General features: G+C 29.4%; 3 protein-coding genes across 3 annotated transcripts; 2 read left to right on the top strand and 1 right to left on the bottom strand.

The window, feature by feature from the left end:
- Positions 1-12507: 12507 nt before the first annotated feature.
- On the bottom strand, positions 12508-21427 carry LOC130670135 (putative uncharacterized protein DDB_G0291608). Its single transcript, XM_057473351.1, has 6 exons — positions 21151-21427; positions 20407-20546; positions 20232-20324; positions 19820-20128; positions 14549-14614; positions 12508-14463 (listed from the first exon to the last, which is right to left on the bottom strand). Exons 1-6 carry the CDS (start codon positions 21311-21313, stop codon positions 13855-13857), a joined length of 1380 nt encoding a protein of 459 aa, XP_057329334.1. The 5' UTR covers positions 21314-21427; the 3' UTR covers positions 12508-13854.
- A 3447-nt stretch (positions 21428-24874) lies between these two features.
- On the top strand, positions 24875-35124 carry LOC130670086 (uncharacterized; the record flags this gene model as incomplete). The annotated part of the gene is made up of 4 exons (XM_057473259.1): positions 24875-25594; positions 26446-26688; positions 31438-31494; positions 33190-35124. Coding segments are annotated over exons 1-4 (2334 nt in total), but the record flags the coding sequence as incomplete, so codon positions are not given.
- Positions 35125-61205: 26081 nt separating this feature from the next.
- LOC130670084 (cyclin-T-like) lies at positions 61206-62309 on the top strand. The gene has a single exon (XM_057473257.1). It carries the CDS (start codon positions 61206-61208, stop codon positions 62307-62309), a length of 1104 nt encoding a protein of 367 aa, XP_057329240.1.
- Positions 62310-72089: the final 9780 nt, after the last annotated feature.

The raw sequence follows: 72089 nt of genomic DNA, 5'->3' as shown, positions 1-72089 counted from the left end.
TTCGCAATAAGTTAAATATATAAAACAAATTGAGAAAAATAATTATCGCTCAGTGAAGGAATCGAATCCAGACCGATTCAGCGTCGCGCGTAAGCTTTACTAACGAAGCCATCCCAGCTTTTGTTAGGCTACGTTTACTTTGCCCACATATATTGAGCCACACTAGCCTTATGGTCAGTCACATTTTTAAATCCTGTCACGATCGGAGTGAGTGAAGGCGACAGGCGAAAGGGTTATTTGATTTATTATTTAATATCGGAATACCGAATTACCTTTTTCTATAACTCAGCCAAGGCGTTCGATCGAACCGTCCCGTGGTTAGTGTGAGAACTTATGAGTGATTGGGTACCGATCATTAAATTATAAGTTATAATATGAAATTATTTTTATTTTGTCATCCAACCAAAGAATTGGCGTCACGTGGCTGATATAACAATGTTTTAATTTTTTATCGTTTTATAACTTATTTGTCTATTTGTACCAAGCGGATGTACTATAGACCGTCCCGTTCAAAGACCTGCGTGGCGTTAGGTCAGGTCCGTGATTTTTGAGCGAGAGGGATATGGGGTCGGTGAATATGGGCCCTCGAGAAGATTGTGTTTTTTCTCCGTCTTACTTTGGGTTTACTATGTCTTAATTTACTAGCACTTGAATGCTAGAGAAAAAGGACAGTAAATGAAAAGACGAATGTATAAAAAAAAAAAACTTGTGTAGTATATCGACAGGTTAAATGTTACATGTAAATATTATAATTTCAGACTTACCCAGAAGGGTTGATATATCTGCACACACACTCACTCCAAATTCACCAGTTTGAATTTGTGTACACAGGAGTTTTACAATGTTTAATGAGAGTATTTAATTGAGATTCACAGGTTGAATCTTTTTACACGAACGCACTGCACGCTGAACCGAAAGGCCGGCTTTGCTGTCGAATGAATTTATGATGATATATATAAATATATATATTTTCTTTTAGAGTTTTATTAAAAGGATTAACTATTCCCGAACAAGGACTCCGATTGCCTAGGTGGTGGACGTCACGTGAAGGAGTTTAGTTAATTTTAATGCAAACTCAAATGATTTTATCTTAGGTATCCAAACTAGAAGTCCAGATGCCTAGGCGAAGGACCTCACGAGGAAAGGTTTTAAAAATAAAATTTCAGGTCGCGAAATTATAATCTAAATAAAAAAGAATCGAAACTCGCTTATCGGTCTAGGACCTCTAATTGCCTAGGCGTAGAGCGTCACGAGAGCGAATTTTGAAATCGACTCATTGAGTCTTACTCGCGGATGGATCCGACAAAGGTTTTAATTACAGAAGTAAAGAAAAATTGAATTCCGGTTATCGATCTAGGACCCCCGGTTGCCTAGGCTGTGGAGCCTCACGAAAACGAACTTTGGAATCTTACTCGCCGATAGATCCGACAAGGGTTTTAGCTACGGCGGTAATGACTTTTAGATGTTGAATTTTAAAATAAAAGAATCGAATTCCGATTATCGATCTAGGACCCCTGGTTGCCTAGGCGTAGAGCGTCACGAGAACGAACGTTGGAATAGACTTAGTGAGTCTTACTCGCGGATTTATATAGATCCGACAAGGGTTTCGGTAGTAGAAGCAATGACTAAATTTAAGTATTTTTCCTGGGTTTATGTGTGAAAAGGTTTGAAAGAAAAGTGGGACCGAAGATGAAACAGAGAATGGGTTAAAGAAGGAGAAAAAATTATATATAAGGATTTGATTTTTGGGCAGCTGAGAATGACATATTTATTGCGGGAGTTCTTGGTATTTTGTAGTCAACAGGATGTGAAATAGAAAAATAAGTCCGCGGTAAGCTGCTCGAAAATAACATTTTATAAAATATATGATGACGTTTACTGAGAAATGTAATTAAAAATTTGAGAGAAAAGTTCTTCTATGATGGTAAAGAGGGAAGTGAGGATCCGCGGGAAACCGTGGGATTTTAAAAACGACGTCTCTTTGATTAATATATGATGATTTTTATGGTCAACATATTTTTGTACTCTAAAAAAATATAATTAAGAAAATCAAAATCGGGAGGAAAAATTTGGGTGATAGAAAAAGGGAGCAGAGAGGTTCTGCGGGGACCATGTAATTTATTGGTAACAGATGTGAAAATTCAATTCGAACTAGATCACGGAAATATCTTAATGAATTTATGTGACATTTATAATGATTTGAGGGACTTGCGAAAAACATTGAGACAGTGAGCGCTTCGTAAGGGACCAGCCGTAGTGGTGCAGCTGTGCTTAGCGGGAGAGAGATATACAGAGTTTTCTTACTTGGTTACTCTTATTTTCCTTTCTCTCTCATACTTCTGACTTGACCATTCGTATTCACACACTCTTTCGGTGAGAATTCAGAACAAACCGAAGAAGAGCTAGATGAATATATGGGTGTGAAAGAATATACACATGAATATACCCTCACATATACGTACACGCATTTTTATACATATTATTGGGTGTGCTTCGAACTACGCAGTCAAATTCTTATTTTAAAAAAATAAAAAAAAATTAGAAGAATTAATAAATTAAAGTACGGTTAAATCGCGATCCATTTGTAACGATCGTTACAATCCCAAACACAGAATTTAGATTTTAAATATTATCTCCAATAATTTGGACAAATTTTCATAATCATATGAATCGTTCATCAATGAATTTCGTTATAAAAATGAAAAAATTGTTTAATAAAAACAAATTTAGTTACAAAAAAAAAAAAGAGAAATTATTTAATATCGTATAATTGCATTAATTTATTTAAAATAAAAATATGCACTTAGTATCTTTTTACTGCTCCAGCGAAAAAAAAAGAGAGAGTCAGTAGTATTCGTTTCTTAGGGTGCGAAAGAAGAAGCAACTATATGAGTGAATTCAGGACAGAACTTTTCTGGCTAAGACTCTAATAACCTTAGTTTGAAATTTTTCGTGTGATTGGTCAGAGAAAAAACACTACTCAAGCCAAGAGTGAAATCTTTTCAAACCAACTCCCTTTATTTTTAGTTCAAGTTTATACCGTTGATTGTTTTAAAACATCATGGTTTCTTGGTTCAAGTGAGTAACGTACTTAGGTTAAGAAAAATGTTTATTATACTGAGAAATGCAAGCTTTAAAATAAGTAATTCTATTATTAGACCAAGTATGAAACATATTTTGGCTTAAGAATTTTTTTCTCAATTCAAGATTGACAATTCAAGAAATTATTTTACTTCGTTCAAAAAAATTCCGGTTTTCATTTCGCCTACTGAAAAATATCTTAGTTAATGGAAAATTTTCTCGAGTCTTGTAACAATGTAATAATCGTTACTATACAATACTATAGTTTTTATTATTCGAATAAAACAAACGATAACAGATATGTGCAAAAAACTTAATTCCACTTTGCTACCGGCCAGTGATCGCCCCCAGAGCTTGGAAAAAAATCAACTTACATGTCGTTAATTTATTGAAATCTTCTGTTGAGAGACAAAACTCTATCTTTTTCTCTCTCTCTCTTTTATTAGAAGAAATATATCTTAAATATTTTTATTAGGCTAACATTTAAAAAAATACAGATTGACAGAAAATTTTATACTCGAATTTCTTAAAATGATTAGTGTTAAGTGGCGCGGACCATGGAGAGAGCGCTATTCCTCTCCAGTACTTTAAGTCGTCTCACTGGACAAAACGGCTGTCGATATTTTTCAATTAGAATGATGAGAGTCGATCATGACGATCATAGTGGTTAAATCGATAATCATCAGTTGGCATTTTCGCTGGTTTTAATATAAATTCTGTTGAGATATTGAATTTTAATTTTATTACACGAGATGAACAAGTTTTTGATTATTGAACTAATGGTATCAATGATTTACTTGGAATGATATTATTTATGTCTTTCACTTAAAAAATCAAAGAAAATGTAGCTTTTATTTATAAAAAAACAAAATAATCGAAAAAATAAAATTTTCTCGATTGCTTTATTTACGTATTTCATTTTTTAATGCTTTAGATTGTTAATAAAAAGTAAAAAAATCCATATTCTCTTAATAATAATGTAGATAGAGGAGGTACGGGCACGGAGGCTCCCTTAAGCCGGTCTTTTCTTTTTGTGGCTTTTAACCATCAAATTCGTTTATTTTCCGTCTATTTCGGAAGAATTAGTCGAAATTGTGCAAAAAATGAAAAAAAAAAATTTTTTTTCTGGAGCACCAAAGGCCCCCTCCCTAAAAAAGTAAAAAAAAAAATTTTTTTTTATTTTCCGTCAAGTTATGACCTTTATAATGTTTTTATCATACTTTTGGCCAATATGTCATATGTGGAGTGAAATGGACCGTTAAAAAAAAAAAATTGTAACGAAATAATTAACTTGACAGAAAATAAAAAAAACAATAATTTGTTTTTTTCGAGTGGTCCATTTTGCCCCACATATCTCATATTGGCCTAAAGTATGATAAAAACATTATAGAGGTCATAACTCGACGGAAAGTAAAAAACAAATTTTTTACCTAATTTATGAGGGGGACCTTCGTGCCCCAGGCTCTCCTATTTTTAATTGAATCGACGACATAAGAAAACAAAAAATAATAAAATTATATATTTTTCATATATTTCAACATATATTTAATTTAATTTTTTTCATGGGGGTACACATACAGAAACTTCGACATCATTCTGACGTAATCACAATTGCTTTCTACGACTTCCGAACGTCAACATCTGATGAAATTTCAATTCTTGGAAATCGAAGTAAAATATACAATGACTTAAGTTACAATTACACGGAAAAAATTAAACTTTAATAATCAGTGTTTAAAATTATGACCCGGAATCCAGGTATCAATATGGGGAATTTGAACATTCTAAATAATAAATTTTATAATACGTGTCGTCAATATTCTAAGTATCAGTCACGATTTTTAAAGCTCAAAAAATCGATAGATTAATGATCACATTTTCTTTATGGAATATAGTAATTTTTATTATTATTTCTGTTACTTTTAACATATGTAGTAACTTTTTTAACTTCCTGAAAGTTATTGTTTTCACTCCGATTTGCGAAAGTCGAGTTTTCATCAGATGTCGGCGTTTTGAGGTCCTTGGAAGCTATTTTGACTATTTTCAGAATTATTTCCGAGCGTATGTATGTGTGTGTGTGTGTGTGTGTGTAAACTCTTTGTAACTTTTGAACTAATGAATCGATTTGGATGGTTGAGGTGGCAATCGAAAGAACTAATTGGCCCTCAATTTTCTTAAAAATTTCAGATCATTTGATCAAGCAGGCTCGAAAATATTGGCGAATTACGAAAAAAAAAAAATTTTTTTTTTTATTTTTTTAGTGATTTCTCAGAAACGACTTAACGATCGACTTCAAAATCTAATCAGCTCTAGAACTCAATAAAACGCGCAGAATGTCACCTCGAACGTCACGATCGGATCATTAGTTCAAACGATATCGGCGCTGAAAAGTTACAAAAATAACATAAAATGTTATTTTTTCCGGATAAATCAAAATAGTCCATCGGCTAAAGAGGAGGTCCTTCAAACATTTTGTTGGCACCGGGTAAATCCAACTGTTTCTTATGTATTTTGGGCCAAGGATCACGGAAATCGGGTTTATTTTGTTCAAAAGTGGTGCAAACAATTTGTTGCGTAAATTTCAAATGTTCGCGCCAGAACACTTGATAATTTGACGCGCTCTACTATATCAGAGGTGCTGCTATCGACGCGCCCTCTGATACTCGGAATTTCAACTCGATAGCCAGCTACGCGGCAACTCGCATTACTCTACAACACTTGTGATAGAACACCACGTGCTACCAGTTTTTATTGTAATTCAATTACATCGTGTTAATGACTCTACACTATCAAGTACATCATTCTAATTGTAACTCGCTGATACACCATGTATTTGTTATCATCTATATTCTTCAATTATATCCGGTTTTTCATATATAAACTCTGTGCTCATTGCTGTGGTGACCGCGTGTCAAATTAACATGCCGGCTATATATATATATATATATATATATATATATATACATATACTCGCAATCACGTGACTTTGCAGCCACAAATAATTATTCTTAATTTACATTCACTTTCATTACTCATCAATTAATTATTTACTCGTACATGATGTCAACTGGTGTGACTGATGTCATCATTCAGTCATCCAGTAATCTTAATCTCAAAAATCAATATCAAATTTTATTTGTGACTGCAAAGTAATTATTATACGTTCAGACTCGGCTCGTTACGCTTCTTATATTTTTGCACTTCTTACTCGTACTCTGTGTCGCGAATTAAATTTAATTGTGACTAAAATGTATACTCGAACTATTGATAATAGTTGTAAATCATAAATTGTTAATAATTTATTCTTTATTGCGCTCTTTTGTGTAAATTAATTCACGTGTATGGTGCCGTGTAAATTTATAAACTCGTATTCATTAAACTCAACAAACTCGATCTTCAACTACGCTCTATATGTATATAATATAATGTTCATGTGTACGGTGCCATGCAATTTATATAAAACTCAATTAAACTCAAATGCAATCGAATAATGTTCAATAAGTGCTCTAATATGAACTCGTGATCGACTCTTGTACTCTACGCTATTATCTGTGATTTATTTTTATTAAATATGGACAATACACCAAATAAGTGAATTTTTATTTCTTTCACCATCCCGATCCAGCAAACTAAATATTTAATGTAGTTTTTAAGTTAATATTTTACACAATTGTTTATAACAATTTAATTGTTTAAATCGAAAGAACTCCCGAACAGCTGGTTTGTTGGGGCAGCGTAGAGGAAAATAAATGTTCAGAATAAACAAATACACAAAAAAGGTATCACATGTTTTTTTTGCATCTCGAATATTTCGCGAGATATAATAAAAAAACGAGCCGGTGCTCGGACCTCGTCCTCTCGCACTAGCGACTGCCTATGCGCGAGCTCTCTCTCCGCCAAATCGCGTCAGATGCTTGATTGGCCGGAAGTTTTTTACATTAAAAATAAAAAAAAAAAAAAAAAAAATCGATGAATTGTCGATACTACCAATCGACAGCATTTTTTCTAAAACAAATTTCTGTCGTATCCGCAAAAGACGTTGTTTGGTAGTATCGACATTTAATCGATTTTTTGAACTTGTTTCGGACTTTGAGAAAAACCATTTGTTTATAATATTTGTGAACAAAAAAAAAAAAAGTCTTTTGTGGATACGACAAAAATTTGTGTATTTTTTGATTCTGAACAGTTTCTTTCCTCTACGCTGCCCCAACAAACCAGCTGTTCGGGAGTTATTTCGATTTAAACAATTGAATTGTTATTAACAATTGTTTGCACCACTTATGAACAAAATAGACCCGATTTCCGTGATCCTTGACCCAAAATACATAGGAAACAGTTGGATTTACCCGGTGCCAACAAAATGTTTACGGGACCTCCTCTTCAGCCGATGGACTATAAGTGCATGTGGAAAAAAATAATAGTTCAACACAAACAAAAAAAAATTTTCGCGCAAGAAAAATAATTCTACGTCGATTACAGACCTAGCTTATTAAAAAATTTGATTTCCCATTTAAATAACACGGGGAAATTTTTTTTCGCTTTGAGTATTTTTAACTCGTAAAGAAATCAATAGATCGAATAGATTAAGACATTATTCATAGGAAATTGAACGCTCTACGAAAAAGGTCTCTAATCGTTTTTGATAAATCTACTTGTTCAAAAGTTATTGAAGCTCGAAGTAAAGTTCGAGATCTTTCCAATTTTCCGGCGAAACTGTAAGATTTATCATAAATTTTTATAGGTTTTTTTTGTTGACAATTTTATTTTCTACTACTTATTATCAGTAGAATTTAGAAAAAAACCGATTAAAGCTTAGTCTCCCTTAACTTAAATCCTTGCTCCAATATTTTTTCAATATTGATGTCCACTTTTAAATGTCTAAAAAAATTAAAAATATCTAACATTTTTCAATTAATTATTTTTAACGTAAAATAACAACAGTAGTAATAACGTCGGTATCAGCGAGCCAATGAGGGAATAGTTGAGTGGCGGGAAAAATAGCCTGGGTTACGAAAAAATGTTTATCATTACAAATTTAAAATTTGTTTTTAATGTTACTTCCAGGATATCTCCCGAAATATTAATATATTATAATTAAAAATCCCTAGTACCATATTTTCTGATTTATTTTGTCTAAAAATATATAAAATTTGTACATATTTTTTTATTTTCATCAACGTCCCAACTTGAGTACAATTTAAAATAAAAATATGGATATGGATTTAAATTTCTTGTTGGCTGGATTTATATGCCAGTGTAAATTCAATTTATTATAAAAAGTTCACCTACATTGATCATATTTCATATACTGTAAAAAAAGCGGTGTTAAAAATGGACTTTTTTTAACTCCATCCGGTGTTGAAATAAAATTACACCGGTGTAGGAGGAGTAATTCACCGGTGTTGAAATTACCGGTGTTAAATCGGGATAACCGGTGTAAAAGCGGAGTAAAATTGGTGTAAGAGCGGGGTAACTGGGGTAAAAACGGAATAATATCGGTGTTAAAGCGGGGTAAATTGCGTCCGCTTGGAGTATTAACTTTAAACATTATAAAACACAAGAAATGGCAGTTCTTTATGAAAATTAATAAAGAATATCATTTATTAACAAGTAGAGTGATCGAGTAAGTGAAAATATTTACAAAGTAAATATTTTAACACCGGTCTAGAATATTTACACCGGCAGCGGCGTTATTTTAACACTGGATATTTTTTTTTAACACCGGTACAGAATATTTACACCGGCGGCGGCGTTATTCTCACACCGCTTTCGATGTTGAAATTTAACACCGCCGATTTTAACACCTACACCGCTTGGACTTACCCCGGTGATTTTTTACAGGGTAGTGATTCAATATCTCGATTTTAGTCAGTTAAAATTAGGAATGAAGAGAGAAAATCAATATTGTCATTATTGGTCCTTTTTAAGGAGTGGGGGTAAAATTTACCTTTCCGATAATTCGTCAAAATTTAGTGGAGGGGATGGTCAAAGTATACACACATGTCACACGGTCAGTAGCACTCATTACGCTTGAGACTTTGCGCTGTACGCCTCGCACTTTAAACTCTTCATTTAGTTACTATCGATTGTCTGAAACATCATGGACTGTAATTTTCAAAGTTTAACGTGCACAAGTGCAGGTACCATTGCGCTGGAGAACTTCGACGAACTTCTGTACACCAACGAGACTGGGACAATTACTCCGTTATACACGGAGTTTTCTACAGGTCTCAGTGTTAACGACGTTTGGGGCTTCAAAGTGGAGGTTAGCCACGACGAAGAAGATGAACACTGGATCTCCTTGGGGATCCTTCCATTGAAAACGGAGCATACCTTAATCAGCTTCGAGCTCGAATGCTGTGTGGTGGATGAGGAAGGTAACATACTGCGACTGCCTGCAGAAATTGAACCTTTCAAAGACTACGACAATTATATATACCTCGGGGATTTCTTCAAACGAAGTGAGCCTGACTTATTGCGTCTACTGTCGGATGGAACTCTAATTTTACAGTTAGAGCTGACTATTCGTATAGGCGATGATTTGAAATAATTAGATACTCAAATTTCGAACTTTGAGTTGAAAACGGCCCTTTTCAGGGCCACCAAATTTTTTACACGTAAAAATTAACTCAAGTTTTATATATTCTCCATCTCTTCCTTTGTCTTAAACTCTTCTTAAATTAATATTATTTATTTAATGCCTACTAAAGATAATTAATGATACTGAAGTTAGCAGACGTCTAATAATTTTTGGATTTTTTTTTAAGACGATAAACCATAAAAAAAATATTTGAAAAAATTGCACCTGTCGTTTTTTTAATTTTCTACATGTGCATATTTTTATCCTATTCTTTTGCAATTTATTTGTTGAAAAACAAAAATTCCAAAATTTTTAAATGTCTGCTAACTTCAGGATGATGGTAATTAATCTAAATCTTCCCTCCAATATTTTTCCAACATTAATGCCTACTTCTCAAATGTCAAAAAAAGTTGAAAATTTCCAACATATATTTATGATACTCGATTTAGCTGTCTTAAAATTTCCAATTTTTTTTCAAACCTAAAAATTATAAAAAAAATCTGGGCGTCGGTTGACCCTGCGGGCCAGCCCCAAATCTTCCCGCTGTTTTCGAGCTTAAGGAGCTTGAAAACATCACTGTGAATATAATTTCGAGCTCGAAAATGCTATTACATGGAATCATTTTTTTATGAACTTTTCAAGCTCTAACAATTTACGTTTTATGCTAGAGTTTGAAAAGTTAAGAATCGAAAATCATTAATGAAGAAGCGGCTTTTAAATTTTTATTATCGATTATGTTCTCTGAAATGAATGTGTTGAGGCAGAAATCAATGTCATTGATCGAAATCAAGATTTGAATGAGTTTTGACTTAGGTCAGAGCAATAATATATGGAATATCCGATAAAAACATTAAAGACTGGGTTTTTCAATTTTTTTCTGACTAACTAAGAAACAAGATTTATGACATTATCTGATGATCGGAAGAGACTATACAGAGAAAGAGTTGGTATGTTTTCAGACACATTTTAGCACATTATATTTTGATTTGTCTGGAAAAAATAACCTAAAATGTTATTTTATTAACTCTTCAGCGCCGATATCATTTGAACTAATCAACCGATTTTGACGTTTGAGGTGGCAATCGGCGCGTTTTCTTGAATTCTAGAGCGAATTAAATTTCGAAATTGATCGGATGAGTCACTCCAAAGATAATCGAAAAAAATCGTTTTTTATCATTTCTTTCGCCAACGATATCTCTTGAACAAATTAACCGATTGAAATGGTTGAGCTGGCATTCAACGCGGCTTATAAATTTCTAGAGCTGAATAGATTTTGAAGGCGATCGTTCGAGTCGTTTGTGAGAAATCACTAAAAAACTAAACAAAAAAAATTTTTTTTTTCGTAATTCGCTAATATTTTCAAGTCTGCTTGATCAAAGAATCCGAAATATTTAGAAAAGTTAAGGGCCAACAAGCTCTTCCGATTGCCACCTCAACCATCCAAATCGATTTATCAGTTAAAAAATTACAAAGAGTTTACACACACACACACACACACACACACACACACACACACACACACACACACACACATACATACGTACATACATAAATACACTAGGACATCATTCTGAAAATAGTCACAATAGCTTCCTCGGACCTTAAAACGTCGACATCTGATGAAAATTCGATTTCCGTAAATCGGACCGAAACCAATAACTTCCCGAATATTAGAAAATTCACAATTTTTTTAGCGGGAAGTTAAAAATTTTTTTATTTTAGTTTTTTAGTGATTCTTTAGTGAAAGAAATGGTAAAAAACAGTTTTTTGCAAATATCTTTGAAACAACTGAACTAAACATTTCGAAAATCTCATCTTCAGAATTTATTGAAACGCGTCGATTGCCACCTCTACCATTAAAATCGGATGATTTGCCTAAGGGATATTGCGGAAAAAAGAGACGATAAAAAGCAGTTTTTTTGTGAATGTCATCGACACAACTGTACTTGAACAATTGCAAAATCTTATCAGCTCTCGAACAATAAAATACGCCGATCCCTTGTGGAAATATTTCTCTGAAAAATCTCTGAAAAAGTCTTCAGAACTCTTAATAAGACTTTTTGAAAGCCTTACTTTTTCTGAAAAACACAGAAAAAGTCTTATCACAAGTGAATAACTCTGAAAAATGCTGAGAAACTCTGAAAAAGTCAAATATTGTCTGAAATTTCGGAATTTTCAGAAGAGTTGTGAAGTCTTACTAAGATTTATTCAGATTTACTATATGCTTCAATTTCAGCTCTACAGAAAGACTTTTTCAGAGTTTTTTTATAAATAAAAAGACTTCTCAAGTAAAATTTATTCAATTAATTAAAAAGATTCAAGTAAAAAATTACACCGCTACAATGTGGTAAATTGAAAAGAAGGTAAATTTTTTATATAGTATATTTTTATTAATCACCAAAATATTATTTTTTAAATATTTTTTTTTCAGTGACATCGAGTTACAATATTTTTATATTATTATTAATATCTATAAACTTTAGATTTATTATGTGAACTTTGCTGCTTTGAAAGATAGAGAAAATAAGTAAAAACAATAGAAATAGAAAGAAAAATCGAAAAAAAAATGGAAAACTAGCTCAAAATGTCAGAGTTTGATGTGACAAACAGAAATAAGTCGAAAATAGTAATCATTAAGAAATTTTAAACCTGTTTCAATAATCTAAAAATAACGATGAAAATTAGTTTTAATTTTTTTTTTTTAATTTGAAAATTATATTTTGAAATAAGAAACTTAAAAAGAAAACCATTCTAATAAGTTAAATCTTAAAAACTTATAGCTATTAGAAAAAAAAATATTTTATCTCTATAAATCAAAAATTTTTTTTGTGGTGCATAAAAATTAGTGGAAATTTAAGATAATACTTTTGATAGGGTACAAGACGGATGAACAAGTTTAATCCAAATCGAATAGAGTTGAGTTTAAGGGGTTATATCCACTTGTGATTTTCAAAAAATCGAATTTTTTTTTTTGTCATTTTTTGAATGTACATATATTCAAGAATATTCTCTGAAAATTTCAAATCGATCCGACAATTAGTTTCGGAGATATGAGCGTATTAGTAAGGACGTCTCCGAGCGTTCGAAAGTAGGCAGAGCGCGAGCCGGAGTAGCAGCTATTTCTCGTAGCCGCTATACTTTTGTTCTCGACTTATATTGTGTTTGGGACCCTAAAATAATAATACAAAAGGTCTAGTTTATACTTGAAACCTATGTTGAGGAATTTTAAGTTAAAAATATGTGAATTCATCAGTTAAAAGTTATTTCCACGTAGACAAGTTGTGTTTGTGCTCAGTTTGTGTATTTCTCAGTGTGTAAAGTTCAATTAATTCAAGTAAATGTTATTTGAGTGCTATGGGATTATCACTTGGACCCAATGCTCATTCCTACGCGAGTAAAGACGACGCAGAGCGCATCTCAATTTCGGACGCAATAGCGCAAGGGTCGACGCGCGAGGGGAGAATGGCTCGTAGACAACAACAATTAAACATTTTGGAGGCAAACGACAAAGCAGAGGGTTCCTCTTATGATGCTGGAATAGATGACACGATGTAAGTTGAAAAAAAAAAATTTTAATTTAGTGTAAATCGTTCCCGAAACTTTAAACGCGTTTATCTCAAAACCGTGTTTTCAGAGTCGGTGAGCAAAATTTCTCCGAAACCGCTAAACCGATCGGTTTGAAATTTTTACACGACTTACTCAGATATATTTTTCAGGTAATGATCGAAGGAATAAGGTTTTGGACAATAATTTCGATTTTTTAAGCCACTTCGAAGTGAAAAATTTTCATGAAAAATTGAATTTTTTTTTTGAACAGCCGCCATTTTGTCAAAAATCAAAATTTTGACTAGACCTTCGATCATTACCTGTATTTATTTATTACAAAACTAAATATTTTTGGTTTTTGGTTTTCAGATAATTTGGACCAGAGATATCTTGCTCACCGCCAAGTACCTTTTTTTGGAGGTCTCTCCGCAGATCATCTACAGGAGCTAGGGGATCCAATATTTTTTTAAATAAACCGCTGATTGTTAAAGTACATTAAATTCTGTTTAAGTACATTTTTTCCATTAATGTATAAAATAAAATGCCTCTTGGAAAAAAATTCACAAAAAAACGCGTTTTTTCTGCCTCGCAAGTGGATATAACCCCTTAAAAGCAATAGATTTGGTGTGAAATGCAGAATATGTAAGCTATGCTTCAGGTAATGATCGTCGAACTGTTTTTTTAGCACTCTGAATTGCTCGGTCTAAATATCTATTCATAGCTCGTAACTGCAAAACAAAAACTCCCTCAGAATAATTACGCTGTTTTAAAAAATGTTGATAGTGTATAGATAGCAATTCTAATCTCCTAGCATCTAATTCTTCGCGGTTTCGAGTGTTTTTTTGTTTACGAACTACGAGCTTTGAAATGTTATTTACACCCCAAATTGCGTGTGACATTATTTTTATGAATTTGGGCGGATCTGTTGCGTCAAATGCCTTACGGGATTCTGTACTGCGAATGTAAATATTGTCTCCAACATGAAATTCGTCATGTTCAAGATAGTAGTAAGGATTATAACGATCCTGATGTTGTGGTTGCTGCTGTTGTTGTCGTTGTGGTTGTTGTTGTGGTTGTTGTTGTAGTTCTTGTTGTGGTTCTTGTTGTTGTTGCTGCTGTAGTCTCTGCAGGTTTTGGTGATAAGAAGCTACTTTTACTCGATATTCTTGATTCTGGCGTTTTAAATTCTTTATTTCATCATCTTTTTTACGGCTGTCTTGCATTAATCGCATTGTCAACTGTTTAGGCTCAAAATTCTGAAAACGAAATGTATTAAACGATACTATTGAGTGAATTTAATTAAATAAAATTTAATGTAAAAATTAAAAACATTTAGCCTACCGTTATATTTTTTAGAGCTCGTCGATTGCCATTTTGATCTTGATCTGATAATATAATGTTCGGAACCTGTAAAAATGTGATATTATTTAACTAGGTGTAATTTTCTATTTTTGTTTCGAAGAGTAAATTACAATTGAAAAGAAAGGAATTAAAGTCTTTGTTTTTTTTGACTAATGTAAATTTTACAGAAGAATTAATAATTTCTTTTGTGTATTTTTAATAATAAAATTGACAATTAAATAAATTCATTGAATTTATGAACTATTAATGCTACAATTATTTTTTATAAGCCTGTAATGTAAGCAGGTTTATGATCTGAAATATTATTAATAAAACTATAAATTCATATTTACTTGAAATAACATCTTAAGTTTCACCATAAATAACTCTGTTCAAGTGAACTTTAATAACTAAATGCTATTTCGAATTTATTTGTACGATTTATTGTCCTGATTAAGAAATCTAATTTGGAATGATTTGAGATTACGTAACTCTTAATTATTTTAAATCATTTCAAATCGACTCAATTATTTTACTTTCGAGGATAAATTTTGGAACGAATCATTTGAAATCATATTGAATTAAAAAATAACAAAATATCCTTCTATGATTTAAAATTATTTGAAATAATTCTAACTCTCGATTTTTGAAAATCGGGGTGAAACCAATAACTTCCCGAATTTTTTTAAAATCGTCAATTTTCTCAGCGGGATATTACTATCATTCCAGATCGCACTCCCTTCTCATAGAGTTTTGAAATGATAAGTTTGATTTTCGTAAAGGTTTTTACATAACCGAGACACAATTAATTTTGGTTACCTAAGAATTGCTGGGAAATTTTAAATTTTAATGTTTTTAAAATTAAAATAAATAATTTTCAATTTCTGTCTCGCTTGTCTTCGAAAATTGATTAGATTTTTTCATTTTAATTTCGAGCGAGCATCCAATCTTAGATTTCTAAGAACTGCTGGGAAATATCAAAAATTAGATACTTAGAAAAAAAAAAATAATTTCAAATTCAATTCTTGATGTTTTTAAAAGTTAATTCCAAGTATTTAATATTAATTTTAAACCAGCATCCATTTTTGGTTTCCTGACAATTGCTGGAAAATTTTTAAATTGAATATTCTAAAACTAAAAACATATAATTTCTAATTTAGCCTCTGATGTTTTTGAAAATGAATTCCAAGTATTGAATTTTAATTAGGAATCTAAGAAAAGATGCTTGCTCTAAATTAAAATGAGATACTACAAATAATTTTCAGAGAGATGAGAGACTGAAATTGAAAAATATTTATTTTAATTTCTGATATTTTAATTTAAAATGTGCCAGCAAATTCAAGGAATAGATGTTGGTTTAAAATAAAAACTAACAACTTGTGATAAACTTTTGAAAAAATTAGACTAAATTTGGAAATTATTTTTTATTTTTATTTTTAAAATCTTAAAAATAAAAATTTTCCAGCTGTTCTTAGGAATCTAAGAATAGATGATGGTTTAAAATATACATTGAATACTTGCATTCCATTTTTAAAAACATCAGAGACTGAGTTTGGAAACTATTTATTTTTATTTTGAAACTATTAAAATTGTAATTTTTTTAAAATATAAATCAATAATTTCCGAATTCCGTCTGATGTAAAAAAAATGAATTACAAGTATTTAATTCTAATTATAAAACAAGCATTTATTCTTAGTTCTCTAAGAACTACTGGAGAATTTTATAATTAAAGATTTTAAAAATAAAAATAATTTCAAATTAAGTCATACTTTTTTAAAATCAATTACAAGTATTTAGTTCTGATTTTAAACCAACATCTATTTTCAGTTTCCTTAAATCTGCTGGCAAATTTAAAATTTAATTATCAATAGTAAAATTAAGTCATTTTCAATTTCAGTCTCCCATGTTTTAAAAATTTATTAGAGTATCTCATTTTAATTTCGAGCGATCATCTACTCTCAATTTCCTAAAAACTGCAGAAAAATTTTTTAATCTTGTATTCTAATAATACAAATGAATAATTTCTAATTCACTCTCTCATGTTTCTGAAAACAAATTTTAAGTATTTAATTTTAATTAGAAATCTAAAAAGGAATGCCGATGGTATAAAATAAAAATTAAACGCTTTGAATTAATTTTCTGGGACATGTGAAACTGAAATTGAAAATTATTCATTTTAATTTTTGACATTTAAATTTAAAATGTGCCAGCAGATTCAAGGAAACCGAGAATAGATGATGGTTCAAATCGAAATTAATTCTAAAAAATATCTGAGAATCAATTTGAAACTATTTATTTTGATTTTTAAAATGTTTCATTTGAAAAATTTCCAGCAGTTCTTAGGAATCTAAGAATAGATGCTGGTTTAAAATTAAAATTAAATACTTGGATTTCATTTTCAAAAACATCAGAGACTGAATTCAGAAATTATTCATCTTTATTTTCAAATTATTTAAATTCAAATTTTTAAAAAATATAAATATATAACTTTAGAATTCAGTCTGATTTTTTAAAAAATTCAGTACAAGTATTCAATTTTTATTATTAGCCAGCATCTATTCTTAGTTCCCTAAGAACTGCCGGTAAATTTTTAAATTAAATATTCTAATAATAAAAATAAATGATTTCTAATTCAGTCACTCATGTTTTTGAAAATGAATTTCAAGTATTAAATTTTATTTTGGAATCTAAGAGTTGGTGCTGGTATTAAATAAAAATTAAACTCTTCGAATTAATTATCGAAAACATCACGGACTAAAATTGAAAATTATTTATTTTTATTTTTAAATGATTTAAATTTAAAATTTCCCAGCAGTTTTTAGGAAACTTAATATAGATTCGCTCTCGGAATTAATATGAGATACTATAATAAATTTTCGAATACATGAGTCACTGAAATTGAAAATTATTCATTATAATTATTGACATTTAAATATATAGTTTGCCAGCAGTTTTTAGGAAACTAAAAATAGATGCCGGTACAAAATCAAAATTAATTACTTGTAATAAATTTTTAAAAATTTCAGACAGACTGAAAATTATTCATTTTAATTTTGAAAACATTTGAATTTTAATTTTTTAATCATAGATGTAAATAATTACCGAAACCAATCTGATATTTTTTTGCAATTAATTCCAAGTATTTTATTCCAATTTTCAACCAGCATCAATTCTTGATTTTGTAAGAACTGCTGGAGTATTTTAAAATTTAATGTTTAAGAAAGTAAATAAATCAATTCAAATTCAGTCTCTGATATTTTTTTAAATTAATTCCGTATTCAATTTTAATTCTGAGCCAGAATCTATTTTTAGTTGCCTTAAACCTGTTGGGGAATTTGAAATTTCATATTCTAAAAATCAAAAATAATATTTTCAAATTAAGTCTTACTTTTTTAAAATTAATTCCAAGTATTTAATTTTTATTTTAAATTAGCACCTATTCTTAGTTTCCTAAGAACTGCTAGGAAATTTTAAATTCTAATATTTTAAAAATAAAAATAAGTAATTTCCAAGTTCAGTCTGATATATTTTCAATTTTATTACGAATACTAAATTTTGATTTTATACCAGCATGTATTCTCCTTTCCCAAAGAACTGTTGGAACATTTTTAATTTTAATAATATAAAAATCGAAATACCTAACTTTTAAATTCAGTCCCTGATGTTTTTGAAAATTAATTTAAAGTATTCAATTTTAATTTTGAGCCAGCATCAATTCTTAGTTCCCTAAGAACTACTGGGGAATTTTAAATTTTACTATTTTAGAAATAATAATAAACAATTCCCAAATTAAGTCTGTTTTTTTTTTAAATAAATTTTAAGTATTCGAGTTTAATTCTGATCCAGCATCGATTTTTAGTTTCCTTAAAACTGCTGGCTAATTTAAAATTTAAATATTTTAAAAATTAAAATAAATAATTTTCAAATTCAGTGTGATATTATTTTTAATTTATTACAAGTAGTTAATTTTGATTTTATACCAGCATCTATTCTAAGTTTCCTAAGAATTGCTGGGAAAAAATAAAATTCAATATTTTAAAGATCAAAATAAATGATTTCAAATTCGGTCTCTGTTATTTTTTAAAATTAATTACAAGTATTCAATTCTGATTTTAATCCAACATCTATTTTCAGTTTCCTTAAATCTGCTGGCAAATTTTGAATTTAAATATCAAACGTTAAAATAAGTCATTTTTAATTTCAGTCTCCCATGTTCCGAAAATTTATTAGAGTATCTCATTTTAATTTTAAACCAGCATCTAATCTTTGTTTCCTAAGTACTGCTGGGAAATTTTTAATTTTAAATTTAATCAATAAAAATAAATAATTTCCAAATTAAGTTTGATTTTTTGAAAATTATTTACAAGTAGGTAAATTTAATTTTAATCCAGCATCCATTCGTATTTTCCTAAGAACTGAGAAATTTATTTATTTTAAAAATAAAAATAAATAATTTCGAAATTCAGTCTGACATTCATTAAAATTAATTATAAGCATTTAATTTTCATTTCATACCAGTATCTAAAAATAAAATAATATCGGATTTAAAAAATGTGTATCATAAAAAATTAAGAATCAAAACTTCATTTGGACAATTGTTTTATGTCTTGAATAAAAACTTATTCATTTTAGATAATTTCATAATATTTTATAAAGTTTCTGATATATTTTCACGAAACAAAACATATTTTTATGAAACTTTCTACAGCATCATGTAATTTTATAAATCTTTATAAGGGAATACTTTTCACTAAATCTTAATTAATTATTTTATGGTTCTATAAGACAATTTTTTACTTTTTTAGAGCTTTAAGAATTTCGTATAATTTTATAAAATTCCCTAGTAGCTAAAATTTTTTACAGAAAATTCAAAGGGAAGTTAATAACAATTTTGTGACTTTGTTAAAACTTTCATGGAATTCCACAAAGTTATATACAGTTTTATGAAATTATATCTAATCTTTTAATTTTAAATAATTTAATATAATTTTATGAAACTTTTCATTATTTCATTCTGAAAATTCCTTGAAATAATAATAGAAGTTTTATAAAATTTTATCGATTATCAGAACGTTTAGAATTATTTGATATAATTTAATGAAACTTTATGCAATTTTATGGAATTTTAATAATAGAACTTTTAAAAATGTAAAGTAATTTTACAAAAATTCAAATCTTTATTTGGAAATTTTGTAAGTTTCAGAAAAAGAAATTAATGATTTTTTTTTTATTTTAATCTAAAAACTCTAGAAACATGTAAAAAAATTTACCTCATTACTTGCGGGTGGTGCTATGGACTCTGAATAACTAACTTCATTATTGTTAATTATTTTCACGTTTGCCTCAATATGTTTGTGTTGGGGTTCACCAAACATATCATCTTCGCTGTCTGAATCGGGAATAATTGATCGGTTTCTGGTTTGGGAGATGCCATCAAGCTCAGCATGTCTATCTTCTATACTATCATTGACGAGTATGCCAGACGGATCTTCATTGTCTAATAGGCTTTGTTCTTCTATTTGGTCATCATTATTAAATATTTGTTTATTTTTATCATCTGAATTAAGTCCAATAGAAACCTTCAACAAGTTCATTGATAAAATATTTGTCAAAATAATGGGAAAAAACAGGTGCAGGGGTAAATTACTTAACAATCATTTTTAAAATCAATTGAATACTTACTTTTCCTTCGGAACTTTCCCTATTATTTTTATAAGTTGTTATTATGTCTTCGACCTTTTGTTTTTTAGATTTAATTACATTTTGCTTTTGTTCCTAGATACGAAAATAACAATCTTTTAAAAATAATACTTTTATGGGACCTATTATTTTTTAACTTAAGAAATCATATACTTACTTTCCTTGCTGCTTTAAGCCTATTGACTAACGACTGATCTTCTTCGTCATCATCCGAAGACGATGATTCTAATGATGACGGATTAGTAACAACAGGCTCTCGAACGCGAAAATTCGGATTGGCCAGTTTCTCTTTTGAATCTGAAATTTAATTGATCATATGTTAGTTTACAAATAATTAATTATAAGTATCTAATCATTTTTAAAATCTATAAAATGTAGTTAAATAAGTAATCATTAGCCCGTAAAATCCGAAAATTATGACACAATCTCCCAAACATTATCAATGTTGAAGTTCTTTTAAAAATTACTTGCTTTTATATTTTTATTATTACAACACTAATAGAATTTTAGTAATTAAATATAACCAACGTAAATAAATATGATATAATTAAAACAATAACAACTAAATAAATGCTCAACCCAGTTCAATTTTTACCACGGCACGTATCACTATTTTAAAATTTATATACGGCATCGGAAGTTTATGTTATTGAAATTAATAAACATTTATACGTTTTTGTTTTGTTTCTTATTTTTTAAAATAGAAAAAAAAATATTTTTAATAAATTGTATTTATAATTTTTCAAATTTTATATATATAAAATTTTCCTTTCGATTTTTTTTTAATACAAAAAAGTTTTAATTTGTAAATTTTGCGATAATGACAGGTTATTCTATTTTTATAAAAATTTAATTCTGTTACGCATTACTTAACTAAAAATTCTATTTTACTTTTACTTACTTGAAACATGTAATATTAAGCATCTACATTTTTTTCTACCATCATTGTAACGATATACACAGTTTTTTGTATAAGCGCCGTAATCACTGAATTTTTTTATGTAACAAGTTTCAACTACTGCCTTTTTATCTTCTTTGGGTATTTTTATTAAAGCGTACTTCATTTTATAAATTTTTTACGTTATAATTAATTAATAAAAAATACAACACAGTGCTAACTGGCTAGATGCGCTTTACACTACACTTAGACTACAACGTGAGAAACTAACAAGTGAATCTCTTTGTGTCGTTGAACTAAATACTTAAACAAACAACCAAGTTGCCCCACTACTATAGTGGCACGTGCCGTAGGCACGCGTCGAGACTCAACCTACCACAAATTTAAAATCGCTGCAATGAATCCAGTCGATGCGCACGAAAAAATGGTCAAAGATCGTTTTCTCGGTAGGTAAAGACCGATTGTCAAAAATTTTTTTTTCAAAATACATACTAGAAAAAAAAAATGAGGAAAAAAGTTGACATAAATTTGGAGGGTGATCATTTTTTTTTTTTTTATAAAAAGATTAGATGTAAAATTTTTTGGGGTTTAATAAAGAACAAAATTTATATTAAACGAAGTCTCTACGACGAATTGTTGCTGAGATAAAAATTATTGAAGCGCGAAAAATGAAACAGCGCGTCATTTATTTTCCGCGCGCATATAAACAAAAGGCTGTAACTCGGCAGCAAGTCGATATTTTTACAAATTTTTTTATATTCTCTTAGTAAATCATATATCAACTTTTAAAAAATTGGTAACTTCCAAAAAAATTTTTCGAATTTTAAATTTAAAAAAGGAAAAATCACTTTTTGTTAAATAAAAAATAGAAAAATAAATTAAATGACCTGATGGATAATTTTGTTTGAACGATTACCCAAACAATTACGGGTAATGACATTCAAAATATTTTTTTTTTTTCATAAAAAAATGCGTTATGGAAAATTTTGGAATTTATCAACAATTAAAAAAAAAATTATTTTTTTTTTGATACGACAAAAATTCGTCTCGCGAAATTTTGGATCGAATGCTATATACGAATTTTGGTCGATTTCTTGAAATTTTTCCTTTATAATTTTCAGTATGAGGACATGGAAAATTTCTTGCTGCGGGACTTAAAAAAAATTGGACCTCGGATATCTGTGGGGATTGCTAGAGAGAGAAAGTGGGCAAAAGACGTGTAGTGTCTTTCTCTAAAGAATTACATCTGTGCGTATCCCCATGGACAGATTGTTTTTTTTTTTTTTTTGTTTCTTTTTGTCTGTAACGACTGAAATTCTGTTTTTCATCATTTTTCATTTTGTTATAAATAATATTATCAAAACTTCATAAAAATCGTTCCTACAATATAGGTATCAAAAGATTGCAAATTTTCTGAATTGGAAAAATAACTTATCGTGAGAGAACTTTTTTTTTAAAGTTTATTTCCTTGTTTATAAAAAATTTATTAACAAATTTGAAAAAAAAGAAATCGTTCCTACAATGTAGGTATCAAAAGATTGCAAATTTTTTTAATCAAGTTTGATCCAATTTTGTTAATTATTTTTCATGAACAAGGAAATAAACTTGAAAAAAAAGTATACTCTACACGATAAGTTATTTTTCCAGTTCAGGATATTTGCAATTTTTTGATACCTACATCGTATAAACGATTTATTTTGAAATTTGTTAAGTAATTTTTTATAAACAATGACATAATGTTTAAAAAAAAGTTCTCTACACGATAAGTTTTTTTTTAGATTCAGAAAATTTGCAATCTTTTGATACCTATATTGTAGGAACGATGTATTTGAAGTTTTGACAATATTATTTATAACAAAATGAGCAATAAGAAATGATGGAAAAGAGAATTTCAGTCGTTGGAGATGAAAAAAAAAAAAAAAGATCATAATCTGCCTGTGGGGATATGCACAGACGTAATTCTTTAGAGAAAGACACTACACGTCTTTTGCCCACTTTCTCTCTCTAGCAATTCCCGAAGATATCCGAAGTCCAATTTTTTCTAAGTCCCGCAGCAAGAAATTTTTTAAATAATTGTTTGAGTCATTGTTCAAACAAAATTATCCATCAGGTCATTTAATTTATTTTTCTATTTTTTATTTAACAAAAAGTGATTTTTACTTTTTTTAAATTTTAAATTCGAAAAAATTTTTTGGAAGTTACCAATTTTTTTTATGGTTGAAATATGATTTACTAAGAGAATAAAAAAAAAACTTGTAAAGTATCGATTGGCTGCCGAGTTACAGCCTTTTGTTTATACACGCGCGGACAAAATGACGCGCTTTTTCGTTTTTCGCGCTTCAATAATTTTTGACTCAGCAATTATTCGTCGTAGAGACTTCGTTCAAAATTCATTTTGTTCATTATTTAATCCCAAAAGCAATGATACTAATTTTTCTCGATAACTTCTCAATAGTTTTAACTTCAAAATCAAATATAAAGTACTTAAAATTAAAATCAAGGGCTGAAACTTGCAGGGAATTTTTTTTTCAATGTCTACAACAATATTTTCAAGTGGGAGTGAAAAAAAAAAAATAGTCGTTCAAAACGAATTACCCTAATACATATATACTAATATAATTTAAATTACTCACACAGTGTGAGTCACATTGTAGTGTTACGTATGTAGCGTATCCACTCAGGGTTGCCAGATTGGGCTACTTATCGCGGATTGAGCTATTTTTAATGTTTCAGAATTGGGATCAATATTAATCATTATTTTTAAATACTATTTTAATTTCCATCTGCCAATGACTCGAATCAAACATTATTTCAATTCAGTATGTACATATAAAAATATTGTGTTTCTTTTAAGTATGTGCTATAGCACAGAGACAACTTTAAGATGTCTTTTAAAAGGATAAGACGAATTTTTTTTTGTTTCAGTCACCTTTTTTGGTATAAATAAGACATGCAAATGTTAGTTCCGGAGACAGAGAATTTGCGTTGTTTTTCTTGCCTTAAAAAAGACATTTCAATTAAAAATTCGTTTAGATGACTTATTTTACAACTATTTGTAATTTACTTTATGTCGTCGCTTCGCTGATTGAAATGATTCAAATTAATTTGAAATGATTCAAAACAATTTGAAATGATTCAAAATAATTTGAATCGACTAATTTATGGATATACACAGCATGGAGTAAATCATTTTTTTTAATAAGGGTTGTGTCAAGTCTTTTAAGTAGATATTTTTTCGGTGACACAAATTTCTGATCATTTTGTCAACATGTTGATGCCTTATCGATAAGTCAAAAAATAGCCTAAAAACTGATATCTTATAGATGTCATAAAGGCAAGTGTGCTACTTGGGTTATTATGGACACATATACATTCAAACATTTCATTTCTTTCGTCTCAGTTCAGTTCGTTGGAATCTTGGTTTTGAATAGTAATTTTATTTCTTATAAAAAATTATAAATTTAAACGCGCGTGATGATTTCATAATAACTGTTGAAAGTAAATTGTTATTTTATTTTTAACAATCAGATAAAGAAATGTGTATACATTTAATGTTAATCAGAACTTGCGTAACGATATTCTGCTCTTTGCACTAAAAAATAATTAATAATTTGCAAAATATTAATAGAAATTTTAATTCAAATTATTTTTTAATCAAATTTATTCTAAAAACATCCTATCATTTTTCACTACATAAAAAATAATTGCAATAATACTTTTTAAACAGTTGATTTCAATTTATGCAGTAAATTATAGTGTACTTGTATTGGCTAATAAAAGAATAAATTGTAAGCCAACAGAATTATTTTAAACTTTAAAATGATTGGACGACTTGTTTAAGTATTTCTCTACTTTTGATCATAGATGGAGCGAATTGGACAAAAATTTTTTGGCAACCCTGTATACGCTAACCTGACTACAACCTATTGCACCTACTGTTATTGAATTGCTCTCATATTATAAACACGTGCCTATAAAGTGTAATGCAAGTGAACGATGTAACTATTGTAATATAGAAATTTTTAATAATTAAATAATTTAATTACATTATTTGATTAGAAAAAGTTGAATGTCATTTGAGTGAGTCTCAAGTATTATAAAAATATTTTATTTGTAACCTATATAAATAATAGCCGGTACAACGGACTGAAAATTTTTTGTGTATATTATACATCGAGTCTCGTTGTGAGACCTATTAGTGTCTCTCACATTAATGAGAGTTGAATTGCAAAAAAGAAAATGAATAGATTTGTTATTCAACATTAATTTCGTGTGTGATAAATTTAACGTGTAATAAAAAAAATTATTTATTTGTTGTGAGTTATAAGTAACAAAATTTAAATTGAACATGAAGCGAGGCCCATACAAATCGTACCTGGAGCCCGGTGGTGATGGCATTATGCCTCGATCAACATTCTACGACACATTAAAAAAGTTTCGGTGTGATGTAAGTATACATTTATTTGACAGCAATAATCTTTATGATGTTGAACTTCATTACCGAATAAATTTTATAAAAAATTGCACTTACACAAATTTAAAATCTAAAAATTTAAACAAAGTAGAAGGCGATTTTTATAGATGCCGTGACAAAAAATATTGAGTAAAAAAAAATTACTGGCTTGAGATTAAAATTTTTTCCAATATAACAATTTGAAGTGATTTCAATTGTTCTGTAGTATATATAGATAGAAAATTTACATGGCTCTAATTTTTTCAATCAATATTTTTAATCAGTATAGTTTCTTTGTGGTTGGAAATAAGAATAAACGACAGAACGGTGACTTCGGCTACTTTAAATACCTCAATTATTTTGAAATTGTGAAGAGACTACTGTAAAAATAAAGAAAATTACTTACATAAAGTGTGTAAATTGATGTAGAAGTTTTTAATATTTTTTTTTTTTATTGTAACAACAAGACATAAATTGTGAAGAAAACACGTTTTTATTTCAAAATCTCAAATTTTCATCATATATGAAAATATAATAGATATTAAAAGATATACTTATGTTCAAAAATAGATTCCACATGATTTGCAATTTGGCTTTGGTTTTATATGAAAAATATCATTTCTCAATTAAAAAGTGCAATTAAAAAATCACAATTTAAGATAATTAAATTAGTTATACGATCGGTAAAAGTTTTACCGCAAAAAAAGGACTTTTTGTGTCCTTCACCGATAACGTTACATACTACATAATAGCATTACGACAGATACATTTATATTTTTCAAATAATGGTTATTACTTCACCAACTTCATTGATGTCAATAACTTATTGTTTATATTTACTGTAGGCTATAGATGGAGATAATCAAACTATAAGTCAACACGTTGGTGATGATGATACGCATGCGACCGCACCACAGCCTCACAACGCAAACGTCACAAATGACAATTTTTCTTCAATTAAATCTACGACTGAAACTGATACTCCTCTTATCAATCAGCAAACGTCAACTTCCATACATTCTGAATTTAATTTTTGGCTTGATGAAGATGACGATGAAGAATCTTTAAGTAGAGAAATCTGGTTTGACGTAAGTAATTTAGATATAATTTTTAAAAATGTATATATGGGGCATTCCACGCCAAATCGACCACTCTTGACCCCGACCCCTTTTGATTTGGCTGAAAATTTTTTTTCCTTCTACCTCATCAAAATCATTTTTCTGGAAATTTTCAAATTTTTTTACCCGAATCAAAAAAAGTTATGAGTTTTTCAAAAATAAGGCTTTTTTTTTTTCAAATAGCTATTACTTCTGTAATAATTGACTAATTTGAACTTTTTTTTTTTCAGAATTTTTATCTTTGAATGTACTTTTTAGAAAAAAATACAAAAGAAGGAAAAGTACGCCTACTCTGGGATTGGCGGGAAAAATCGCAGAATGAATTGAATTTTTTTTTGAGAAAATAAAAAAAAAATTAAAATTCTTTTGTACTTTTTCCTAAAAAGTACATTCAAAGATAAAAATTCTGAAAAAAAAGTCCCAATTAGTCAATTTTTACAGAAGAAATAGCTATTTGAAAAAAAAGCCTTATTTTTGAAAAACTCATAACTTTTTTTGGTTCGGATAAAAAAATTTAAAATTTCCAGAAAAATGATTTTGATGAGGTAGAAGGAAAACAAATTTTCAGCCAAATCGAAAGGGGTCGGGGTCAAAAGTGGTCGATTTGGCCTGGAATGCCACACACACACACACACACACACACACACACACACACACACACACACACACACACACACACACACATATATATATATATATTAGACTGGTTCAAAAAAATCGACAATTTTTTTTTTCAAAATTCGTATCGAAAATATTGTTCGAGATAACGAAAAAAAGTACTGTCAAAGTTTGAGTTCTTAATATTGATATTAACAACTGGCTCATCGCAATTTTCTATTTTCCATTTAAATAACAGGGGAAAAATTTTTTTTAAACTTTGGAACTTTAAAACTCATCAGCAGATCAATTTATCAAAAAGACCAATATATAATTTTGTAGGAAACTGAGTGCTCTACAAGAAAGGTCTCTTATCATTTTTTGATAAATCTATTTTTTTAAAAATAATTCGAGGTCAAAGTTCAATTTATAGTAAATTTCAATATTTTTTTACTTTTTCAGCGACCTTGAATTAGACTTATTATAAAGTGTTATAGTAACTTTTTTGTAGGTCTTTTTATTTCCTATAAATCATCTCCCTTCAAGTTTTCGGAATTCCTGAACACTTTTGAATTTTTTATGTTTTAATGTCGAATATTTCTAAAAAATCGTGTTTTGGTCATTTTTATTATTCATAAAATCGAATATATTGATTTTTTTAGACCGAAATTTATTAATTTATGATCATAATATTACAGATTAAAATATTGCTTATTTCAGTCAAAAATACCAATTACTATTATTAATTTGTTTGCCATTGAAAAGTTTTTATTATTCCAATAAGAAATTATAATTATCAAATTCATTCCACCATTCAATGACAAAAAAATTAATAATACTAATGGGTATTTTTGACTGCAATAAGCAATTTTTTTCTCTGTAATATTATGATCATAAATTAATAAATAACAGTCTAAAAAAATCAATATTTTTGTTTTTATGAATAATAAAAATGACCTAAACACAATTTTTTAGGAATATTTGACATTAGAACATAAAAAAATCAAAAGTGTTCAGGAATTCCGAAAACTTGAAGGGAGATAATTTATAGGAAATAAAAAGACCTACAAAAAAGTTACTATAACATTTTATAATAAGTCTAATTCTAGGTCGCTGAAAAAGTAAAAAAATATTGAAATTTACTATAAATTGAACTTTGACCTCGAATAATTTTTGAAAAAATAGATTTATCAAAAAATGATAAGAGACCTTTTTTGTAGAGCAGTTTCCTACAAAATTAAATATTGGTCTTTTTGATAAATTTATCTGCTGATGAGTTATAAAATTCCAAAGTTTAAAATAAATTTTTCCCATGTTATTTAAATGAAAAATGGAAAATTGCGATGAGGCCGTTTTTAATATCAATATTAAGAACTCAAACTTTAACAGTATTTTTTTTTCGTCATCTCGAACAATATTTTTGATACGAATTTTGAAAAAAAAAAGTCGATTTTTTTTAATCAGTCTAATATATATATATATCAGGGTGATTCATTTCCGCAAATGTTTTTTTTTTTAAGTGCTCAAGCAAAATCTCAATCTACATCGAAAAAAAAAAAATTCTCACCAAATATGACCTTTTAATTCCAATGCTAAGTGCTTGCCATTTGATTTCAAAGATTTCCCATTTAAAATACACGGAAATTAATTTACTTTTTTTTCAACTTTCTAATACTCAGCTGCGTTTCATGATATCAAGGCGGTTTTAATCGCAAATTGTAGGGCATTTGGTGTTTTTCAAAAGTGCCCATAGTTACTTAGCTGTAATTCCAGCTGTTTCACTTGTGTCCGTTGCGGAACTCATTTTTCCTATGAAATTGACCTTTCATTGCAGAACATAAACCAATGAAAGTACACTAAAAATATTAATAGAAATTTTGTAAGAAATTTTATTCCCTTCAAAGAAAGTCCTATGAATCAAGTCGCTAAAGTCCATAGTTTCCGAGTTATAGTAATTTTAATAATTTGAAAAATAAAATATCAATTATAATTATTTTTTTCTATTATATTTTTCAAATTCTTTAAATTACTATAACTCGGAAACTATGGACTTTAGCGACTTGATTCATAGGACTTTCTTTGAAGGGAATAAAATTTCTTATAAAATTTCAAGCACTTAGCATTGGAATTAAAAGGTCACATATATGGTGAAAATTTTTTTTTTTCGATGTAGATTGAGATTTTGCTTGAGCACTTAAAAAAAAAAACTTTTGCGGAAATGAATCACCCTGATATATATATATATATATATATATATTAGGGTGTGTCATTTCCGCAAAAGTTTTTTTTTTTCAATGCATGGGGAAAAAAAACATAGTTCAACCTAAAAAAAATTTTTTCGTGCGAGAAAAAAAATTCTATGTCGATTCCAGTCCTAGCTCATTGAGAAAATCGATTTCCCATTTAAATAACACGGGAAAATTTTATTTTCAACTTTGAGTGTTTTGAACTCGTTTTAACCAATCAATAGATCAAATAGACTAATACATATTTTTGTAAGAAATTGAACGCTCTACAAAAAAGGTTTCTTCTCATTTTTCGATAAATTTATCTGTTCAAAAGTTATTGAAGCTCGAAGTCAAGTTATAGTAAATTTCGAGATCTTTTGCATTTTCCGGCGAAACTATCAGACTTATCACAAAATGTCATTGAGTCTTTTTTGTTGACAATTTTATCCTCTACAAATTATTACAAGTAAAATTTTTTCAAATTCCGCATTGTGTTCTAGTTATTTTCATTTCAATGTCGAGCTCTTTAAATCGATCAGAACTCTACTTTTTTAAGAGCTTGAAATTAAAATGAAAATAACTAGGAAACAATGCGGAATTCGAAAAAATTTTACTTATAATAATTTGTAGAAAATAAAATTGTCATAAAAAAAACCCTATAACATTTTATGATAAGTCTGATAGTTTCGCAGGAAAAGTAAAAAGATCTCGAAATTTACTATAACTTGACTTCGAGCTTCAATAACCTTTGAACAGATGAATTTATCGAAAAATGATAAGAAACCTTTTTTGTAAAGCGTTCAATTTCCTACAAAAATATGTATTAGTCTATTTGATGTATTGATAGGTTAACGAGTTAAAAATACTCAAAATTAAAAATTAAATTTTCCCGTGTTATTTAAATGGGAAATCTATTTTTTCAAAGAGCTAGGTCTGTTATCGACATAGAATTTTTTTTCTTGTACGAAAAATTTTTAACTTCCCGCTAAGAAAATTGTAAATTTTCAAAAATTCGGGAAGTTATTGGTTTCGGTCCGATTTACGAAAATCGAATTTCCATCAGATGTCGACGTTTCGAGGTCCTAGGAAGCTATCCTGACTAATTTCACGATGATGTCCGAGTGTATGTATGTGTGTACGTACGTACGTACGTACGTACGTACGTATGTATGTATGTAAATATTCATAACTCTTGAACGGATGAACCGATTTTGATCGTTGAGGTGTCATTCGACGCGGCTTGTTAATGTCTTGAGGCCGTAAAAATTTGAACTTAATCGGTAGGGTGCGTTCAGAGATATTTCAAAAATAAAATTTTTTCGAAAATGTTTTATTTGGATAACTTTTAATTTGCTCGATGGATTGATTCCAAAATCTAATCAGCTCTAAAACTCTATAAGCCGCGTCGAATGCCACCTCAACCATCAAAATCGGTTCATTCGTTCAAGAGAAACCGTTGACGAAAGAATTCAAAAAAAATTTTTTCCTTGGTTTTTTTAAAATTTCTCAAAAACGGCTAAATAAATCAATTTCAAAATTTGATCAGCTTCAGAACTTGATAAAACGCGTCGATTGCCACCTCAACCATCAAAATCGGTTAATTCGTTCGCGAGATATCGTGGGAGAAGGAAATGCTAAAAAATGGTTTTTTACAAAACAATGGCATACAAAAGTATTTGCGAGCTCGAAGAGCTCGAAAATGTATTCACAATAATGTTTTCGAGCTCAACGAGCTCGAAAACAGCGGGAAGTTTTGGGGCTGGCCCGCAGGGTCAACTGACAGACCGATTTTTTTTTGTGTTGAACTATGATTTTTTTCCCCATGCACTTAAAAAAAAAATGTTACTCTGAAATGACACACCCTAATATATATTCATTTAATGTTCTATTATAGGCCGAAGATTCATCATTTGCAGAAGATTTCCACATGAATGATAGCGACACTAATCAGGTATGTGGGATTGCTAAATACATTAGATCAAATTCAACAATTGTTGTATATACCAATTTTCCCGTAATTTTGAACTCATTAAAACTTGTGATAATTGGGGATATGGTTAAAAAAAATTAATGTCTTAGTAACTATAAAAAAATTGCATTTTTGAAACGAAATAACTAAATTAATTCTAAGACATATTTTTTAAAGACGATAGCGGAAAAACATAAGGTACTAAATGACATTTTTTAATAGGGCTGACAATGAAATCAATCCAATAGATTTAAAAGCAGTAATAATAGCCGCTGAGGCAGCCGTTCGGCACGCGCGTGGCTCGAGCGATCACCAAAGAAGTAGCATCGAGCATGATCACTACTTGGCTGGGTGACCGTTTAGCTACGCGTCGTGTTCAAACGAAAGTCTCTGATCGCTAGGCGCGGAATGAAGATCCAGTGGTCGGTGAAATGGGATTTTTATCGATCACTGGAGCTTCACTCAAACCGAAACTGTACTGGCTAGGTTTTCTCTGTGGTTTTCCTACGCCACTACACCTCCATTGCACAAGGGAGGTTGTAGGGCATTACCGTAATCATGGAGACTACTCTAGTCTCCATGACCGTAATGATGCAGTACAGTATTCGCTATGAGTGTGACTGCAGCGCTAGACAAAATATGAAGTACGAGAGGCTGTCAGAGTATGTTTTTATACGTATGTCAATAGCAAGAAACATAAAAATAAATAATTATTATAAATAATAGTAAAAAAAAACAGTTATAAAAAGTATGTGGGAGTTTTATAATAATTGCAGTTTTGTTTTTTAGTTAAACGAATCAACAACAATTAAGTATAATGATAAAAAAAAAAAATGCAGCAAACATTTAGGTTAAGTTGTTTGAAATTCATATCAAAGTCCAAAAATGATACTAAGGAAAAAATGAAAATGAAAAATAAATAATTACATGGTTATTTCGCAATATATAAATATTTATTTAATTATAATTTAGTAAAAATAGCCTCCCGTAACGCCGAAAGTAACCACTGCGAACGCTTCAGTTGATTTAATTTCCCCTACCATAGCTTCACTCAGAGCGAATAAGCACAAGTCGGGCCACAGCCGCACAATGAAAAGCAGGAAAAAGTAAAGCAGTTGCGATATAAATAAAATAAGATATCAATAATTGATGCTTGTATTTTGTATGCTATGTCTGATTATGGATTTTCAAAAATATGTAACTTCATGTGCATATCGATTTGCACATATAATAATATTTGTTGATCAACAAATCTATGAAAAACATATTAGATTCTGAAGCTAGTAATGTCATATTTATGAGTAGGATATTAACTTTATGAGTTGAGCAAACTAATCTTGTCCTGCTGAATTAAAAACATATCTTTAATTTAAGAATAAATGGTTTCGAATAATATAGATATTTAATTTTAATTGTATACTTTTTCAATAACTGTAATTAAAACGAAAATCCTGAGGTAGTAAAAAAATTTTTTTAACCAAAAACAAATATTCTTGGCATAAATAAAGTATGGTCTCAGTCAATTAAAAGTTGGTTTAAGGTACTAACATAAAAACGCGAGCAATTCAAACTAAAGTACGAATAGTAATTACAATAGCAATACTTGTTTCTTATAATAAATGTTGTTCGTAATGACAATTTTTTTGAACTCCGTTAATAAGTTTTCTATTTTTTCAGACTTCTTTTGAACGTACTGCTGATGATGCGTACAGTAAACCGCTCTGTTCTTGTACATCGATTACCCGTGGAGAAGTATTGATGATGATACTACTGCTTGGTGCTCAGGAGTCGTTAACATGGAAGACAATAACAAGTATTTTGTCCATGATCAATTCAATATTTGGAGATAATGTCGTTCCATCGACAAAATTTAAACTATTTCAAGAGTTACAATTGGAAGAGTCTAATTCCTCTCGTCATTTGTACTGTAATAAATGTTTTTTCTACTTTGGTGTTCATTCTACTTCAAGGAGTGAAGAGTATATTTGTCCAATATGTAAAGAAAAGTTCAGCCCATCAAATGTACCATTTTTTTTAACTTTGAATTTTTCTAATCAATTGAAACAAATACTTGAGAGACCTGAAGTTCAAGAAGAGCTATTGAATCAAAATGAACGTGATGTTGATGACGAGGAAAATGTAATAAAAAACATAACTGATGGAAAAATTTATAAACAGTTATCGCAGTCGGGACCGATGAATGTTTTATCTGATAAATACAATTTATCCTATACTTTCAATACAGATGGCTGTCAAGCAGCAAAATCTAGTAAACTCTCAATTTGGCCAATTTACGCATCAATAAATGAATTGTCACCAAAATTAAAATCAAAATATTTGATAATGACTGGTCTTTGGGTAGATAAAGTTGAGCCTGATATGAACCTATTCTTGAAACCATTTGTGGATGAAGCTAATGATTTGTCTAGTAAAGGTTTGAGGTGGAAGTTAGGTGAAGAAACTATAACTAGTAAATTTATTCCACTTTGCGCCTGTTTTGATTCAGTAGCTCGATGTAAAGTACTGAATATGAAGCAGTACAATGGTAAATATGGGTGCACTTTTTGTGAACACCCTACGAAATGTATTGAAAAATTTTGTAAATATCCAATGCTTACGGATGTACCAACAGAAAGAACAGATGAATCTGTAAAAAACCAAATGGTATTGGCGAGTGCAAAAGAGTACGGTGAGGATGTAAAAGGTGTTTTGGGTCCTTCACAATTAATGAATCTCGACTACTTTGACTTAGTTGGCGGAATGTCTCCTGATTATTTGCACTCAGTGTTACTTGGAGTTGTAAAACAACACACAGAATTATTATTATGTTCATTTGGAAAACCATATTACATAGGAAATCCTAACCAATTGGCAGCGATAAATGAAATTTTATTGAAGTTTAAACACCCGTCATCAATATCACGATCACCTCGAGATATAACTGAAAGAAACATGTGGAAAGCTACGGAATGGCGTTCTTGGTTAATATTTTACTCATTACCGTGCTTAAAAAAACTACTTCCGCATAAATACTTGGATCACTTGGCGTTATTAGTCGAAGGTATTACCATTCTATTGGAAGAAAAAATTTCAAGTCATATGCTGGAAACTGCAGATAAGCTACTGATCCGATATATTTGTTACTATGAAGAATATTTTGGTGAAGAGAAAATGACTTATAATATACATTTGCTTTTACACATGGCAAAAAGTGTAGTTAACCTAGGTCCATTATGGGCCCACAATACTTTTCCTTTTGAAAATGAAAATCACTTCATTTTGAAATTGAAAAAAAGTCCAAATCACGTATGTTTGCAAATTGCAAGAAAATATTTATTTCACAAATCAATTCCAGTTTTAAGTGACCGGTTTGAACTGGGTAATGAATTTCAGAAATTTTGTGAACGAAACTTGACAGGTAGACTTAAACATATATTCAAAATTGATGACTGCGTTTTAGTAGGGAAAGGTAGAAAATATAACTTAAGTGACTTGGAATCAAAAGCAATCGGTTTTACGCCTACAAAATGCAAAGTATATAACAGATTCATTCATAAAGGAAACCGTTATACTTCTCAGAACTATCGATTATGTCAAAAAATAAATGACACTATAATAATATTGAAAAATGGTACAAACGGAATTATTAGTAATATTTGTTCCATTGAGAATATGGTCGGAGAAGAAGAAATTATTATATTTTATAAAGAAATCAAACACACAGGAAAATATTTTCACTCTACCAAATATGTAACAGTTCATCACATTTATGAATGTCAAATTACTAATAACTTATGTGTTTGTAAACCTAATTCAATAATACGACCAGGAATTATACAAAGAATCGATGAAACTTGTTATATAATAAATATTCCCAAAGGATGTTACGGCGACTGAAAAAAAAAAGCTGTATCCTATTCTTTAACAGGAGAAATCCAAAACTCTTGTGACAGAACGAAAGAAATGATTTTTTTCGATTATCATTATGGTATGTTATTTTTGCATAATTTTTTTTAAACTTTGAAAGAAGCTGTATACTTGCAGAGGAAAGTAAAAATAATTCTGTTAAAAAGTAAGTTTTGAATATTAATATAAAGAGGAGACTTCTCATTAATTGATATTGGTCATTAAAATTCCACATTTCAACAATTTGTTAGAGATAAAAATTTCATGTCTTGCAACAGCAAATTCTAAAAACAACCGTACAAAATATTTTTATAAGAAAATTGAAAACTGTACAAAAGACCTTTTACAAATTTGTGGAAAATTTAATGTTTGAAAAAATATTCAAAGTTTAAATTGAATTCGGTGTAAATTAAAAAATTTTCTTAATTATTCATCGATATTAAAAACATACTTTAAAAATTTGGCTGCATATTTTTCTTGTGAATTATGTAATTTTCTGTTTTTTTCCCATTTTATTATAGCTAATTGATGATTATGTTTAAACAAAGTCAGCTAATGTCAGCTTTTAAACAAAGTCAGCTTCTGAAGCAAAGTTCTTCATAATTTCAATTTTAATCATAAATAACTTTCTATGCAGAAGTAAATTTTTCGAATATTTAAAAATTGTTTCGTTAAAGTATATAATTTTTTGTAAACATATGTCAAAAGTTTGTCTGGATATTAAACTCTTATCGTAATTTAAAATTGAAACCATACAATGTTTTCTTACTATGTAATTTGAATGCAGAACAGAAATTAATGAATAATCCCTTATAAATATTTGCAGTACCATATTTTTTTTTGGACGACATTTTTTTTTTCTTCAAGTATACAGTCAGCTTTTAAATAAAAGACAAGTAGCTAAAAGGTCAACATTTATGTATCAACATATTTTTTTATTCCACCAGAGTGAAGAAGAATTGGATTCAGTCGAGGGTCAACCACTCTTAATTTCGGTGCAGCGAAAGTTTTTGTGACAATTTTTATTCATCATACTAATATTATTAATAAATCTGTTATTGTCATTTTTTGTAACATCGTACAGAATTTTTTTTTTTTGCTTAAAATTTTGGTGTAGATAATTAATAATAATTTGTTATTATTGAGTTGTTAAATTTGAAGATCTGTCACAAAGTTTAAAATTTAAACAAAACATTTTGATAGTAAAAATGTATTGTAATTCTATGTCATTGGAAAAAATCATTTCTGAAATAATTTTGAATAATAATGACAAAATAATATTCTGTAATTAATAAAAATATACTGTAGAAAAAATTTCCCTTCTTTTAAATAATTTACCACATTGTAGCGGTGTAATTTTTTACTTGAATCTTTTTAATTAATTGAATAAGTTTTGCTTGAGAAGTCTTTTTATTTATAAAAAAAGTCTGAAAAAGTCTTTCTGTAGAGCTGAAGTTGAAGCATATAGTAAATCTGAATAAATCTTAGTAAGACTTCACAACTCTTCTGAAAATTCCGAAATTTCAGACAATATTTGACTTTTTCAGAGTTTCTCAGCATTTTTCAGAGTTATTCACTTGTGATAAGACTTTTTCTGTGTTTTTCAGAAAAAGTAAGGCTTTCAAAAAGTCTTATTAAGAGTTCTGAAGACTTTTTCAGAGATTTTTCAGAGAAATATTTCCACAAGGGAAGAGAAAATTTACTTGGCTTAAGCTCGCAGTACTCTTGGTTCGAGATTTGTATTTTAGTTCAAGTTATCACTGTTTATTGACTCAAAACATCGCATTACTTTATTCACCAATGTAGATTTCTTGTACTGAACATTTATATTGTTTGGTTAAAGTAACAAATATATTACAGTAAGGAACAATATTTATAAAATCAAACAATTTTAATTATTTAATTAAGTAACTCAACTGTTGAATTAATCTTTGAAGATATATTGAGTCAAAACTTTTTTTTCTTCGTTCAAGATTTAAAATCCAAGGAATTTTTTTACTTCCGTCAAGAAAATCTCGGTTTTCATTCCATGCCCTCAAAAGTTTCTTGGCTCAAGAAAAATTTCTTTGAGCCAAATAATTTTTTTTTCTGTGTACTTTAACCAAAAAATATAAATGTTCAGTACAAGAAAGTTACAATGTTGAATAAAGTAATGCGATGTTTTCAGTCAATAAACAGTGATAACTGTTTGAACTAAAAACATTTGGAAAATCCAAAAGTGCACGACTCATAATGCTCATTTATTATGAAATAATAAAATAATAAAAACAATGGCGGGAAGCATGAATAAATATAAAATATATATACACGGAAAAAAAATATTTGTAAATATTACTGAGATTCTCGTCAACATCGCGCCTAGACCGAATCTCAGCAAATATTACTGAGTAGAACGTAAGAAATTAATAACAGATGAATTTTTTTGGCAAGAGTCTTGTAGTTTTTTAAGGTTTAAGTAGTAATTTTAAATTGTAAAGCAGTATATTTCAACGGTTAACTGTTAATTATAGCAGTTTAAACATTAAAATCATAATTTTACTGATTGAAACGACATTAGTTATTGAACATAGCATAAATAATTACAAGTTGAACTACAATTATTGTCAATCATTTTTATCCGTGTACTATTTTCTTTCATCAAAATTTGTTATGTTTTTTTTGGCACGCGATAGCGGGAGAGGTTGTGCTCTATAATCGACTTGTCGTGAAAACCGAATTTTTTCTACCTTTAATCATTTCTACTGATTTTAAAAATCACCTCTATGGAAAAAAACAATACACCAATGTCTGGAGGAAATTCTAAAGTATAATTTGGATTAAATTAAAAATTTGATTCAGCAACATTGTATTAATAAGAAAAAAATTATTTAAAATGAGACTACTCGGGAAAAAATGTTTTTATAAAATTTTACAAAGTTTTATAAAATTTTATAAAATTTTATACTGAAAATGGCCTGGTAAAATTTTATGAAATTTTACAAAGTTTTATAAAATTTTATAAATTTTTATAAAACTTCATAAAATTTTATAAAACTTTATAAAATTTGATAAAATATTACCAGGCCATTTTCAGTATAAAATTTTATAAAATGCTAGTACTAAAATTTTAAAAAATTTTATAAAAACATTTTTTCCCGGGGAATATCTCAAAATCTTGCGGCCTCCGATTTCTGATTGGTGAAAATAAAAGCGCACGCGCAGCACATAGTTCAAATTTCTAGTTTTTTAGAGGTTGGATACAGCTGTAAGAAAAAATAAAAAAAAAAAAGTATAGGAGTCTTTATGAAAAAATTAACAAATCGTAACGTAAACATTGAATTTAAATAATTCGTGTATGACACGCGCGTTTGAGGCATGCTCATTTAGATTTTTCAAACTTTATTATTTTTTATATAAATATTTGAGTCGAGTTTAATTTTCACATTCTAAAAATGAACAGGAAATTTTTGACTTGTTAATTTACAATAAAGAAATGTTAAGATACAAATTGGTTAAAATCATTTAATGACCCATGTATCCATTTTTGCTTTTAAAACGATACGATAATTATATTACATTTAATAATTTATGAAGATTTAAGAAATTTTACTTCTTCTTAATTTTGAATCAATTGCTAATTTAGTTTTTTCGATGCTCATACATATTTCGAGCATATACATTTTATTTAGTTCTAATATCGCCACTAGATGGCTCATGAGGTATAATATTTCTCCTACGTAGGAAATAATATAAAGAAAATAAATTGAATAGAAAAGTAATTTGTTATTTATTTATTTCCATTTTCTTTCATTTTTATTATTCATTTATCGTCATTTATAAATCATTTTAAAATATTCATCAATTTGTCAATTTATCCTCTCTTCTCTTTTAATTCAATCCTGAATTTTAGCTCACCCCCAGGTATATATTTGGCAACACCTGGGTCGTTGAGGTCAAGAAAATCTTCAAAATTTATATTATGGCTACCTATAGTCCCATATTTTTTCTTAAAATAATTACCGTCTGTCGTCTGTAGATATATTTTGAACTCTGTTACGATCTCGGATGAGAAAGACGTTGTTATCATTATTCGTACCTTCCCATCCGAGATTTTACTCATCGAAAATGGTACCATCTTTCTAACGGCGGATCTTCGATCCTCATCGAATAACTCGCAGGAAAACTTGAAAATGTGGCCAGGAATTTTTCCACAGTTCTTTCAATAACCAGTGCCATTTTTTTTTTTTTTTATTTGAAATAATGAGTAATTAAGTCGTAGAAGAGGAGAGAATTGCTGCCAGAATCGTTCTTAAAATTTTCATTTATAACTTTGGAATAAGTTTCTTACAAGGGACACTACAAATGGTATGCGCTATTTAGTGACGAGCACCGAACTACTCCTATTGCCGTTTTCTTTATGTATATTTTTTCTCCCAAGAAATTTTTCTCTTGGTTTAATCAACTTTTTTTTCTTAGTTGGAGCATACGAAAATTCTTGCGTCGAAAGAACAGTACTTATTACGAGAAATTTAATTTCTTTTTGTCAATTCAACAAATAATTTTTGAGTCTTACAAATGTAAATAATTTTGAAAAATTTTCTTACTTCCTATTTTGTGTTTTTATATATATTTTCATATCTTTAATATTGCCCACAATTTAAGTCTAAAGTATATTTGGCATATACTTCGAGATATTGGAAGGGTACCCGTAGCCGAGAGTTATAGTTAGCATGCTTGCACTTTAACTGGAATATTCACAAGGCGTAGGTACGAATCCCACAGTGGTAAAAAAAAAGATGGTGGATTTTAAATTGGTATTGAGACATATACTTAAATAATATACAGATAAATTCCGACAATATGTATATATACATATATATGGGAAGGGGGGGCAAAAGGGGGTAGGGTAGGCAAAACGGGGTACCCCCAAAATTTGGTAAAAAAAAATTTTATATTTTAAATGGTTTTTAAACATTCCAAAATCACTTCTGTAAATATAATTAAGCGTTACTTTAAATTTTTTTTGATAAACTTTTTCAAAAATCAATTGTCAATTGAAAAATATTAATGACGTTTGTTTTATGATAAAAACTATTAAAACTACTATTTTTTCTTTTTTTGTATCCAATAAACATGTAAAATAAAATTTTTCTTCATGTAAATTACTTAAAAAAAAATTCAACTTAATCAAATTCGTTTAAAATCCAGAAATTGTTTTTTTTTTACCTTTTTTAGGGGGTACCCCACTTTGCCCGCAGAAATAAAAAATTTTTTTTTTCAACGGTAACTGAAAATTTCTTTTATTTACTTTGAATATCATTAAAAAAAAAAAGATTTAGCGTATTTGAGTCCTCGAAAACTTGGTATTTCCTTAAGTACCCCCTTTTGCCCCTCCCTCCCCTATGTTGGAAAAAAAATTTATTATTACACACAAGGAGACAATTTTTACAATCTGGATTAGTAAAAATTCAATAGCAGTCTTAGGGAAAGTTTTATTCTAAGATAGATTTTTTACTAAATCAAATGGTAAACTTTAGTGAATGCTTTTGTTTGGTACTCTAAAACTCAAAGTCATTTTACTTATAATATAGTAATTCATAGGATTAAGCGATTATAATTTTTACTCTATTAAAAGGAAAATTTCCACATTATTGGACCGTTTCAAGTTTGCCTCGGTGAAATAGTAAATTTTATTTGAAAAATAACGAATATTACCAGATTTTTTTCTCCGTGTATTATTTAAAGAAAATATTAGTTTATCTCATTGTTAATTTTTTTTTTTTAAGTTAATAATAAGTACAACTTGGTTTTACTAAAACTGGCAATTTTTGAGTATAAAATTATGGTAAATAATGAAACTACAAACATAAATTATTTTAAGTGTACAGTTTTCGTTTCTTTTATAAGAAGTAAATCTTCTAATCTTAAGTCTTTGTCTTAAAAGTGATCAATTGCTAGAAAATTCATTACTTTAGTTATAATTAATCAATCAGAAAAATATATGTATACGGAAACTATTATTATTTTTATCAATTACTTTTATGACTCTATGACCAGACTGTGTCAGATTTACTAATTTTATTTTATCTTTTTTTTTCATTTTATTTGCTTTATTTTTTTTTTATATTTAAAATGTTAGACTCATAGTTCTGGTACTTTGACTGACCAGAACTGAGCTCAAGATGCTTACCATCATTTAGAGACTCGTCATGTGAGTATTCTCCCTCAGAATTTTCTATGATCTGAGGATAACGACGAGCAGGAAAAAATGGACGTATTATATATATATATATAATATATATCAGATACAAAAAAGCAAAATCTAGAATGAACGGCTTAATTGCATCCAAATAGTATGAGCAAATATGTAAGTCCATTTTAGAGATAATCGGCTCAAGTAAAATTAATTGATGAGGAAAAATTGTTAGATGTCATCGATTACTTTTGATCGAATTTATTTAATTTATATTACTTTCTAAAGATGGAAAAGTATATTAATTGTAAGCCATCTAGCGGTGTCATTGGAATTACATTTATGAATTAATTTTATCTACAAATTTCATTTATTTGCACTTTTACGTGTGAGACTCTTGTCAAATAGAAATATTTTTCATTATAACAGTGTTTCCTTCTGATGGACCTGCAAGAAAAATATATATGTGAAAATTATATGCAACATATATTGACATATATGTGCGCAAAAAAAAAATATGTCAACTAAATTTTCAGATAAATGTATGAATTAGACCGGGCCAAAAAAATTGACTATTTTTTTTTTTCATAGCTATATCGAAAATATTATTCAAAATGACAAAAAAAAAAATTTCATAAAAGTTTGAGCCCTTAATATTAAGTTTAAGAGGTCTATCATCGCTATTTCTAATTTTAATTCATAATTGCATGCCTTGAGCGCGAAGCGCTGAGGCTATGCTCTATACTCGCCTGAAAATAAAAACTCGATTTCGTCATATTAAATTATTTCTAAATTTATAAATACACTTAAATGATACAAAAAAAATATATTATTACAAAGAAAAATGATTAAACAACAGATTTTTTACATTGTTAAGTCGACTAATTACGATTTTTCTATAAAATATCTGTTTTTAGTGACTTATCGCGTTAAATTCCTCAGGAGTCATGGGCTAGTAAACACTATAACTTCCGAAAAATACAATTTTCCAACTTAATTTTTTTTTTAATATCTTCGTATAGTTAATGCGAAGACCCCTTTTGAAAATGGCAGCTAAATGTCTTATGGCTTAATTATAATTAATATTTTTAGATAGGCATAACACGACAATTTCTACCCTTTGAGCAGCCATATTACTTATTTTTTTAAATATACATTCATTTCAAGAGTGAACATAGTCAAGATTATTTGTATTTTTTTTTTTTTTACTTATCGTTTTCTGTGTATCGATTATTTTTCGATAGTATCGATAGATAGCACGGAATATACCTATACTAAAGTATACATACTAGCAGCTGGCGTTTCTTAGGTAAAATGGTGGGTATTTTAAAAATTTATAATCCAATTTTTTTTTAATTAACAGTCGATAAAAAAAAAATATGTTAAAATTAAAAATAATATAAAGGTTTCACCGGCACACAAAAAAAAATAAGTTCTCTGTACTTTTGACGGGACCGATTTATTGCCATGTATTTTGACCCGCTGAATCTGAATCCGAGGTCCGTTTAACCCGTACACCCTCAGATTTTTAGAAAACTTTAAAAAACCTCAAAAATACACAAAAATCGACCGTTTTTTAAATTTATAAATTTTTTTAACCCTAACTAAGCATGATTTTTATGTATTTCGATCCTCCACATACTAACCTGAAGTTTATTTGAAACATTAGACATTTAAAGTCTGAGTAAATTCCAAAAAACCCCAAAAAATTGCAAAAAAGCAAAAAGATTCTTAGTATTGTGATGAAAAAAATTTTTTTAAGCATATTAAAATTTTTTTATGTCTTAGGCCAAAATATTTTTTATATATATATCACAGATCGAACAATATGATTTCTTTTATTTATTTCGATTTAAAAATTGATTTTTGTTATACCAAATTTTATTTTTTTCGATTTTTTGGGAATTTTTGCCATTTATTTAAAATTTTAGAGATATCTGAGCCATGGATGTTTGAGAATTATATGTGACAGATAAACATACATGAAAATAATTATTTATTTAGCCCTATAAAATTTTTTTCATCACAATACTAAGAATTTTTTTGCTTTTTTGCAATTTTTTGGGGTTTTTTGGAATTTACTCAGACTTTAAATGGCTAATGTTTTAAATAAACTTCAGGTTAGTATGTGGAGGACCGAAATACATAAAAATCATGCTTAGTTAGGGTTAAAAAAATTTATAAATTTAAAAAACGGTCGATTTTTGTGTATTTTCGAAGTTTTTCAAAGTTTTCTAAAAATCTGAGGGTGTACGGGTTAAACGGACCTCGGATTCGGATTCAGCGGGTCAAAATACATGGGAATAAATCGGTCCCGTCAAAAGTACAGAGAACTTATTTTTTTTTGTGTGCCGGTGTTTTCAATGAAAAATTGTTGTATATGCAATAAACTTTTACTTCACTTGAGTATCATTCACATGAATGCTCAAGGCATGCACTTTTGGATTTTCCAAACTTTTTTTGATGTTTTACGTCAGAACTGCTAAAACATTGGAGTAAAAAAAATTCATTTTTACTCATTCTTATGTAAAATTAAATTCCCTACAAAAAAGGTCTGATTGGAAATTTTCGTCAGACAAGCCGTTTCCGATTAATTAAACTTAATAAATTGATATATTTTTTCGATTTAACATTTTTACTTTTGAATTTTGTAACTGACGAATTAATAAAAATCTAATAAAGACCATGACAGATTTTTAAACGAAATTTAATGCTCTACAAAAAAAGTCTCTTAACATTTTTTGCTTAATTCACTCCTTCGAAAGTTATTCTCGTTATTAAAATCGTTTTGACTCAATTTCAACCTTGAATAACTTTCGAAGGAGTGAATTTAGCAACATATATGTGCGCAAAAAAAAATTATGTCAACTAAATTTTCAGATAAATGTATGCATAGATGAAAACATAAATGCTTACATAAAATTAAAACTATATACCCGGGAAAAGATGTTCTTATAAAATTTTGTAAAATTTTATAAAATTTTACAAAATTTCAGTACTAACATTTTATCAAATTTTATAAAATTTTATACTGAAAATGGCCTGGTAAAATTTTATCAAATTTTATAAAGTATATAAAATTTTATAAAGTATATAAAATTTTATGAAGTTTTATAATAATTAATAAAATTTTATAAAACTTTGTAAAATTTCATAAAATTTTACCAGGCCATTTTCAGTATAAAGTTTTATAAAATTTTGTAAAATTTTATAAAATATTATAAAGTTTTATAAAATAATTTTTTTTTCCGGGACGGGTCACCCATCCAATTAATGTCCAACCTCGATGCTGCTTTACTTTAGTAATTGAAAAATCGTAGTCTGCTCCGCTCGTCTATTGGTCACTTGTAGCCTAAATAAATTCGTGGCTGTATTTATGATTATATAATCATTGGATATCACTGGATATCCCAGACTCAATCAAAGTTGTTCTTAAAGAGACTACGTACCACATCTACTTCTCTACTGATACACTATCGTGCTTTGCTTGTAACAAAGAAGGTCATTTGGCAAAAAACTGTCCTACTGGAAATCCTCCCAACGTAGCATTATTCTCCAACAATGAGTCACCACAATCGCCACCAAGTGCCGCGCCTCCTAATTATTCTGCAAATATAACTGATAAAAATAATAGTCTTAATAATCCGCAAGAATTTCAAATCCCCTCAATTATTGCTGATAAAAATAATTCTCTAAGTAAACCGCAAGAATTTCAAATCCCCTCAATCCCTCTCCAGTCTTCCGGTGCTAAAAGGCCGCATCCTCCCTCTAGTTCGCATTCCAACATTTCCTCTGCACGTAGATATGAATTACCGAAAAGCAACGATTCATCATCAGATTATGACTCATCAGACAGCGTTCAATTAGACAAGCCTACAATCAAAAACAAAACGAAAAAACAGAAAACCCATGATAAGGTACTCAGTGAAGACTGGGTTACTATCTCTCGTACTATCAACCAAAAATTAGACTACCTACTAAACTCTCTTCAACTCAAAGACTTTTTCACCAAGTCATTCTGTAACAGGTACCCAGCAGAACTAGCCCTGGAATATACTAAGGACCTAGTGGGACTAGCCAAGATGCTAAAAGATTTATACCCATTACTCAGCTCCAGCTTAAAAAATAGAACCACCAGGATTATGAATGTACTAGAGGAGTTCCTATACGCTGAATCTGAAAGTAAATCCCAGTCTATGGACACCAAAATCACTGAATAAAAAAAAAAAAAAAAAAAAAAAAAAACTACTAAATAACAACAAACAAAGTAAGCAATCAAAACCACCTAACCATCTGTATTTAAGGACTCAACATGCTCATTTTACAATGGAATTTAAACGGATTTCATCCTAGAAAAGAAAGGCTTCAGCTCTTAATTTCTAAATACCAACCAGAAGTCATTTGCCTCCAGGAGACGAATTTCAAGAATCAATTTTGCGTTACTCTCAAAGGATACACTGTTATAAACAAAAACAGACTCAACATATCCCATGCAAGTGGAGGGGTTGCAACCTATATAAAAAATAACTTACATTTTGAACTGACCCCTCTTGACTCTGATCTAGAAGTCGTAGCAGCCACAATTTCTATCCCTGAAAAACTCACGGTCTGCAACCTGTACATATCAGGCAGCAAAGAAGCTACCAAAAGCGACTTAGAGACACTATCCAAACAACTTTCAACCCCATACATCTTGCTGGGAGATCTAAATGGACACAATTTACTCTGGCACTCTAATACCACACACAAAAAAAAAAATTCTCGACTGAAGGTAAATATTCTTGATTCAAGAAAATTTTTTTGGAGACCTAAATTTTCTCAGATAAAGTAGAAATCTTCTCCAACCAAGACGAATTCTCTTTGCTTAAGAAAATCTTGACTTGGTTCCCGAAAACGTTTGTCTTCAAAAATATTTTCTTGACTCAAGATATCTGTTTTTTCTGTGCACTAATAGCAGAGGTAGAGTAATTGAAGACTAGTTCCTAGATAATGACACTCTAGTACTCCTCAACAATGGACAACCCACCCACTTTTCGTCCGCTACCGATAATCAAAGCATCATTGACCTTACTTTCGCTACGGCAAACATCGCTACTAATATTAAATGGAACGCCCTGGAAGACTTACACGATAGTGACCACTACCCGATCACTATCCTCCTTCCAGAACAGCAAACCTATCCTAAGGACCCTGGTCCCCACAGATGCCCGCATGGAAAAGCTATATATTGTTAAAAGTATATAAAAAAATATATGGTGAATATGTGATAAATATATAGCGGCAAAAATATCTATATTGAAAAATATATGTTTTTTACATATATTGGATTATATATTTATCATAATATATTTACTTGTACATAATGTTTTGTATTTTTCTATATATATTATCTCATATAATGCTCAATATATTCTTATCATATATGGATAGTATATATATAATTTATAAGTATAATATAATAAACTTGATATATATATCCATATATTTTGACTCATATAATTAGTGGTATATGGTCTCTATATAATTGATTATATATGAAAGAATTTATATGATTAGATATATGGTTCGCGGTATATTGGAATTATATTTTTCCAGTATATTAAAACTTATATTTTTTGCAATATATTGAAAATTTTATTTTTTCACTTTCCACACAATTCCACAAAAAAAATTCAAATTTATTCTTTTTTCTCCTTCTTTCCATTGACCTTATATTTACTGGCAATAACCTAAGAACAGTAAAAAAAGTGCCATATATTTTACAATATATTGGAAACCATATATTTCGCAATATATTGGAAAACATGTATAAAAAATATAAAAAATACTATAGATTAATGAATATACTACTTTAAAATAAAATGTCAATATAAAAAAGATACATTAAAATATATATGTAAAACATACATAAAAAGTCATATATTGATAATACACGGAGAGAAATGAAGCTCAATATAAACGAAAAAATACTGTCTGATTTTCGATTACTACTAGATCTGTTAAGAAAATCATAAATTATGATAATTTTTACGAAAAATTAATAGAAAGTAATAGGTACGCAAAAAAAATTATAGAGTAGCATAATGATTTTTGAAGTCTTTGATTTTTAATAACCAACAAATATAAAATAAGTTATGCTATGAAAGTAATATCAAAATAAATCTTGAAATTTTATAAATTGAGAGTAAAGTTTTGATAAAAGTTTGCTATTAATTAAAATGTAAATAAAAATTATTATGTGTTATATATTATAGTTTTTAAATTATGGATTTGTAAATTTTTTATAATTTTGTATCAAAAATTATATTCAGCATAAAAATAATTATTTCAAACAGTATTAAATTCGAAATAAATTCGTTACATTTTAAACTCCTGTGTAAAATTTTTTCTATGAAAAAATGGTTTTTTTGTTTAATATTATATAAATTTTATAATTTTTGATCATACAAGAATTAATAAGAACTAAAAATAATAATTGCCACAATCGAATAACAAAATTTACAGATTTTGTCATGATATTTATATTTACTTCAATTTTTGTTATTATTTACTGGGTATAAATTCTCGAACATTGATTCAATTGAAAATTCTAAAGCTAGCATAATAAAAATTCTTAAAATTTTTAAACTTTTAGTTTTGTCAGTTGATAAGTTTCATTATATGATCGGTAGAAATTCTACTTTATCAGTAATGCAAAATTTCTCGTGCCAGCATAATAAAATTTGTGAAATTTAAATTGATATTTACTCAGTTGAGGAACAACACTTATAGAAAATCATTAAAGTTTAAAAAATTAATAACAGTCTTTACACCCATTTAATAAAATTTCATTGAAATATAGCTATTTAGAATTTTTTGACAATAATTTTTGTTTGTCTTTGAGTAATTTTTACAACGGTGTTTAAACAAAATAATCTTTTGTTCTGAATGTTCGGATTTATTTGGTTATTTTTCTGATCAGTACTCCGCGGGAATTCATTCAAGAAGCATCTATTTTATTTAGCAAGTGTCAATTATTCAGTTGAGTTTTATGGGGTTGTGTGATTGTGAAAATCTTTATCCTTATTGATTTTAATATTATTATGCTTATGAGATTTGTTTGCATAACTATCTTTACGTTTGATAATAAATTACACACTTACGAATAACAATAAATTATATTTTTTTTGTTTTAATAAAATATAAAACTATTTGATGTATCTTTGTGTGTAATAAATGTAAACCGCATGGATTATAATTTTATGGAAAATTAGATGTATTTTTATTTATTTTATATCATCCTTATAAATGTTTATTAAGTTAGATGAGTAGTTATAAGACTTTTTGTAAAATTTATAATATTAAAATAATAATTTTAACGAGACTTTTCTTTACTTTGTAAATTCAATATTGCACGAATCGTAAAATCAATTTTTTAAATATATTGTCAAGTAATTACCAATATCAATGCTGCTAAATAAATATAAAATTAATATAAAATAAAAAATAGAGTGTTTTGTGTTGATATTCTCATATGTTTCTATCAATTTCATTTAATATTTATACTATACGTTTTTGTATATACACATAAGACTATTAAAGATAATTGATAGAAACATATGAGAATATCAACACAAAACACTGTACTTTTTATTTTATACTAATTTTATATTTTTTTAGCAGCATTGGTATTGGTAGTTAGTTGACAATATATTTCAAAAATTAATTTTACGATTCGTACAATATTGAATTTACAAAGTAAAGAAAAGTCTCGTTAAAATTATTATTTTAATATTATAAATTTTACAAAAAGTCTTATAACTACTCATCTAACTTAATAAACATTTATAAGGATGATATAAAATAAATAAAAATACATCTAATTTTCCATAAAATTATAATCCATGCGGTTTACATTTATTACACACAAAGATACATCAAATAGTTTTATATTTTATTAAAACAAAAAAAATATAATTTATTGTTATTCGTAAGTGTGTAATTTATTATCAAACGTAAAGATAGTTATGCAAACAAATCTCATAAGCATAATAATATTAAAATCAATAAGGATAAAGATTTTCACAATCACACAACCCCATAAAACTCAACTGAATAATTGACACTTGCTAAATAAAATAGATGCTTCTTGAATGAATTCCCGCGGAGTACTGATCAGAAAAATAACCAAATAAATCCGAACATTCAGAACAAAAGATTATTTTGTTTAAACACCGTTGTAAAAATTACTCAAAGACAAACAAAAATTATTGTCAAAAAATTCTAAATAGCTATATTTCAATGAAATTTTATTAAATGGGTGTAAAGACTGTTATTAATTTTTTAAACTTTAATTTAGAATTTTCAATTGAATCAATGTTCGAGAATTTATACCCAGTAAATAATAACAAAAATTGAAGTAAATATAAATATCATGACAAAATCTGTAAATTTTGTTATTCGATTGTGGCAATTATTATTTTTAGTTCTTATTAATTCTTGTATGATCAAAAATTATAAAATTTATATAATATTAAACAAAAAAACCATTTTTTCATAGAAAAAATTTTACACAGGAGTTTAAAATGTAACGAATTTATTTCGAATTTAATACTGTTTGAAATAATTATTTTTATGCTGAATATAATTTTTGATACAAAATTATAAAAAATTTACAAATCCATAATTTAAAAACTATAATATATAACACATAATAATTTTTATTTACATTTTAATTAATAGCAAACTTTTATCAAAACTTTACTCTCAATTTATAAAATTTCAAGATTTATTTTGATATTACTTTCATAGCATAACTTATTTTATATTTGTTGGTTATTAAAAATCAAAGACTTCAAAAATCATTATGCTACTCTATAATTTTTTTTGCGTACCTATTACTTTCTACTAATTTTTCATAAAAATTGTCATAATTTATGATTTTCTAAACAGATCTTGTAGATATCGAGAATCAGACAGTATTTTTTCGTTATTATTGAGCTTCATTTCTCTCCGTGTTTAATTGTATAAATATCTTTTAAATGACTTTCTCCATTTTCCTCAATAATAAAATTAAATTTTTAATTATTAAAATAAATATTAATTGTCTTACATTATATAATTAATTATGCGATTTCGTTTGGTGGTTCCGTGTTTATTGCAGCCGTACTATCATTTTTGGTGATTCTCTTTTCTTTACCTCCATCGCGATCAGCTGCCCCAGCTAAAAAGCGACTGACCTGCGTTATTACAGCAAGTTTTTCTTTGCTGTCTTTGTACTTTAATATCAAGAAATCTAATGAAAAAAAAAACAAAAAAAAAAAACCGTTGTTACTGATTATCATAGAAGTAAAATAATTTTTTTGAATTTTCGTCAAACTTACCGTTCAGACATTTAAAGCTCTCAGTTTCCTGAAAACTTTTTTTCCCTTGCCCATGACTCTTTCTTCCAGTACCACTATAGAGTAACTGGATATCTTTTTCGATTAATTTTTTAATAATCGTTTGTATATCCTGTATATAATTATTAGAGCCAATAGTTAGCATGTGAAATATCTCTTTCTGTAAAAAAAAAATAATTTGTTAAGTTGACAAACATATATATATGGGACTCATGCCCATACTGATATTGTCCATCCCGCTATACAGACATGTAAACTACGCAAGGATTTTTGTACTATACACTATAGTAGATAACGCTATACTTATGGTACTGGCTGCAATACTATAATAATAGTATGGCGATAAACACCATACATTTCTTTCCGTGTAGTAGTAATAGTGGGTAAAATGACAGTAGTAGGGGAACTAGGAAAGCTGTGATTGGCTCGCTGGTACCGAAACATGGTTATTGCCCGAGTCGTTTGAGGTGGACACTTTTATTTATTCCGGCTACGATCATTGAACAAGCAACATCTAACTACAATGGACGTTTACAACGAGGTGGTCGACTGGGCAATGGAAAATGCATTCACATAGATGAATTCGATTTTTTCGATATTTTTTCTCTTTACCATCTTCACAATTGATTTTTTAAATATCAATACCATTGTGAGGATGATAAGAAGAAAAAATATCAACAACAAAAAATTTCGAAAAAATCAATTTTCTTGAAAAAAAAAAATTTTTTTTCGTAATATTTTTCAATAATTAATGTTTTTGGTCAACAAAGTAGGGTTTGTTACTAAAAAAAAAAAAACCCTGTGAAATCGGAAAAAATGATTAAAAACCGAAGAATCGCTCGATATAACTCGGGTAACAACTCTACATCGGTACCAGCGAGCCAATCACAGCTTTGGAGTAGTAATAGTGGGTAAAATGACAGTAGTAGGGGAACTAGGAAAGCTGTGATTAGCTCGCTGGTACCGAAACATGGTTATTGCCCGAGTCGTTTGTGGTGGACACTTTTATTCATTCCGGCTACGATCATTAAACAAGCAACATCTAACTACAATGGACGTTTACAACGAGGTGGTCGACTGAGCAATGGAAAATGCATTCACTTGGATGAATTTGATTTTGTCGAAACTTTTTTTTTCGATATTTTTCCTCCTTTGTTTTATATATTTAACTCATTGCGAAACTTTTCTATCCCTTAATAATGCTTCTAATAAAAGATTTATTTGCTTCACAACATTATTTAAGGAATTTTTAACGACAAAAAAATTGTTTCGATAAAAAAAAAAAAAAAAATTTTTGGTAGCTCGATAAATTTATTTGCTTACTTGAGGAAATTTATTTTTTGGTTGGAAAATTTTTTTTTTTGCTTACGACAAAAAAAAAATTTCTTGGCCCAAGAAAGTTTTTTTTTGGTTGAAAAAATTATTTTTCATAGTTCAAAAACTTTCTTGTTTTAGGTCAATACATTTTTTCTTGACTCAAAAATGTAACAATCTTCAATTGCCAAGAAAAAAATTTTGCGAATTAAAAAAAAATGTTCTCGAACCAAGAAAAAAATTGTTTGGGCCGTGAGAGTTTTTCGTGACTTGAAGAATTTTAGTTTCAGACTGAGAAATGATGTCTTCCACGAAGAAAATAATTTTTTGATCCAAATAATTTTTTGCTTCAATAAAGTACAAAATTTCGCTTAGTTCAAGAAACAAATTTCGAAGACATATTATTTCTTGGTTCAAGATTTCCTTCTTTTTGGTGCACACCCACACACGGATGATATTCTAAACATGATTGGAATAGCTTCCTAGGACCTCAAAACTCCGACACCTGATAGAATTTTAAATTTGGGAGTAATAATAATAATTTCCCGATTTTTTCGAAAATCATTGATTTTCTTAGCGTGAAGTTAAAAATTTTTTTTTTTTTTCAATTTTTAACTCGAGTTTCTGACTCCAAAACATAGGTATTTGAAGTCGAAGAATATATCTTAAAAATAATAGAAATTACTTGTAAGTAATTTACGTTTAAACAATTTGGTGGCCCTGAAAAGGGCCGTTGTTAACTCAAGTTCTTAACTTGACAATATAACGCTTAGACGTTAATTTTCTTTGCAAACAAAATCTCGAACACATGTTGGAGATTTTGAGCCATAACGACAATTTTGTCTTCATCATTAAAACAACGGTAGCAGTTGGTAAAAATCAACCGTACGTCGTTGACGAATCCATCGATTGACTTGTACTGCCGTTGGTCAAGCTTCCGCAATACGGTCGTCAGATCCATGGGAACTTTCACAATGTCCTTGTAATTATCAGGACCCCAACATTGGACATTGAACTCCCGGTAAAATGGCCACGCATATGACTCATGCCACGGAGACAACAGCTCTTGAATTATCTCGCAGCAAGTTATAAACACTTCTTCGCAAAGTTCTTGAACTTCTTTACTGTCCTTTACCATGTCGAAAATACTTATGAATCAACTTTAAGATGATAGATCGCTGGACACTTCAATCTCTACGTCTGATAGAGTGACTGATAGATTCTAGCTAATGCCAACCAAATCAGTCAACTTCATGAGGTCTAGATCGGTACCAGCGAGCCAATCACAGTTAAGCATGAGTAGGAGAGATGGCAGCTCGTATTTCATAGGTTATCAACAAATCAACTTCCAATCAGATCGAATGAGACATGAGCTGCCACCTCTTCTACTCATGCTTAGCTGTGATTGGCTTGTCAGTACCGATCTAGACCTCATGAAGTTGACTGATTTGGTTTATATGTCTCATTCATCTGTTCATCATTGATAAAGTTTTCATAGACGTAATAGTCTAGTCGAGAAGTCGATTTCCTGCACAGAAAAAAACGATTGATAATAATTGTAGTTCAACTTGTAATTATTTATGTTATGTTCAATATCTGCACGGAAAAAAAAATATTGCGCTCATCACTCAACGGTATCGTGATATTCACTCTCCTCGGTTGGGTATCCGTTGTATACGGAAAGTGCTGGTCTATCGGATCGTGATTATCACGATCCAGGCGGATCCCGAAATCATAAGATCTTTTCGCTATAGTAACGATCCGTTTTGTTATTATAACTAATTTAAGGTTAAAATAGATAAATTTACAACTTTAACTTCATTACAATTTTATTTTTAGCTGTCATTAATAATCACATATTAATAATTCTAATAGGTGCAATAAAAAATTATTATTTAATATCAAGAAATGTAAAGTAATAGAATATACGTAATCAATTGATGTAAATTTTACAGTCTTTTTTTTGTTTCAAAGATAAATTAAAAAATTAATAGATAAAAAACAGAAATTCTTGCATTAGATCCCAGGTAGAAAATTGTCTCAGTCGGACAAGTTTGAAACTTCAAAATAGCTTTATTTTAGCTTAACATCTAAGTCGTGTTTTGTAAGCTTTATTCTAGGTTGTTATTAGGATGAATTCTATGACAAGTCTTTAGAATGTAACTAACCTTCAAATATACCTTGCTGTTAGCTCTTTTTCCACGCGTATGATAAGATTTGTTCTAAGCTTGGATTCTAAACTTAAAATTACCTTATCTGCTAACATTACTCCAAGCGTACATTGAAAACTGAAGTTTGAGGTTAATTAGGAGTTTGTGTTATTGTTTATAAGTGATAAATAAGTTCAATTTTATTTGCAACATATATAAAGAAAAATATTTACTAAGCAAGTAAGTTTTGATTTTTTTTTAATTTATTGAATCACAAGTTTTTAATGCTCATAATAAAAAAATTTAAAATTTTTAAAACGTCCTTACTCTCTTAAGTTAAATCAGTAAAAATGTTACTGATTTTTTCAGTAGTTACAAAATTTACTGAAAGATCAGTAGCTTTGAAAAAATTTACTGACTAATCAGTGAATTTAACTTCACGGCAGTAAAGAGTGCCATCTATTTGGAAGCTTGTTTGTTAGACAGAGGTTGATTGCAAGTTGTAATCAAAGTTTATTATTTATATTGCACTATTATTAGGGTAAGTTTAAAATATTTCAACAAACAAAAGTTAATTTATAATTTATATACTAATAAAACTTATTTATTTTTCTCTATTGAATGTGACTAGAATAATTCTGAAATGTCTTTGTAGTTGATTTATATCTAAGGTAATGCATAACCTCAAATCGTCTTATTAATTATTTTATGTTTTTAAATAAATATTATTATTATTTTCAGATAAATGTTTATACGGTGTCATCAAACCACTAGGGAAAATATATATAACACTACACATTTAATGCCCAATATCTGATGTTTGTGTACAAAAAAAAAAAAAATAATAAAAAATTTTTGTCTGTAAACATGTTTTCAAACTTAAATTACCAAATCTATTCTAGCTAAGAATAAGATATACTTTTAACCTTATAGTAAGCTAAATTGTCACTGTTTATGCAAGCTAAAACTGCAAGCTTTATGTTAGCGATCCAAAGCGTTACCAACTTACCTTGTGTTGACCATAGTTTGTTGGCTAATTTTAGGCTAAAACTGATAAAATTAGCTTAATACAAGCTAATTCCATTGATGACTTTCTACCTGGGATATATAATTAGTATTTTTTCATTGTCGTTGTGTGCGCTTTAAATAATTAATAATTTTATAAATAAACACTGTATAATTTGCAAGATATGCATTATAAAGTTTAATAATTTGGTTATGAATGGTGGCGCTTGAGAAGTAGATCGCGATAATCACGATCCGTTTTAGTACGATATGGATACGTTAACTGACGATCACTATACATTTAAGTATATGCACAATCCGTAGGATCATTATTATAAGTATCGAGTGTTTCATTCATATCGATATATATATTGTGGTAGCAGCAATACAATTTAGAACTAATCACGATACACATGTCGCTCTCCGTTGGTGAGCGATAAACACAATATTTTTTTTTCCGTGTAATGTCGTTTCAGTTAGTAAAATTATGATTTTAATGTTTAAACTGCTATAATAAACAGTTAACCGTTGAAAAATACTGCTTGACTATTTAAAATTACTACTTGAACCCTAAAAAACTACAAGACACTTGCCAAAAAAATGCTTATGAAATAAAAATTTTATTATCTTTATAACTTAATTCTAGTAATTTTATTTGCTATCAGTGTTTCATTGAAAAGCTTCAAATTTTATGTATCGTTAAACACAAAGTAGTAATTATTGGTAATATTAAATATTTATTACTGTTATTACTTTTATATAATTAATACAAATCTAGTGTATAAGTTAAGTACACTATACATTTGTGATCAAGCGAACAATAATTTTAGTTATTACGACTAGAAGTTTATGTTTTTAGTATCTATAACTTTTATTCTATTCTAATTTTATATTTAAATTATCTAGTATAATTAAAATCAATGAATGAAAACAAATTAGTCTTGTTGTCTAGTATTATATTTATGACTGTCAATATGATATCATTAATAAAATTATTATATTGAGTCATTTATGTATAATAAAAAAATCCAAAGATGTTTGATCATTTGAGCTATGACTTATACATTTTTTTGATTTTGCCAAAAATCTAGACGGCTAATTTTTTTAACAGTTTTTTGTTTGTAACAATAATAATTTTCTTTTGAAAAATAAATCTAAAAAACGATTTTTTCTGGACGGCATTCTGGATCGTTTAAGCCATCAACCATATTTTTAGGAGACTTGTAACTATTTTTCGCAGGTTTTTATCTTCTCGACTAGACTATTATGAGTAATGATCTTATCAGAACATTTCCAGGTAATTTGTCCTTTAAAATAATCACATTTGTCATTATCGTTGAATATAAAAATACTCATTAGAGTCTAGACTACGGAGATAATGAACTGGGAATTTTCACACATTAGACTGACTACTTAAAATTATCACCAAGGTCGAATTATTTAAAAGTATTCAATGTTAATTAACTTCTTTGAGGACCGGGACAAAATAGGGCTTGACGCCCATACTGCCATGGACTCATACGCCATGATTATTGTGAATGTTACCATTCCCGTATGGTCAAATCATCTATACATGCAATTTTTAAACGAATGAAAAAATCCTTGTGGTGGAATCGACCATACAGCATAGTGGTATCCGCGAAAAATTTCTTTCCGTGTAAGCGCATAAAAAATTAAAATATAAACGTTATAGTCAGACGCTTGTCTATGTGTAATTTGATTAACTGGGAAAGTGATTAATTTCACACACACACACACACACACACACACACACACACACACACACACACACACACACACACACACACACACACACACACACACACACACACACACACACACACACACAGATACACACGTGCGCGCGCACGCACGCACATACATACATATATCTACACATGTGCACATGCACGCACACATGTAGTCCATCGGCTGAAGAGGAGGTCCCGTAAACATTTTGTTGGTACCGAGTAAATCCAACTGTTTCTTATGTATTTTGGGCCAAGGATCACGAAAATCGGGTCCATTTTGTTCAAAAGTGGTGCAAACAATTGTTTATAACAATTTAATTGTTTAAATCAAAATAACTCCCGAACGGCAGGTTCGTTGGGGCAGTGTAGAGGAAAAAAAATGTTCAGAATAAAAAAATACACAAAAAAGGTATCACATGTTTTTTTTGCATCTCAAATATTTCTCGAGATATAATAAAAAAACGAGCCGGCGCTCGGACCTCTCCCTCTGGCACTAGCGACTGCCTATGCGCGAGCTCTCTCTCCGCCAAATCGCGTCAGATGCTGGATAGGCCGGAATTTTTCTAAGTTTTTTACATCAAAAATCATAGAAAAATAAAAAAAAAATCGATTAATTGTCGATACTACCAATCGACAGCATTTTTTCTGAAACGAATTTTTGTCGTATCGTCAAAAGACGTTTTTTTTTTTTGTTCACAAATGTTATAAACAAATGGATTTTTTCAAAGTCCAGATTGGGTTCAAAAAATCGACAAATTGTCGATACTACCAATCGACAGCGTTTTTTATGAAACGAATTTCTCACGTATCGTCAAAAGACGTTTTTTATTTTGTTCACAAATGTTATAAACAAATGGATTTTTTCAGTCTAGATTGGGATAAAAAAATCGATAAAATGTTGATACTACCAATCGACAGCATTTTTTATGACACAAATTTCTGTTGTATCCACAAAAGACGTTTTTTGGTATTATCGACATTTTTTCGATTTTTTGAACCCAATCTGGAATTTGAAAAAATCCATTTGTTTATAACATTTGTGAACAAAAAAAAAACGTCTTTTGACGATACGAAAAAAATTCGTTTCAGAAAAAATGCTGTCGATTGGTAGTATCGACAATTATTCGATTTTTTTTTATTTTTCTATGATTTTTAATGTAAAAAACTTCCGGCTTATCCAGCATCTGACGCGATTTGGCGGAGAGAGAGCTCGCGCATAGGCAGTCGCTAGTGCGCGAGGAAGAGGTCCGAGCGCTAGCTCGTTTTTTTATTATATCTCGCGAAATATTTGAGATGCAAAAAAAACACATGATACCTTTTTTGTGTATTTTTTTATTCTGAACATTTTTTTCCTCTACACTGCCCCAACAAACCAGCCGTTCGGGAGTTATTTTGATTTAAACAATTAAATTGTTATAAACAATTGTTTGCACCACTTTTGAACAAAATGGACCCGATTTTCGTGATCCTTGGCCCAAAATACATAAGATACAGTTGGATTTACCCGGTGCCAACAAAATGTTTACGGGGCCTTCTCTTCAGCCAATGGACTATTACTGCTGATTTAAAAAAAAATATCTCCCATTTTACGTGTCAACTTATAATAAAATCATTACAATCTATTACTTACTTTTTTTTACATATTATCGTTTGATATTCATCCGAAAATCATCTGAAATTCATATTTGTGTCAAAATATGACTTACACATGATATTCAGCTGATCACCTGTGAATTACCGGCGAAATTTCGCAATTTTTTACACGGGTGATGTTTAAAATTAAAACCCGAAACCTGGATGTCAATATAAAAAATAAATTTTATAATACACATCATAAATTTTTAATTTTCAAATTACAATTTTTAAATTCCAAAAATTAATTTTTCCTGTATAGACAATAAATTTTAATATTTATTTTATAATTATTTACGCTTGAATTGTAAATAAAAAAATACCTATTTAAAATGATACTATTTACTGATTACCGTCATTATGTTATTTGTCGCCTCTTAATGTACACAGGTAATTTATTTCCGCATACTTTAATTTTCAGGAAATTTTAAATCTATTATTTGAGACTTCGGCATAAATATATAATGACAAACTTAATTATTTGCCATTTGGACTTTCACAGGAATAGTAATTACGTTCACACGTGAATATGCAGACCTTAATGACCATAATATTGTGAGTTCTAAGTCTAATTACCTTTTCCTAATTACATCAGGTACATCCCCCATGGAAATAAAATATATAAAAAATATATTTCATGATGTATGTGAAATATATGTGGCATATAAATAAAGTGTATACAATTTATAATTAAAATACATGTGAAATATACGCACATATATTTCACATATATTTTCCATATAAAAAAAATATATTTCAAATACATAACTTTTGGCCGTTTTTCGTATATAAAAAATATATTTTTTATATAGTCAAAATGTATATCACATATATTGTATTTGTATAGGAAATACCTATGATGAAATGTAATCGACATGTATGTATAATATATATTAAATATATTTTCGTTATTTAGGCAGATCTTTGGTGTTCGGGTGAGGGGGGGGGGGATCGGAGCAAACAATTAATGACTAAAAAATCCAAATGGTTCAGGCTGGAGTACCGAGGGATCTAGATGTCAGATTGTTCGATGATGGAAGGGCTCAGATATTTTTGTGGGGGAAGGGGAGGTTGGAGCAGAAAAATTATAACTATAAAATCTAACCGGTTCAGGCTGGAGTACCGAGGGATCGAGCTGTCAGATTGTTCGATGATGGAAGGCCACAGATTTTTTTATAGGGGGAGGGGGGAGCAGAAAAATGACTATAAAATCCAACTGGTTCATGCTGGAGTACGGAGGGATCTATCTGTCAGACTGTTCGATGATGGAAGTGCTCAGATATTTTTGTGGGTGAGGGGGAGAGGGACGGAGCAGAAAGATATCTGAGCCCGTCCATCATCGAACAATCTGACATCTAGATCCCTCGGTACTCCAGCCTGAACCAGTTGGATTTTTTAGTTATTATTTTTCTGCTCCCCCCACCCCCTACAAAAAGATCTGAGCCATTCTATCATCGGACAATCTGACATCTAGATCCCTCGGTACTCCAGCCTGAACCATTTGGATTTTTTAATTATCATTTTTCTGCTCCCCCCCACCCCCTACAAAAAGATCTGAGCCATTCTATCATCGGACAATCTGACATCTAGATCCCTCGGTACTCCAGCCTGAACCATTTGGATTTTTTAGTTATAATTTTTCTGCTCCCCTTCCCCCACAAAAATATCTGAACCCTTCCATCATCGAACAATCTGACATCTAGATCCCTCGGTACTCCAGCCTGAACCATTTGGATTTTTTAGTCATTAATTGTTTGCTCCGATCCCCTCCCCCCTCACCCGAACACCAAAGATCTGCCTAAATAACGAAAATATATTTAATATATATTATACATACATGTCGATTACATTTCATCATAGGTATTTCCTATACAAATACAATATATGTGATATACATTTTGACTATATAAAAAATATATTTTTTATATACGAAAAACGGCCAAAAGTTATGTATTTGAAATATATTTATTTTATATGTAAAATATATGTGAAATACATGTGCGTATACTTCACATATATTTTAATTATAAATTGTATACACTTTATTTATATGCCACATATGTTTCACATACATCATGAAATATATTTTTTATATATTTTATTTCCATGGGGGATTTCTTCAGCCCCAAACTATTACTTTTTAATTACCCCCATACCCATTGTTGTGACAATTTCTTTTGTTATAAAATCCCTTAAATTTTAGTGTCTTGTCAATATTTCCTCACTTTATTCTCGAACTTCATACCCAACAGTTCGTCTGAGAATATTTCAAAAGTTACGGAAAAAACCAAATTGTGTTATTTCAAAGTGCTTGAGCTGTTTCAGTGCAGAGTAAGAAAGTTTCCAGTGAAGTTAAATTAACAGTGAAAAATTGTGAATAAAAATGGCTCAAAAGTGGTATTTCAACAAAGAAGAGTTGAAGAACTCTCCTAGTTCCAAGGATGGCATCAGCGCGGAGAAGGAGCTAGATCACAAACAACAAGCCGCTTACCTTATAACTGATTTGGGCAAGCGGCTAAAGTTGTCAGAAGTCTGTGTGCACACTGCCATTGTGTACATGCACAGATTCTTTATTCACCATTCATTAGCCAAGTTTCACCGGTATGAAATTGCCACGGCAGCGATTTTTCTGGCGGCAAAGGTGGAAGAAGAGCCACAAAAATCGCAGGCGGTCATCAGCGCTCTTCATGTCTGCCTCAACAAATACGAAGTTCACCAACTGGACACTACTTTTGCCGAGAACCAGGAGAAGGTCAAGGCACTAACTTCAAATGAGCAACTTCTTCTGGGAACACTTGGATTCAAGATGGGGGTTAGTCACCCTCATCATTACATCAAGAAATTCTGTGGGGAAATAAAAGCTTGCAAGGAATTTTGCAAGATTTTCCTGCAGATGGCTAATTACACTTTACAGATGACGTCAATGTGCGTGAAATATAAACCGGCAGTTGTGGCGTCATTCTGTATTTATTTTACCATCCAATCATCGCAGTGGAAGATTCCCCAAGTCATAGACGGGAATCTTTGGTTTTGGCTCCTCGACACCAAAGTGACCTTCGATTTACTGATTAAGATGGACAGGGAGTTTAAAGCGGTTTTAGATAAAATGTCACCCAGGATAAAAAACCGGGTGATGGGATTATTTAAAAATCCATCGGTCAAAGTGACTGCAGTAAATCGGATAGCGACGACCACCAGTTCATCGGATCCAGAAATTGTTTCCGGTAACCCTGAAGTCGAGAAGCCAAGGACTCGACGAAAAATCAGCTATCACGAGTATCGTGATAGACTGATGAAGAAAAAATCTGAATCAGATGGATCATCGACTTCTTCACCTCCTGATGTAGAAGTTCAGGATAATTCCATTGGAAGTACCTGCCAGCTTGTACCCTCAACTGAAGCGGATCTGGACCACAGCCGGAAGCGTCAAAATAATTACGACATGGGCAGTATTTTGTGTTCTGCTAAGAGACGTAAGCTTTTGTAGTTTTAATAATTTTTTAATTTTTTGTACATAATTATTTATCATCCAGTTATTTTTTATTGTAAAATATTATTGTAGGTTTTATTATTTTCATAAATTAAATATTAAGTATTTTATGTAAATAGTAAATAGTAAAATAGTAAATTATATTTTAAAAATTTACTTTTTATTTAATAAGTTTGATATATTTTTTGTAAATAATCAAATAATAATGTAATTAAAATGAATGATAATGCACAATAGACTTAATCATGTCTTTTGAAAAATAAAATATTAATAAAACGAAATCCTCTTTTTGTTTTGATTTTAATATAATTAATTATTTTATATAAGTAATTTTATTTTAAGAGTAATAATTAATTTTTATGACAGTAAAGTTAGCGAACATCTGACAATTTTTTAAACTTTGAAATAATAAATTAAAATGTTTACAAAATAAAAAAAAAAAATTCAGATTTAGACAATTCGAAATTCAGTAGATGCATTTTTTAAAAATTTTATTACTTTACTTATTTAATTTTTTTAGATGTAATTAAAAAATTGTCGGATGTCTACTGCACTTAGACTTAGTTAATTTTTCCAAATTAAATTTTTATAAAATTTTTTAATGAATGCAGAATAAAAATCAAAAATTTAATTCAAAATATCACTTTCTATTTTTAAAAAATACAAATTATCTTCGAATAAAAAATTAAAAAAAAACATATGATCCTGAAGTTAGCAGACAGTTAAAAATTTGCAAATGTATTTTTCAAGAATTTAATTAAAAAAAAAAATAATTGCTCATATATAAAATTAAAAAAACTATAGGTGCAATTTTTTAAAATGTCATGTTTAAAAAAAAAATTCAAAAATTAGACGTCGGCTACTTTCAGTGTCATAAATAGGGCCAAGATTTTTGTTTTAATTTAAAATCAAGCAATAATAAATACTGGTGTCAAATTTTTGAAATTACGGAAAAAATATTGGTTGTCGAAAAAAATTTTTTAAGCAAAAGTCCTAGGAAATTTAATTCAAAAGAAAAATGTCTCTTATTATTTTTTCTTAGGACTAAAAAGAAAGCCGTAATTTGAAAATTAAGATTTTTATAATTCTTAAAAATTAGAATTATTAACATAAATAAATAGAAACTTTATTGATATAAAATTCTTGAATTTTTGAGGTGGGGAAGAGAAAAATCGGTTTATTAGTGGAAGCAGACAAAAATATCGAAATATATTTTGAAAATTATGAATTTTTAACTTCCCGCTAAGAAAATTGTAAATTTTCAAAAATTCGGGAAGTTATCGGTTTCGGTACGATTTACGAAAATCGAATTTCCATCAGATGTCGACGTTTTGAGGTCCTAGGAAGCTATTCTGACTACACTTATCCAAAAAATTAAAGGAACAAGGAAATTTTATAAATTTTTTAGTGATTTTTGGAAGGCTGTATTTTCGTGAAAAATGATCATATCGAAAAAATAAAAAAAGCAAATTGAAGCTTGAAATCTCTAGTTTGAAGATCTTTCAGCAAAATATTTTTTTGAGCCATGGTTTTTGCGGAATCAGAAGAAAAAGATCGAGACAAAATTTTTCTAAATTTTTTGGTTTCGTTTTTTAGGTCTACGGGGCCGGGAAAAATTTTTTCAAAAAAACGAATTCATGGCTTGTTTAGGAAATTTATTCAGCTACAATTTGCTTTTTTTTGTTTCTTTGTACGACAATTTGATGCTGAGATATCAGCCTTCAAATGAAAAAGGATCCTTTTGTCTTTGATTATTGATATCTCAGCAAGAAATGGTCACATAGTAATTTAAAGGGCAGTTTAATAAACTTGAATAAATCCCCTACAAGCTCCATTTTTGATTTTAAAAAAAAAAAATTTTTTTTTATCCTTGATATCCATTTGAAAAACCCACAAAAAATGGCGATTTTCTGGTTTTTTAGTCGACTCATCGCTACTCTGCAAATATTGATAAAAAAAATAATGTTGCCAGGTAATTTTACAGCTTAATGTACCCCCAAAAACCCTGGAAATTTTCAGATTCATCCATTGAACCGTTCGTCCGGTCCGATTGCTCAAAGTTTTACAAAACAATTAAAGGAACAAGTTTTGTTCCTTAATCTGTGTAATCATTACCAAAATGAAAAAATTAATTTTTTTTTTTGATTTTCTTTCATTTTTGCGTTAGTTATTCAGTAAATGTAAGGTAAAGAGGAAAAAAAAAAAAAATTTCCAAAAAACGAGACCAAACAAGAATTTTTTCCAATTTTTTTTTTTTATGTTTTATTCGGGGGGTTATTTTTTTTTTTTCGTTTTTCAGAAAAAAATTTTTTTTTTTTCTTTACCTTACATTTACTGAATAACTAACGCAAAAATGAAAGAAAGTCCGAAAAAAATTGATTTTTTCATTTTGATAACGATTACACAGATTAAGGAACAAAACTTGTTCCTTTAATTGTTTTGTAAACTTTGAGCAATCGGACCGGACAAACGGTTCAATGGATGAATCTGAAAATTTCCAGGGTTTTTGGGTGTACATTAAGCTGTAAAATTACCTGGCAACATTATTTTTTTATCAATATTTGCAGAGTAGCGATGAGTCGACTAAAAAACCAGAAAATGGCCATTTTTTGTGGGTTTTTCAAATGGATATCAAGGATAAAAAAAAATTTTTTTTTTTTAAAATCAAAAATGGAGCTTGTAGGGGATTTATTCAAGTTTATTAAACTGCCCTTTAAATTACTGTGTGACCATTTCTTGTTGAGATATCAATAATCAAAGACAAAAGGATCCTTTTTCATTTGAAGGCTGATATCTCAGCAGCAAATTGTCGTACAAAGAAACAAAAAAAAGCAAATTGTAGCTGAATAAATTTCCTAAACAAGCCATGAATTCGTTTTTTTGAAAAAATTTTTCCCGGCCCCGTAGACCTAAAAAACGAAACCAAAAAATTCAGAAAAATTTTGTCTCGATCTTTTTCTTCTGATTCCGCAAAAACCGTGGCTCAAAAAAATATTTTGCTGAAAGATCTTCAAACTAGAGATTTCAAGCTTCAATTTGCTTTTTTTATTTTTTCGATATGATCATTTTTCACGAAAATACAGCCTTCCAAAAATCACTAAAAAATTTATAAAATTTTCTTGTTCCTTTAATTTTTTGGATAAGTGTAATTTCAAGATTATATCCGAGTGTATGTATGTACGTACATACGTACGTATGTAAATACCTGTATCTTTTGAACGGATGAACCGCTTTTGAACTTTAAGGTGTCATTTGACGCGGATTGTCAATATCTTGAAGCCGTGAGAAAATTGAACTTGATCGGTAGGGCTCGTTCAGAGATATTCCAAAAATAACATTTTTTCAAAAATGTTTTGTTTGGATAACTTTTAATGTGCTCGATGGATTGATTCCAAAATGAACTGGGCTCTAGAGCTTTATAAGCCGCGTCGAATGCCACCTCAACCATCAAAATCGGTTTATTCGTTCAAAAGAAACCGTTGTCGAAAGAATTAAAAAAAAAAATTTTTTTATTTTTTCTGAAATATCTTAAAAACGACTCGATAAATCGAATTCAAAATTTGATCAGCTTTAGAATTTGATAAAACGCGTCGATTGCCACCTCAACTGTCTCAATCGGTTTATTCGTTTGAGAGATATCGTTGGAGAAAAAATGGTGAAAAACGTTTTTTTTCGAAAACAACAGCATACAAACGTATTTTTGAGCTCGAAAACAGCGGGAAGTTTTGGGGCTGGCCCGCAGGGTCAACTGACAGACCGATTTTTTTTTCATTTGTTGCTTTCATTTTATACTCAATACTCTAATTCAGTATAATAAATTGCGATGTAGCCAGTAAAAATTTTTAAAATAAATTTAAATATGTTGCTTTGTCAAAATTACAAATTTTATAATGCCGTCATGCTATACAATACGTATAGTAATTTTTCTATAAAATATTACGTGAAAAATACCGTAAAATTCTCCAAGTGTAGATTGAAAAATTAAAATTATTTTATTTTATTATTCCTGTAAGTAAATTAATTACACTTGAGTACCCAAGATGTCAAAGAAAATCATCGAGTGTCAAAATTTTTATCACCGGAAAATTCCATATAATTTTTATAGGCCACCGAAAATTATACAAAATTTTTCTCGTGACTTTGATTACATTGTCATTGGATCGCAGATACCGACGCAATTACTATTGTTATTATTTTGTATCGGTAACTGCGAGGCACTCACAGGTGAGAAAATTTCCCCTCTCTTTAAAAAAAAATTCAATTGACTCGCGGATACCGACGCAGTTATTTTTCTGATTATTTTGCATCGGGAACTGCGAGCCACTCCCAGATGAGAAAATTTTTCCTCCACTGCTAAATAAGTTCTCATTGGGTCGCCAATACCGATGCGACTATTATAGTTGTTATTTTTTTCAGAACTAACTTCTAACATGAAGGGATTTTTTTTAACAAAATTTTTTAGCCAAAATGAAACACAAACACTAAATAAATATAAAAACACAAAATCAAAACATATCAACAAACTTTGTAAAGTTTGCGAGCAAACGGGTACAAAATAATATAACTTAAGAAACATAAACTATGTAACAACAAACATGTAATAACTAAAATGATAAATAAAAAGAATTTTAAAAGTAAAGTAACTTTTAACAAAATTTCATGTAACTCTTTCACTATTTTTTCTGATTAACCGCAACTCAAATTTTACCACCAATCTTCCCACACGGAAAAATTATATATGCGGCATATATTCAGATTTGCCCAAATATATACGGATATATTATTTTTCCGTGTGGGTTTCCCGACGGAGATTCGGGAGATCCGAACCCTGGTCCATCTTTACCATACCCGGTAAACTGGCTGCATACACCCCCAATCTTCAAGTCTTTTTAAGTAAAAAATGAACTTAAAAAATTGCCCGTGTAAAAAAGTTGCGGTATTCCACAGGTGATCCGCTGAATATCATGTGGAAGTAATATTTTGACACAAATATATGAATTCCAGATGAATTCCTGATGAATACACAAAGATAGTATAGAAATATAGTTTTAGTGATAGATTGTATGAAAAATTCTATTACAAAAAAATTTTTTTTTTACGGGGAATTCGGGAGTTTTTTTAGCGAAGTGATCTCGGAGTGACGTGGATTTTATGTCATTCCCAACTCACTCCTGTCCGGAGTTTCAACATTTCAATGAATTTATATTAAACTGTTAAACACTTTGCGAATTTTTTTTTAGTGTATTGACCTAAAAGAGCTTTAATTGGTAAATTTTTCAAATTCATTTTAGTTTAGAAAAAAAAAAAATTTTTTGTAGAAAATTTTTTTTCAGGTGGTCCATTATGCCCCAGATATCGCCGATCAGCTTAAAATATCAAAAATAACATGATTTGACCGAAAATGAAAAAAAAAAAGGCATGACCGTGAGGGAAAGTGGGGAGCGAGCCCAAAAACTCAGCCCTAAGACCCTACGGTGATTGAACTTGACTTCGATCCTGGATCAATTAGCGATAAGACGTATAATTTAGTTTTACTGTCATATACTAGCAATTAATTTGCGACTTTGTTAATACGGGTAACTACTTTGTAAATCGGGAAATTAACTTGCGTTATGGTTGTATTACTAGCAATTCTCTTGCGATATACTTTACTGTCAACGTTCACTGATTATTATAAACAAAGTTAGCTTAAATAAATATTACTGTACGTTACCGGCGATATACTCGCGATATAAAATTTATACTGTGCCACGAATCTGTCTACATTGTAACCAGCGCTTACATTTTCTTGTAAGTAATTTTTATTATTATCATTGGCAATAAAAAATCATTGCATTTGTTAATCATTCACTGTATTTTTTATCTGTTCATCCTATTTATTTCCTATTTTACTGGTAAGCTTTTCGAATAGTCTGATAAAATAAATATTAATTAAGTTACAAATAGTAATTCGACCATCAATAAGAATATTCTATAATTTTATAAGCCGTGAGGTAAGTTAATGAGTTTTCTCATACGTTGCCGAGTTTGAATAAGTGCGGGTCTTTGCTTTGCAAGAACCCCAGCCCACTGCTCTGTCCAAGTAAAATAAAAATTTGCTAGAGGCCAGCCTAAGCCAGGGTCCAACCCGCAAATTCTGGTGGCTGCTGGTAAAAATCGCGAAGACGAAAAGCGATTTGTCTCAATTTATATAGATTTATGTTTATATATATTTCTACAAATATAAAACTAAAGACTTCATGCTATAAAATGCTTTTTTTAAAATCTCGATACGATTATTTTTCATGAAGTTACAGTCTTGCAAAAATCACTAAAAAATTTCTAAAATGTTTTTTTTCCTTTAATTTTTGGTATGAGTGTATTTTTTAAATTATTTATGTATAATAATATCGAAATTTTTTAAATATTGAAATTATAAGTTTATATATAAAACGAGAATATAATTTGAGATGTAATATCATATGTATACAATTACATATATTATAAATTATATGGATTATAATAATATTGAAATTATACATTAATTTATAAGATGAAACATATATTTTACGTTATAAATTAAAATATAAAGCGGTCATATAATTATTGATACAATATCACATGTATATAATCACATATATTATTAATGATATGGATTATTATAATATTAAACGTATACATTATTATATATGATAAATCATATTGTCACGATATTTAAATATCGCGGCATCTTCGCATTAGGTCGGAGAAGGGCAACGGATGGCAGCACACGCTGCTCAGCACGTCTCATCCATTATTATTATTATCATACTATTATTATTATTATCTTATGTATTATCTTATTTTATTCACTGTGTTATTATTAATTGTTTAATTTACTAGATACAAATTGCGGCGATATCAGTAAAAATTACTGTATTTTATAAACTTGCCAATGGATTTTACAGCCGCCGGGATAATTAATTACGCATTTATTTAATTTAATTATTTGATTATTATTATTATTATGTTGGTTGGTTGGCGCATGCGCGGCAATGCAACAGTTGGCCTCGGGGAATTTATTTAATTTAATTAAATTTACGGGCATTATACCTAAACTACGGGAATATTTAGGTATAAAAGTATCTTATTAATTATTTTTGGGAAAAAGAATGGCCATTTAATGCCGAGAGTGGACAAATTACATGCCAAAACAGTCATTGCATCATGTTGATGTCAATGAGTGAATTAACATGCGACAGAAATAGTGCTCCATTGGTTGAAAAGAGAAACCATTACAAGATGGCGCCGGCCGAGGTGCCGGCATGGGACTCACGTGCTGCCATGGCCAGACGTGGATAGTCCATTGAGAGAGCAAGGTGTGTTGTTATTGTTGCCGAAAGAAATTTATTAAGACGCCATTTGATCTATTTTGCATATTTGGGAACATATTGGCATTTGGCATATATATATATTGATTGAAATTGTTGGCCGTAATTGATATTGCTGTTAAATACACCAATGGAGCCGATTAAAATATTATACTACAATGATGACTGTAAGTACCTTTGAGTATCATTCATTGGCGTGTAATTTGTCCCGCGTTGGTGGCCATTATTATTACATATCTCACGTGTGAGTGAGAGAGAGCGGACCATATATATATATATAGATAGTGCGTAATCCTTTGTCTCGGCAATAAAATTTTGAATTCAAAGAATTGGAAGGTAAATTTATGATTTTATATCAATAATTATTGGTGACCGTATATGTGTTCAACGGTAAATAATTATTAATATATTTCATAGTATTATTTTGTATTTGTATTAATTATTGGTGTCCGCATATTATTGTCGGTAAATAATTAATACCAGTTATCCTTATTATTTTATTTGTATTAATTATTGGTGACCGTGTATTGCTCACGGTAAATAATTAATACTACCTATTATTATTATTTTATTTCTATTAATTATTGGTGACCGTGTATGGCTACGGTAAATAATTGGTATTATTTATAATTAGTATTTATACTTGCAAATTAGTATTTTGAAAAGTGTGGGAACATTTTGGTGACAATTGGTTTTGTTGGTGGATATTTATCCTTAAGTAACTATTCTTTGAACCCCATTTATTATTTTATGGTGATTGAAATTTATATTATTTATTATTTGCGGTAGGAATATACCCATTTGTGTTGTTTTGATCATATTTCACCAGTTGGAAATTATTTTACAATTATTGAATATCACCAATGGGTTTTTGGGATTAAATTTGCGGTGAATAATTAAATATTAGTTGTAATTATTCACATAATTATTATTTTCAACATTGGGTGATTATTTGGTATAACTATTTAACAATATTATAGTTATACGTAATTGAGTGCTTATTATTATTTTGCGAATTATATAATTAAATAATTGAGAAATTTGTATGTGTGCGCACAGTAATTACTAGTTAGTTATTTATATTTATTATTTATCACGTGCGAGTGATACCCCAAAGGAATTATATTATTTTTTAATTATTGTTTTTGCGTTATTTGACGATTAGTCAACGTTTATATTGTGAAGTGAATATTATTTTTATTATTATTGTTTATTATCTGAATATCGATGAAACATTATAAGTTGAATTATATCGGGTAAATGGCTACCAACCCGGGATTTAATTAAATATTATTATTATTTATTTCTTGCATCTATCTCTTTCTTGCTTTTCCTCTTCCAATACCTGAGTACTGCTCTCTGATTTTATTTTATTATTTCATTTTTCATTTTCATTTATTTCTTTATTGTTTATTTGTTATTTCGTTCGTGGGGTACACGAGCTGGCGCCCAACTAGGTTTTCTAACCCAGCCTGAGGAGAACTGAGTGTCCATTGGGGTTGTGGGCAGTTCCAAAGGACATTTTTGGTTTTGTTTTTCTGTTTATTTATTTTTATTTTCAGTTTTTTTTTTACCATCGGTGGGCCATAACGCCTATTTGACACTAACCACACTCCGCCGTGGGTAGTGTGAAATAGTAGTGAACGTTATATGGCGCCCAACGTGGGGCCAGGGAGCCATTGAAATCGTTCGGTTCGATTTTCTTTTGAAGTTTCAGGTTTTGGTGCGGAGATTTGGATTGCAGCAAGAGATTTCGGGTTGTTGTTTCCGGGTAATTTATTTATTTTGTTTGCGATTAACAATTCGTGTTTATTTGATTAATTTATCGTGTATTATTTATTTAAAAATTTAAAATGGAGTCGTGGCGCGAAATTTGGGACGAATCGAGTGCGTTATTGGCGGCATGTCAACGAATGCGTGGAGGCGATAATGATGACCCGCCAAGCGGGCAGTCAAACTCGAGTCAGCCCCCAACCACCATACCATTGGGTGATGAATTGCGAGCCGCAGGTCATCATGGGCCCAATGACACGTTGACACTAGAGGACAACGAGGGTCACGACGAGGAGCACGGTAGTGATAGTACATTACCACCGACTGAGCTTACGTGGTTGCTGGATCAACCACCATCAAAACTTAAAATGTTGTTGGCCAGCTTTGGTTTATCAACATTTGGGTCCCCACTGGTTCTTCGGAATCGATTAAATCGATACCACCAGAGGGCGCTGGGTGCCCTCAATGTCCGATGGAGCCCAGCCGTAGATGAAATTCCGTCAGGATCTGATACTATCCCAGAGTACGTGGATGTCGCGGCTTTGCGAGAGTATTTACGCAGTCGGTGGTTGAATCACCATGGGACAGACAGTGTCATTCGTGATCGGGTCAGACGTTTAATGGACCGTGATGACGGTAAAGACGTCTTGTGGGA

This window comes from Microplitis mediator, chromosome 6 (genome assembly GCF_029852145.1).
Source record: "Microplitis mediator isolate UGA2020A chromosome 6, iyMicMedi2.1, whole genome shotgun sequence".
NCBI lineage: Eukaryota > Metazoa > Arthropoda > Insecta > Hymenoptera > Braconidae > Microplitis > Microplitis mediator.
The sequence above is the reverse complement of the archived record's forward strand: the minus strand, read 5'-3'. Positions and strand labels throughout refer to the sequence as shown.

Excerpts from the sequence above, each read along its gene's own strand:
- LOC130670084 (XM_057473257.1), top strand. The coding sequence starts at position 61,206 with ATGGCTCAAAAGTGGTATTTCAACAAAGAAGAGTTGAAGAACTCTCCT.
- LOC130670135 (XM_057473351.1), bottom strand. The coding sequence starts at position 21,313 with ATGAAGTACGCTTTAATAAAAATACCCAAAGAAGATAAAAAGGCAGTA. Across the intron at positions 20,547-21,150 it reads CTTAATATTACATGTTTCAA|ATTCAAAAGAGAAACTGGCC; the intron begins GTAAGTAAAAGT and ends ATTAAATTTCAG. Across the intron at positions 20,129-20,231 it reads GGGAAAGTTCCGAAGGAAAA|GTTTCTATTGGACTTAATTC; the intron begins GTAAGTATTCAA and ends AACTTGTTGAAG.